At 40.8% G+C, this 70,566-nt stretch overlaps 4 protein-coding genes and 1 long non-coding RNA gene across 7 annotated transcripts; 4 read left to right on the top strand and 1 right to left on the bottom strand.

Moving 5' to 3' along the window:
- Positions 1-1,087: 1,087 nt before the first annotated feature.
- On the top strand, positions 1,088-18,365 carry ADGRG4 (adhesion G protein-coupled receptor G4). The gene is given in 18 exon segments (XM_085060867.1): positions 1,088-1,265; positions 2,153-2,285; positions 2,775-2,893; positions 3,885-4,095; positions 5,165-5,330; positions 5,427-5,598; positions 6,388-6,417; positions 6,420-6,514; positions 8,210-8,255; positions 9,105-9,214; positions 10,553-10,674; positions 11,271-11,539; positions 12,722-12,818; positions 13,894-14,183; positions 14,775-14,802; positions 14,804-14,874; positions 16,326-16,482; positions 17,151-18,365. Coding segments are annotated over 18 exon segments (2,424 nt in total). The 3' UTR covers positions 17,281-18,365.
- Positions 18,366-25,681: 7,316 nt separating this feature from the next.
- On the top strand, positions 25,682-32,233 carry BRS3 (bombesin receptor subtype 3). Its single transcript, XM_085060789.1, has 3 exons — positions 25,682-26,310; positions 28,985-29,336; positions 29,916-32,233. The coding sequence occupies exons 1-3, from the start codon at positions 25,880-25,882 to the stop codon at positions 30,321-30,323; spliced, it is 1,191 nt and encodes a 396-aa protein (XP_084916915.1). The 5' UTR covers positions 25,682-25,879; the 3' UTR covers positions 30,324-32,233.
- Positions 32,234-34,151: 1,918 nt separating this feature from the next.
- LOC146437625 (uncharacterized) lies at positions 34,152-36,226 on the bottom strand. Its single transcript, XR_014852315.1, has 2 exons — positions 35,987-36,226; positions 34,152-34,747 (listed from the first exon to the last, which is right to left on the bottom strand). It is a non-coding gene; the product is annotated as an uncharacterized LOC146437625 (long non-coding RNA).
- A 120-nt stretch (positions 36,227-36,346) lies between these two features.
- On the top strand, positions 36,347-55,378 carry HTATSF1 (HIV-1 Tat specific factor 1). 3 transcript variants are annotated; one of them, XM_085060786.1, is made up of 10 exons: positions 36,347-36,736; positions 40,267-40,471; positions 40,786-40,833; positions 41,957-42,111; positions 43,150-43,313; positions 44,861-44,960; positions 45,483-45,572; positions 46,056-46,193; positions 46,565-46,772; positions 55,340-55,378. In XM_085060786.1, exons 1-10 carry the CDS (start codon positions 36,560-36,562, stop codon positions 55,360-55,362), a joined length of 1,308 nt encoding a protein of 435 aa, XP_084916912.1. In that variant the 5' UTR covers positions 36,347-36,559; the 3' UTR covers positions 55,363-55,378. The 3 variants fall into 3 exon arrangements, with proteins under 3 accessions (XP_084916912.1, XP_084916913.1, XP_084916911.1); XM_085060787.1 differs by lacking the exon at positions 55,340-55,378 and adding an exon at positions 48,842-49,039; XM_085060785.1 differs by lacking the exon at positions 55,340-55,378 and having other exon boundaries at positions 36,348-36,736; positions 46,565-49,039.
- A 19-nt stretch (positions 55,379-55,397) lies between these two features.
- On the top strand, positions 55,398-63,488 carry VGLL1 (vestigial like family member 1). The gene is made up of 4 exons (XM_085060788.1): positions 55,398-56,233; positions 56,809-57,228; positions 59,305-59,364; positions 60,005-63,488. Exons 1-4 carry the CDS (start codon positions 55,918-55,920, stop codon positions 60,043-60,045), a joined length of 837 nt encoding a protein of 278 aa, XP_084916914.1. The 5' UTR covers positions 55,398-55,917; the 3' UTR covers positions 60,046-63,488.
- Positions 63,489-70,566: the final 7,078 nt, after the last annotated feature.

Genomic DNA, 70,566 nt, shown 5'->3' with positions numbered 1-70,566 from the left:
GCCAAAATCTACCCAGGGCTTGATGATTGGCGTCTTCAGCACCACCTTCGTGCCACCCTAGGCAGCTGAACCTGGACACCCAGGACATACCAGGCACAGGTCCCTGCAGAACCAAAATCTGGCCAAAGACCAAGAATACGCTACTACTTCTGGAAGGAAAAATATGTCCTAATCGCTGAGGCCTGGAGAGGTTGGGGTGACGAGGCAATTCCACCAAGATGTGATTCCATCACAAAAGACCCTAGCATGGCTAATTAAAATGATTCTGTGCTTTGGAAAGCAAAGTTCAGATGGCTACAAGGCATTTCCCAGGAAAATCAACCAAAAATCCAGAAATTTTAGTGCCCAAAGAACACACTTTTTGAAATGCAACTGCAGGCCAGCTGATACCAAACACTACACCTATCCACAGTTGGCAGGGTGTGGATGATGCCTTCAACAGGTTATCCCATCACCACCTCCCACTGACAGTATCCTTGGGGCAACTCTTTGATTTTTGCATGTTAAATTGAAAATAGAAAGATAGGACAACTGTTTGGCATTTCTCTCAGCACAGTCTAGCAGCTCACAATACCCTTCATGAAAAGAAGGTACTACCAAAAATGACAAGATGATGGATGACAGCATCTATCTGGTCTCACCGAGTAACAGTGCCAAGACATCAAAATAAGCCCCATGGGGGAAAAAATGCAAGCACAGACCCCAGCTGCTGACACGGCCCAGACCAGTGCTGAGAAGGCATCGAGACGGAACAAAATCCTATCACACAGAACACAATGGACACGGACAACATTACACAGACACAATGGACAACATTACACAGGCACAGGCTGAAACTCCTCAGCAAGACTCCTAGTGCAAGATGACCCAGAGGCTGATGATGCTGAAGGAAAGAAGCCTCCACAGAAATAGCACATGATAATGAAAAGTAAACCCTGACAGCAACTTCCTGCCAAAGTTATTGAGGCGATGCTCAAGAACCTCAAGAACGCTGAGCAAAATATAGACAAAAAGTATCCAATTCAGTATAATTACCTAGATTATTCTTTAATCTTGTAGCCACTTATATTTGTGAAATGCTACTAATATGGGAGCCTTGTTTATGTATTCTATTCATAACTATTGCTGTGAGACAACTGTGAAGGCCACATCACTGGAAAAACAAATCTTGAGTCTCAAGATCAGACAGTTGTTGAATGACACTTACAAAGAGGGACCAGTTTCCCTGTATGCGTAACCTGAACATGTGGCTGTAAAGTCAATAGGTAAAACCTCACCAAAACCTCATTGGAAATCACATACTTTGTAATTCTGTCTGGAAGTGTTTAATCAAATTTCTATTTTGTGGGGAGGTTAGGCTAGAAGACATCCCTACCAGTAACCACGGTGACCTCAACACCATACAGTTACAGCAATATCAAAAACTTGGGTTCCAGACAAATGGAGGCAGTTAAAACTTGAATTCTGATCCCCAAGGCAGGTCCAAGCACTTTTGCAATGAAGGCAAGGTAAACGTGATGCAGCTACAAATCCAGGAGCTCCTGCTGGTAGCCAGTGCCCCAGGCAGACTGAAACCAAACACCCCTACCAAATCCCCTGCCAGCATGTTCTTAATGCCCATGCATCTTGGACCAATCCTCAGATGGCAATTAACTGCTTTGACAGTTTGGTTACAATCTCTGTTTTTCCTTAAAATACAGGAGTAAGCCAGAGATAACAGCTAACAGACCTTATTCAAAACCGTGTTTTGTTGCAAAAACTTACAAAACATCAGTTTGCTGATGATAAAACAACAAGCCTGGAGGAAAGACTTTGATGAGTCAGTGAGGGGCAATGACAAAGCACTTTCAGATAAAGAAGCCTGGAGGGCAAGCTGTCACTGAATGTGGTTTGTGATGCTGCAAACTAACACCCTACCTGAGAACTGACCTTGTAAAACAAAAGAGGAAAAAATGCAGAAGAGATGGAATACTTAAACGAAATGTTTTCTTACAGACACTGAACCAGTAAAATGCTCCTGTCCAGTCTGCCAATTAAAACTCATTTCCATCGAGAAACCAGCTCCACAGAACAGCTGGGTCCCTGGGTATCAGGGGATCTTCTTTTTGTCTATTCAATCATCTTGAAGAGTTCGTATTTGTTTCCCGCTCAGCACTAATGGGTTGTCAAGAAAGCTCTTCCCACACACAGTACAAGGGGAATTATTCCTGGCCTCTAACAAGCCCAGCCTCCAAGTCAGAGATCAGCTGCAGGAAAAACCCTCTATAGTCTGCTCAGAGGAGCTGGTGAGTGATGAGGCATCTTGTTTTGGTTCTTCCGTGGAAAATAGGACTAAGCAGCAGGTTTTGTGATGACAAATCAGATGGCAGTCTGCCACGGCACACAGCAGTACCATGCTGCAAAGAAATACAAGGCAGGTCCTGAACAGGCTGCAGGAAAAGGGTGTGGCATCATTCCCATCCCCTGCAGGGAGAACCAGCTGGCACTGCAGGGATCTGACTCCCTGCTTGAGCAGGAAGGGGAAACCTTGCCCTGTTTTCTACCTTCCCTTCGTGGCTCCTGCCCTCTGATACCTCAAGGTGCATTTCACATGGCTCTGGTGTTTGGCCTCTGTCCCCACTCTGCTGGGTGAGTACTAAGTCAGATCTGGCTTGCAAGTCGATTTAAAGTTGTGTTGATGAACTACATTCTCAGCTACCTGAGTGTGAAGCATGAGGAACATGACTATTACATATTTTTTTCTTGTAACAATGTGCACTGTGTTCATTTTTCAGTGACATTTGTAATGAACTTGGCCAAGCTTTTGGGAAGAAACAAAACATGAAAAAATGCAAATGACTGGAAAAACTTCCCAATAGTTTTCTAGACCTCTAAGATATCAATATAACAGAAGGTAAGGCACCAAATACTTCAGTGACACAGTGAATCACAGTCAAAACTGTTGTTGTAAGATATTGCTCATGTTGCACATCTGAACAAGCGATAAGGTTGTTTTATGTGCATCCTGCACAACTGGTCACCTTAAAGGTTTTTTATTACTGATGAATTTTGCAGATGCTTCCAAATCCTCTATCAAATAATCTATACCTAAATCCTACTCTTAGATTTGTAGCTAAGTAAAGAACAAGTGAATAATATGGCAGGTTTTGCCTGTCTATACTCTCTTTGTTACCACATCAAAGCAGTTCACGGTATCTCACAGAGAGAGGCGCAAATCAGCGTCCGGCATCGGTAAGTCGGTGCCATAATTCACGTAAGCTACGCGACGATCTCTACCGCCCCTTCGTATCTTTTTTAAGCTATGCCGAACACTGCAAATAGTTTGAATGGGGAGCAAACAAAATATCAGCTCGTGCCCTCTTCTTTAGCAGCGCATCAAATAATAGATATGGGAATAGATATGCACACAATCTGTCTGACTCCCAGGCTGTAAAGTCCGCTTCTTTAAAAAAAATTATAGAAGATGATGAGATGATAAACAGGAAATACAAAATACAATTCAGAATTTGCTTTTGCTGCTGTACTGGGTAAGCACCATTAGGAACAGGGGCAAGTATTGTGTAATTTGGAACTCACAAGTTCTTGTAAATATGACCAGAGTTAAAACTAATTGTTTGCAGATAGTACTTATGAATCCAAAAGCAGGTGTCACAGTTCCTATTAAAATTGCTTCATTTTCTTACTTTAAAATACAGTCTGAGATATGCAGATTTTGCTTAGAAGTTTTTGACACTTTCATTGACATCTTGAGGGCTTATTGACTTACTCCTAGGACATAATTTTGTAATACATCAGGGGCATTGAGGACATATAGAAAGGGTGGAGAAGCAGATTAACTCCTGGATTTAACAGAGACACATAGCTGTACGGCCAGACGGATAGCTATAATGCGCGAGATGTCGTACGGCGTATTTTATACCCGTTGCCTGATGCGACACTGCATGCGGAACAGCTAGAAATTGTTGCAAGTAAAATTCCTGATACTGTAGAGCTCACACATGTGAGTGTGACACTGGCAGAGACTGTATTGTCTATACTACACTATATTCTGCTGCAAGAAATAGAAGATGAGGACATTAGAAAAATAATAGGTAAGTAGGATACCTTGCCCAGAAGCGGCAGTTCCACAGAACAGCTAGCAATTTCTGTACTTCAATCTTAAATATGTTTGAGGTTCTTACCAGCAGAAATTGCTTCTAAAGGTGCCTTTAGCAGAACCAGTCGTGCAGAAGTCCCCATTACAGTATTGTTCCCTGTGGGTATCCCAGCCTGCAGGCAGGCCAGGGACTGCCCAGCTGCCATCTCCTCTCACAGGGATCTTTGTGGCTCTGCAGTGAGGGCTATGGGCAGGTCAGCCTGGGGACACAACTCTCTTCCACCCTCTGCCTGTGCTGATATAGACGTTTTAAACACAGCTATTCAAAATTACATTTCAAAATCTATATTTAGGATCCTGCATCCATGATGTGATTCTCAGACATGCTAAAATCAAGATTCTTAGATAGCTTTAAAAACACCTCCCTTCTTTCAGGTGTTAAAGGGGAACTTGACTACAAGTTTTGAAACTAGTTTTGAATATCTGAGCAGAACACTGCCCATAGCAGTGCAGCTAGCCTTGACAAGGGCAAATATAAGGACACAGAGTTTATCCATTCAGAGCTTTGCTGGACAAGCCCCTGAGCTGCAGCTCTGCCTTCAGAGCATACCCTTCCTGAGGTGGTGAGGAGCTGCAGGATAGGCTTACAGAGGTCCCTAGCAAACTACATTGTTCTGGCTCCAAAATTTTGTCTCCTGGTACAATTAGATGATTTAAAATCATCACATTAGCAAATTTTACAAGTTACTGCCTTCCAGATGAAGTGCAGTTTTTGACTGGGTGTGGACTTTGACTCAGGTGTTCTCAGACCTCCTTGTGTGGTCCCTGCAGGAGGGTATCTTCCACCTGCCAGAGCCCACTGAATCATGCCACCTCACCTGAGCCTGTGCAGACAAAGTGCCACCTACCCCAAAATTCTACTACCCGCTCTGCTCTAGTACTTGCTCCTCGTGATCATAAATCAGAGCAAAGGGTTTTAGTCTCCCAAATCCCATCGTTTGTGTGTTATGAAACCAGGAGAACATTTCAAGACTTGTATTTTTTTTCTCTCTGTTGCTCTTGTTGAAGTATCTTACAGATCACTGAGGAGATGGGCAATAATGTCACCTACACAGACAGAAATATGTCAGTCGTAAGCACATCCTTGGCCCTGTTGGTGCTGCATCCAGACCCCAGCATGTTTGGGGGACTAGCCTTTGGCATTACCTCCTACAACAGAGGTATGGATCTCGAGGTGAGAGCAAAGTATCATCTCATGTCTGACTAAACCAGACAATCCTCCTGCTCCCTTGTCTCATTTTGAATCTGACCTAAGGATCGCATCTCTGAGCGTGTAATCTCTCTACCGCTGATCGGTGTGCAAGAAAACCCTTTCAAAAAGGCTTTTGCCTCTGTGTTTTTGCCAAAATCCCTGAAGAGTTTCGTAGGGACTGAGCACTCTGACCCAGACAGGCATTCAAAGATCCAGTTCAAGATTTTTGGCACTACTTCCCTTTTTGTGGTAACTATGACTCCCAACAAACCCTAACGTAGCAGGAATGGGCTCAGCTGTTCTCAGTGCCTACAAAAAAAATCCCAACCGCAGCATCCGTTCTGGCCATGTTTGGCATCAGACTGATGGAGGGACGTGCAGGCAAAATGCAGCAAAACCTTCTCTGTACCAAGGATGCTCTGAGAGGTGCCTCTAGACCTTGGACTTTTAAAAAAGATCTTCTGTAGCTGATGTTAATCTAGTCCTTCTGTTCTGCAGGAAAAGGACATACTTTAACCTTCCTCTGATGGTAAGGATGATGCATAGCATATGCCAAACATCATGAAAATAATTTCAAGATATATATCTTCATTAAAATAATGCATGATGTGCAGGATTTATGACTATTCTACTACTTATATTTTTGTAAGGAGGAGTGGATACAATTTAAAAGGGAGACATTTCTTTGAAGCGATGGCCCATACAGTGTGCTCAACAATGCTTTTCACACACAGGGAGCATTCACAGTTCTGTCTACTGTCTAATGAGCTTAATGAGGTACAACAGTTTAAATGTACTGAAATGATTACACAGCTTTCTCAATCCAGCCAGTGCATCCAAAACTCAGTTCTGCTTCACGTGATGCGGAGACTGGCACTGAGTTGCAGCTAACTACATTTTTTGATGATGTAGCAAGTAGCCAAATTACCTCAGGCATTTACCTGATCACCATTTCCAAGGAATACGGTTTAACAAAAAAAGAGAACGGGAAAGAGCTAAGATTTTTTTTGTGTGCATGTGTTTGTTTTTCCCATGCACAATGACGGTTTGACGATGGAGAGGTCAAACACATTGTGAGTGTCAGGGTTGAAAATTCATCAATTCAGAGCCTTAACGAGCCCGTAACTGTCACTATGCATCACATAGACCAGAACAGGATAGGATGTGTTCACTTGATCAGGGATGGGGTGAGACAGAGCTTATGCTTTCAATAAACTGGGAACATGACGAATAAGCTTAAGCTTCAATGCCTGACTTCTCTGTGATATGTTGACCCGATTGCTAACTGACCACACAGATCTCAGTGTTTAATAATTCCTGAAGGTCACTAAACCTTGTGTCTCCGCTCTGAATCTGTGCTTAGCGGCAAGGGACGTTATCACTGTTTCCTTGTTCTGATCTAGACAATTTTTTTTCAAGGAATAATTTATTTGCTAAAAATAAAAATGGGTTTTGGATTGGACTGAAATGATTTATCCTCAATCTGAATTTGGAAAACAGGTTAAGTCAACAAAAGAGATGAACTTCAAAAAGCTTAAAACCTTGCAAAGATGTTTTCAAAATCCAATGGCTTTGTTGTGTTTCAAAACGGTGTTTTAAAAAATTAAAGTCTATCTTATTTTTAAATGGGCATGGGTCAAACTTGTTGATTGAATTCCTCCTTAGCATTTTTGTACTGCCAGTGTTTAATGCCCAGCCTCCACCTGAGTATATTATAAACCCAGAGCAGAATAAAATTATTCAATAAGATGAGCTTAATTAAAGCTCAGGTTAATGAGAACTTGTAATTGCTGCTTTTATAGCAAAATGCTCTTTCCATCCAGTTGTAGCAAATATACACCCAGAAATTTCAGCTATATATCCCCTCTCTTCTGTCATTTTTACTGCACCAGGCCATCTTGCACCTTTCACATTTTTTCCTTGACCTTTTAAAATTATCTTCATTAAATATTTAATGAGTTATCATCCAAACCTACATATTTCACTATCTGCCTAATTATATTTGACAGTATACAAATCACACAGCTTAACAGCTTATCTGTTAGGCTGTTTTCCTGTAAACTCTGTGCATTATTAAACTTTATTAATGATATAATAATAAAAACAGTAAATGAATCTGTGCCTTGGAAAACTTTACTGCAGCATTATCGGTAATAAACTAGAATGTCCCTGAGAGAAAACATTGCATTGAATATCCCTTTACATCTGTTCAGCTCTTGTCTTTCCTGCCTGATTTTACAGAGGGGAATTGCTGAAATTCTGAAATAAAGGTTTCCTGGGGGGCCTTTTTTTTGTTATTGTTGTTGTTGTTGTTGTTGTACAAAATCTCAGGTTGTTATTCCAGGTCTTAGTCATAACTTTTGCATTTCACCAGTAATTTGGTGTGACATCTCAGGCACCACATGAACCTCATGAGATTAGACACATTAATTGGTCTAAGGTGAACGATTTGTCAGATTTGGTGCTGTCTTAAAAGACTACAAGGTATTGAAAGATACAGATGAAACTGGGAAAATCACTGACTCCCAGGATTTCCCTTGGTAAAGGGGAAGGCAAAAAGTGGGACTCTGCTGGTTTAGTGACATGGGTGAAATGGCCAATATCCTGATTGGCTCCCCAAGCCCAGGTGTCCAGCTGCCCGTGACCTCGTGGCATCTCCGCTCACCCACACACCCCCTGCAGCACCACCACACAAATAGTCCCAGACACAATTGGGCTTTGCTGGCAAGCAGTGCAGGGGAAATCAAATCCAAGTGCCTTGCTTATAACCCCCCCTTGGAGGCCACACGCACCGTCTGCAAGTGTAGATGTAATGCAGATGTCCTGAATGAATGTCACTGCCTCCTTTCCTCTGCTTCCAGGGCAATTCAGCAGGGCACTACATCTTTTGGGACGTTGGGAAGAACAGTAAGTGTTATTTACAGAGCTGGCTGTGTCCCCAGCATCACAGAGGCTTTGGCTCCTTGACGTTGCACCTTGAAATCTGAGTTTGTGCCGTTGCCTTGTGTTGACGTCATTACCTCAGTGCTCGGTGTTATCCCCGGGGATACGTGTGCGGCATTGTGCAGTGCTGCATCTACACAAATAAGAAGACTTCACCTAAGAGAAAAGCAGAAATGCAATGAAATGTTGGATGAATTCTTACAGTGCCTTCAGGGAGTACAGGAGGGGCTTTGCTGGGGTCACATCTTTAAAATTACTCAGGCAGTCACCAGACAGAGAGAGATAACTGTCAATTGGGTTAACTCAGAGCATGTGGGAGAGGTTTCCTCTGCAATAATTAGGATTTGAATTTTTTTTTTTTTTAATCAGAAGCTTAACTTCTGAATATTTTATGCACACCACATAAAAAGGGTCATAACGTTCAGTCTTACCAGGGAAGATCTGGCTATTTCAGTGCTATGCTCTGCCTAAACAAATCCTCTGCCCTGTATATATTTCTTTTCTTCTGTTTCTACATCCTGCAGCACAATCTAGCCCAGCACTAGGTTCTTTATCTTCTTTCTTTCTATGTGCGAAGATAGGTAAAAGACTTTAAATATTTCTTCATTCCAATGAAAGCTTTCATCCAAATTTTGAGGTTGTCAGGCAACTACAGAAGATGTGTTTTGGTGTGAAATCTCACTTGAGTGCTGTTAAATGACCCTGCAATCTGTACTAACTTGAGCTCATCTTCACACAACCAGCGTGCTGCAGAGCTATAAATGATGGAGCATGACTAACTCTGCTTAAAAACCCTTCTTCTCAATTACACAGATGGACTGGGTGGTTGGAATACATCGGGGTGTGAAATGGAATATACAGATATGAATTATACAATCTGTTTTTGTAACCATCTTACCCATTTTGGAATTTTACTGTGCTGCGTGAATCATCTCCCAGAAAGTCTCGTGGCACTAAACAAAGTCATCGCTAGTTTTGGAGAAGACATGGCAGGTTCATATCTACACAAGCTGTCAGATATCTGCATTTTTGCCAAAATCAGCAATAACGAGAAAAACCTCACTTACAATAATTTAATGGTATAAAGTCCTTGAGATGTCACTTGCTTCAAGGCAATTTTGTTGTACAGATGTAATTTGTACTTCTTCGCAGTGTAACTTGAATAACCTTAATGTGTTATTTAATGTGTTATTTGCTGTGTAGGAAGTACTGTGTTAGATTTATTACCTGCCAGTGGCAACTAATGACATTACATCTTTCGGAAAGTTTTATCTATGCTCCATCAGAAAGTGAAGTTTAGTATAAATATGGGAGATGTCATTATCTATTACGTCTTACTTCTCTGTAATACAGAGAAAACTGCCTCTAAAAGTAAAATGTTAAAAGCTGGGATGACTGCTGGAGAATGGGCTGCATCAAAGGCAAAGAGAAGGGTTCTAAGCAAACTAAGTAGATTAAATTGTCTATTCCCAGTAGGACACAGTCCACAGGATGGGGTGAAGCCCCACCTTTGCATGCTTCTCCTAGAGATCAGCCTGACATTGTTCCAGAGGCAAAAGCCTCCTGGGAGTAAAACTCTGGCTTTACAGGAAGGAATTGAGATGGTTCAAATTTCAGACACGTGCTCAAGTTTCCATTCAAGCAAGGAGAATTCAGTCTGATTTTCAGATCACACCTCTCACTGCTGCTTCAGTAATCAGCACAGCTACAGGTATTAAACAGCATCATCCATGGTACATAAGGGGTGGTAGGTTACTAGTCTGAGGTTCAAAGTTTCATAAAATAGAAGAGGAGCTCTCTCAATATTCCTCCCGGCAGTAGCTGGGGAGGAGCAGGGCCCAGCCTCCCATCTGATTTTACAGTGATGCTTTCTGAACAGGGAGGATCTCCCACGCTCCAAGACATTTAGCACGTTTGTGCAGTTCCCAAGCATGAAAAAAGGTTGTTTCTTCTACAAAGTGACCTCCCGGTGGAATAGTATTGGTAAGATCCCGGAATCCACATTGAATTTGTGGTTTCTGAAGAACAGCTTTTCTACCTTCACAGCAAACTGCTGGATGCTTTAAATACTGCTGGTTAATTTACCATTTACTAATTTGGGTATTCTGTAGGACTACACAATAAGAAACACGTAAAAATATTAATGGAAACCCACCAAGAGAGCAGTGAGCAGAACAGGAATTTCACAATGTGAAAATGTGGAAAGGAATATTCTAAATCTGTCTTGGCAAACAACTGTGATTGTTTATCTTGTAACAGAGGACTTGGCCCGGACCAAAATAGATGTTACACATGATCATATTTCAACTCTGATAAGCTATGCAGGATGTGGTGCATCTTCCCTTTTTTTGGGAATAACGCTAGTGACGTATCTAAACCTTGGGTAAGATTGATCCCTTTTCTTACGTTGATTTTAATATTTTGGCAATAATGAATTTGCACGATTTTCAGAATGTTTACTAATATTTGATGCTGTGATGCATAACAGGGAAGACTGAGAGCTGACAGTCTAAATATCACTTTAGTTTGATGCTTGATTGGTTTAGTTTGTTGTGAAATTCGGGAGATTTGAATACTCGGACTTCAATACAGGCACCTGTCTGAACTGCACAGCAGTTTTTATGTTCCTAAATTTCTTAAAATCATAGAATGGCTTGGATTGAAAGGCATCTAAAATCCTCCAGTTCTAATACCCTGCCACGGCAGGCACACTTTCCACTATCCCAGGTTGCTCCAAGCCCCATCCAGCCTGGGCTCGAACACTTCCAGGGATGAGGCAACCACAGCTTCTCTGGGCAACCTGTGCCACAGGCTCACCACCCTCACACTAATGGGTCTGTAAAGAGTAAAAAAATTCTGTCTTTTGATAAATTTACCCCTGGAGTAAGATACCGTGTCAAGAATCTGGAATATTCCTGTGTATAGGCTGTACATTGGATGATACAGCGATAGCCTTGTGTACTTCTCCCTTCTTTTTAGGAAGGTGCATAGACACAACCCCTCAAAAATCCTGCTCAACCTTTGTGCTGCGCTGCTGATGCTGACCATGGTCTTCCTCACCAATTCCTGGCTGACTTCGTTCAACCAGCCAGGCCTCTGCATCACCATGGCCCTGCTCCTCCACTATTTCCTTCTTGCAGCATTCACGTGGATGTGCCTGGAAACTATTCACTTTTATTTGGCTCTTGTCAAAGTTTTCAATGTTTATGTCTCAAAATACATCCTAAAATGCTGCACTGCTGGCTGGGGTAAGTAGAGAGATTTTTTTCTCCACTTCTGTGCTCATCAGCTTCTCTGAGACTGGGGCATATTTGCAGAAGTAAGTGAAGACACTGAGCTAGCAAAAGTGCATTGCACACCACGTGCTATAAGGATGGATCTCTTCCTCCCGGCTGTTCAGCTTAAATTTCTTCTGTACTGGAAGACATTTAGCCAAGAGTGCTCGTTGGTTCCTGCACAGCCATGTACAACTGAAAGTGGGTGGGAGGCACTCATCTCTTTACAGGATGATTTATCACCGTACCTCACATCAGTGTGTGCGACTGGGGCAGCAATGCTGCCCACAGCCTTCACCCCTGTGTGGGGATGCTCAGAGGTAATTTTAACTCTTTCTTCAGGCCTTGTGTCCATTTCTGCTGTTCTAGTCGTGCTTCCCATGCACGGAGTGGATCTGGCTTTCATTGATTGCTCTCCCAAGGACTTCCTTTGACAAGTATCAGAGACTCGTTTGGGAGAAACATACCAAAAAAGAACCCAAATTCTAGTTCACCTGTTAGGAAAGGTGTTATCAGAGGCACTGGCCTAGAGCATAATTTGGGCTGTATTATTTGGTTCACCATAAGATGCTGCTTTAAAGGGGTTTTTTTTGCTCTTAAATAGTGTGTAGCATATTATCATCCCTGTCCTCAGATCTGATGTCTCACACAATTGTTCTCAGGGGAAGCCATCCTTGACAGTAAGTGTTGGCAGCAGTGGATCTCTACAGAAAAGCCAGAACTGAAAAAAATACAGGGAAAGGTATGGAAGAGAAAACTGACAAAGCACTGCCTGGGAAATGTCTGTCTCTCTAAGCTCTTAAAACAAAATGTTCTGGTCTGCTTATCTTTTGACACTCAACTTTTGTTATAATCAGTTGGTTTCATTTTACCAGATTGTATCCCTTCTGGAGATGTTTGAAAACTCACAAACATTTTGCAAACACAGATATTTTTATGCCTACTCATTTGTAATTTTTGTAAATAAGGAGATTAAACCTGCTATGCTGCACACTTAATTACACTTTTTTCAGAAGGAGCTTTGATGCTAGAGTTTGATCCAAAGATGCACATGTCTGCTGTAATTACTTATCAGAGATGATCTGACATCTTTCCATTTTCTCACATTTTTCTTTTGAATCAAACTATTTCTTTTTCTTTTTCTTTCCACATTAGGAATACCAGCTATTGTAATTACTCTTATAAATCTCATTATAAATCAAGACTTCTATGGCAACAGGTCATTCTCTGAGAGCCATCCTTACAGCAATTTGTAAGTATAATTAATGCTTTAAGCTTTTTGATGGTCACCAGAGTATCTGAAAGATACAAGAAATAACCAGAAATAACTCACTTTTGTCTCTTCTCCCCCATCTCTACCCTCTCCTTTTAGTGGATCAGGTTCATAGGAGTATTTTGAATGCATGGCTACTATGTGGAGTAATTTTCACGTCAATGAACTGGGCTTGAGGACACGGAGGGCTTCAGCCAGTGAACTCCATTTTTATTTTGTGTGAAATTTCTTTCTTTGCATTAGCCCAGCCTAATGGGATATTTGTATATGCTTTTGCATGTTCTGGGTTTCTGGTAAAATATAAAGGCACAGTAATTTCTCCAGTATTTTGCACTTTTGCTTCTGGGGTTTTTTTGGTGGGTTTTTTGGTTTGGGGTTTTTTTTTTTTTTTTAATGTCAATTCACATCACTGTCTCATCATCATTTCAAGGAGCCTTATTTAAATCATCTCAACCTCCTCTCTTTTCCAGTGGGGAAATCAATGCATTTCATCCTTTTTTAAAATCATCCTTTTATAGCAAAGAATGCTTTCATTTTTTCACTCACTTCTTGTTCAGCACAATCTGATCACTTGTTGGTGAAGGTTAGCTGGAACATTTGAATTCTCTCCCCTCAGAGAGGCACTGAACACGCACGATACCTCGAAAGGAAAATTGTTCCCCATTTTTACAGACAGTAAAATTCACTAATTTATGTCTAAGGAAAAGCTAACCAGTGGTATGCTATCATTGAGACTCCTAATTAGGTTGTATTTAACTTGGTTTTCCTAAAGCAGTGTGTCTTTATACGTTATTAAGGTGAAACAATCGTCAGGTTTATCGGTATTTGGCAGAAATATCAATGTCTTAAAGTTATCAAACTTCCATAACATCCATAAGAAAAGGCGAGTGCAGGGATTGTAGGAAGGTTCTCACAGAGGAAAAATAATGGGTTCTAGGGAATGCCCCTAAGTGGGTGTCGGAAAACCATATAGAATACTTATTTCGGGAACCAGGCTTCCTGAGTTTCCCTCTCACAAAACTCCTCCTTGAATACACACCTCCCTTTCTTGCAGTTGCTGGATCCAAGACAACACCGTGTTCTACATCTCTGTTGTAGCCTATTGCTTCTTAATATTTTTGATGAATACAGCCATGTTCATCACTCTTCTCCTTCAAATCCACTCTATGAAAACAAGGACACGAAAGAGACCCAGATTCTGGAAACGGGGTGTTCTCCAAGACCTCAAAAGTGCCTTCAGCCTGATGTTTCTTTTGGGCTTAACTTGGGGCTTTTCCTTTTTTGCCTGGGGAGCAGTGAGGATATTTTTCTTGTATCTCTTCAGCATTTTTAACACCTTGCAAGGTAATTTCTGAATCGAGTAGTGCTATAAACAGAACAGATTAGGTATGTGAAATAGAAATAAATCTGTAATATCATGTAATTCAAGCATGGGGAAGGAGAACTGAGACAGCTTTTGTATTACAGGATTTAGCTATTTTAAATGGAAAGCTCTGTTGCAGTGGGATGGCAGTGTTGTTTAGATAGTATTGCTGTGGTAGATAGACTATTAAAGATATGAAGTCATGTCCTGGAAACACAGGTAACAATAAATGTACCTTGTCAGCAGCTGGCATGATCCTTTTCATCTGGGCATAAAAACGGTGGATAGAATCCACAGAAACTTGCAGATTATTCTTAAACCAAATCTACAGAAAACTCTTCCTTACCACCCTTTCATATGCAGAAAAAAATCAGTGCAACTCTGGGCCAACATGATTATAAAATCATAGTCTGGCTTGGGTTGGAAGGGACCTTAAAGATGTTGATGCTCGCCCAGGGACACTTTGCCCACACAGAACACACTGGTATCTGTGGCGTGACAAAAGATTAGAAAACAGGCAGCAGGCTGGAGAATACACATGAAAACCCATTAATCTCTCTTTTCTTCTTTAGGGTTCTTTATCTTTGTGTTTCACTGCCTAGAAGGATGAAGTAGTGAAGCAGTGCCAAGTGCACTTCTGCTGGAGAAAATTTCCTCTGAGTAATTATTCTGGTAGGCACTGAAGGGATTTGTTTAGTTGACTCATAAATCTTCCTCTGCTACTGGTGTCACATTTGTTCTGCATTAAGAAATAAGGCTCCTCTCAAGGCTTCTCTCCTTCTGCATTGCATTAGATAATTGTTCTTTAATAGGTCTTTATTCTCTTGCATTAACTGCTTATATGAAATGATAATGGAGTGACAGCATGCAGTAAAAACTGCAGATTTCCAAAAACTATTTCAGCTTGGTCTCTTCTGTTCTCTCTTGACTGTTCTCACATGTCATTCAGTGTTCCCTTATGTAAGCCATGTTTTTGGTGGCTTTCCAGTCTTCATAAAGCTGAAATTCTGAAATTTACACAGAATATTGGGCATACTATTTGCTATTTTTTTATGTCCAGGAGTTGGATTTGCTCAGCCTGGGAAGGAGAAGGGAGATGTCTTGCTGTCTTTGGCTATCTGAGAGGTGCTTATAGAAAGGAGACAGACTCTGATTTTGAGAGATGCACAGCAAGAAGACAAGAGGCAATGGACACAAGCCACAGTGATGGAAATTCATGTTATTTATAAGGAAACATTTAAAATTTTTTCCACAATGTGCCTAGTTAGGCAAGTGGCCCAGAGAGACTGGAGGCGAGTCCCTTTCCTTATAGAGTCCAAATTCAGCTTCACAGATGCCAGACCAACCTGATCCGACTCTGGGAAGGAGGTTGGAGTGAAGACCTCCAAAGGTCCCTTCCAATCTAAATTATTCTAAGATTCTTCTATCTGCCAGCTCAGCAAGAAGTAGCATTTGCTGTGGCTTGTTCTGGGCTACTCCAGTGATGTTGATTTTTTACAGAAATGTGGAAAAATTGAATAACTCTGTGCGTCTGTCAAAATGAGTTGATGTTATGAATGGGTATAACAAAGGAGAAGCTCAACCGGTTGGTTTTCAGGAAACCAACTGGTTTCAGACTAAAAATCCTGTATTAACACCTGTGTCCTGTGCACAGCATCCTGTGCACCCCGTGCTGCTGCGGAAGAGGCAGCGTTCCATTTGCAGTGGGGAACTTCAGTTCAAACACTCTCGGTAGCACACATAGTGTTCTCTCTTGAGCAGGAGCCTACTCAGTGTAGTGTGGCATAATAAGGATGAGGCTGCAATTTCTACCCGCTGTGTGACTCTTGCCTTTGTGACCTTATCAAAGTGGTATTACTAGATTGGGTCCACAAGGGGAAATAGAAAGCTGAATTGCTGGTATCCAGCCCCACCTGCACAAGTGTGATGGAGCTAATGTGAAAATTAACATCCGGATTTGTGCACTGTGTGGCACAGACCCCCAGATTCCGGGCAGGAATAAGGATGGCACAAGGTTGGCATGGGAAGCAAGCACAGACCATTCCCTTCCTGGGTGTCTGGTAGTTTGACATGCGACACCTGTACAGAATTCTATTTCTGCACCTTCCATTCTCTGATTTCAGACTGGAGTGGGTCAGGTGCAACTACTGGATCTACACCAAAGCATTTGAACCACAGATCACCATCCCAGGCTTTGCGGAGTCTACATTCTAATGGAACAAGTTCAACTTTCAATGCAGATTTCCTTCACGGGACTTCTCCAGATGCAGATTTTAAGATTGCTAAGAAAAACCCTGTGCACTGCATAGACTATAATAGATATATACTACAATAAATTCCATATGGTGACAGTCAAATCCTAACCAATGGAAAAAAATAGAAAATCTTCCACTGCTTTGTCTGTGCCAGGCTTCAGTTTGGGGTTAATGGCAACATTACAGATGGCTTTTGCTGGACTAGGGAAAGTAGGAAAGCTCTTAAAATCCTGGGATGGCTCTTTTCAAAAAGGACAGGAACTCCCTGCTCAGCAGCCACCTTAGGCACCCAAGGAATATTCTACCCTCTGCCAGCTGACTGCCACTCACACGGGACCCATTCCCAGTTAGGGAGCACCAGAGTCTTGAGATAGACTGTGGTGCTCTCTAACTGGAATTGCATTCCCAAAAGAGCAAAGATCGCGGGGATTACGGAAAGCTAAACAGGACATGCCGTGAGCCTTTTTAATTCCGAAGAAGCCCATCAGAAGGTTTTGCCTTCCAAGGCGGAGAAATTGTTGCAAAGCCATATTCTGAAAAAGGAATAGCACCAACCAAACATTCCTGGTAGTTTTTGGAAAAACCATGATTTCTGTTATTTCCCCAAAGACATTAAAACTGCATAGGTGGGTTCTTCCTAAATACATTAAACCAAGTTACTATAATGGAAAAAATTTACCAATTCTTTCCCACAGCTGAAGTCCATTACAACTCCAGTGCTGTATCTCCAGAAGATGGTGAAACCAAGCATCCTTGTTCATGAAGAATTCTACCCACGGGTACAGGGTTGCACTATCCACAGAAAGCGGGTTTTTTACACTGATACTGAATTTGTTTTCCTCTGATTATGTAATTGATGGTTCTCTTTTGAGGCATGTAGAAACAAACATAGTTCTAAAGAATTACTTCTAATGTACAGTTATCACTCTGGACACAATTATGGAGCTAAAATATCCCACGACTCAACTTTAGGCTTCAGTGAAGCAGTAGCACTGACCACAAAAGGATTTGGTCCCTCTGTGTTTCCACGATTAGTCCTCATGTTAAACAGGGACTCATGGTGACGCCATTCCTCATGGTGAGCCCTGTTCATAGTTCATCCTCCTTCTTTTTTCCCATTTCCACTGTCCTGATATCTCTCTGTTTCCTTTTTCATCGGATATTTATTTCAGAATCTAATACCCATAATACTGAGTTACAAGTGAGATTTTTGAGACTGTTCTCTGACTGTCTCAGGCTTAGATGTCTAGGATCATTGATCAGTATCTTTCCTTACTTTTCTGAAATGGACTTCGACCAACTTACACATGAAGAAACTGGACTCAGCTTTCCAAGATGCTCCCTCTCAGTTGGATGTTTTTATTTTCAGACATACTGTGGCTGCTGACTTGAACTTAGATCCCTAAAGAGGTGTAGATGCACATCTAAATGTTTGGAAATGTTGCCCAGTACTATCAAATGGAATGTGGAAACAATAAAAACTGAAATTCCCACCTTCGGTGCGTATCCATATGGATGATACAGGTTTCAGATTATCTCTCCTGAAAAAAACCTCAAAACTAAACCCAAACAGACCAATAGCAGATAAAACCCTACTATCATTGGAGCTGGACATAAGGAAGTTTTCCCTTTAGTGTTGCTTTGCTGTGAATACAGCAGAATGTAAACTCCATTTCATGACATCACAAAAGAGACTCAACTTTCCTCTCCTGCTGAGGAGGGGCTTTCTTTCAGCAAGTGAGTTTGACATGAACTATTGTATTTTTAATTTTCTTTAGTAAACTCTTTGTTCCACAATCTGCTGCTGAATACAAGTTTTCCCCGCTTTCCAATCTGAAGCGGGACACACTGTGCTGCAGTGCTAAAGTTGTGCCTAACCCCCCCTGCATCCCTAACCTGGCTGCTTCACACCATAGGGGTATCCTGAGAGAATAAGGAGGGAGGCTGTGGAGTTCTTTGGGTGAACTGGAGTTTTAATCCTCCCCCAAGCCCCTTTAAACCAGTTCGTCTCTGCTATATCAATAAGACCTGGTGGGTGGACAGTCTGATGTGTCTCTGTCATCCTGCTTTGACCCTCACTTTCTTCTTTGTACAGTAATTCTTTCTGCATCCGCTTCAGAGGACAGAAAATCATAGGCTTACATTTCAAATAGATGTTAGGTAACAATTTCTGGTTTTAAAGAAAAAGAGCTCTAGAGAGCACATGAAATTGCCATCACTGCAGGTCTTAAAAAACACTCAGCAGGTTGAGACAAATATCTGCCCAGAATTGGTATAAGTTGATTTTGCCTTAGGGCAAGTCCTCCCAAATGCGTTTACTATGACTCTAATTTAAAATAAAAATACAAAAGAAGAGGGCAAAACATAAGAGCAACCAAAGACTGGCCTTGTCTCCTGCATCGTGTAATTGTTTTATCACATTCATAATAAAAGCTGAAATGTTCTTTGATTTTCTAAAGTTTTTGCTAAATGCCCTCATAAAGGATTAGGTGCAACAAAGATTCATATAAAAGCTGGACAAACCACAAGAAAAGTGCTGCTTTGCTGCTGAGAAATGTCTGGAAATGACACTTCTTGGGCAGATCCATTAGCATGCTTCCCACTTTGGAAGTGTACCAGTGGGAAGAAGACCAGCACAGAGTGGACGTTTCTATTCTTCCTACTCAGTTGTTTGTTTGGTTTTATTTAAAGCAAAATCTGGAAGTAAATTTTTTTAAAACAAAATCTGTCAGGTTGCTTATGTAAAATGCAAAGCTCTATTTGTTATGAGAAGGCGGTTAGCTCACTTCCGCTCTCCATCACATGCCTAATAGCTTTTCCAGCTAAACAGTGTATCTTTTATGTTTCAAGCATGGCATTGTTTAGGCTGTCAGCTGGAATGAAGATGTGTAATTTTCCTTGGGCTGAAATAATATCTTCTGCACCAGCACTGTTACATTTGCTCTTCTCCAACATATCTGCGCTGACATTCTGTGACAGAATTGTGCTTTGATGGCTTTCACAGGGAGAGGACATGCACAAAGACAAATCTAATAAAATTTTCTATGTGCTTGTGTTTCACATCCTAATAATTTTAAATTATGCGAGCAGCTTCTGCAGCTCTAGCTGGAGCGTGAGTGGTGCGTGACCAATACAAGGGCATCCTCCTCCTCCGCGTTTGAAGTCTATCAGTTGACTTCTACCCATGGCAGGGAGCTGGAACAAGATGATCTTAAGGTCCCTTTCAACCCAAACCACTCAATGATTCCATGACTTAGTCTAAAAGCTCCTTTGATTTCCAAGTTACTCTCAGTTTACTCCTAGATTGCTTATTTTTAGTGATGCATACACCAGGAAATGTGTGCTCTATCTTAAAGCAGTAAAAGAAGGATTTCAGAAGGTATATTTATCTATGAAGAAAATTATTTTGTGTCAGATCCCAGTGGGTTGTTAACAATAGGTTAGATGATACCAAAGAAATAAAAAATTAGAGTAAAATCCTAGCAGCAGTTGTGGTAAATCAAACAAAACACTCCTCACTCCCACCTTACTATTTAGACTGGCACAAAACTCCACCACTCTTTGTCCTAGCTAAGTCAGGGGGTGCAGATCCAAGCCGTAGGCGGCTCACTCATGGGTTCCTGAAGACTTTTTAGGTGTCTTCATGGGCAACTAGCTAAAGCTGCCTTCTAGTTCAGCATATGTACAGGTGTTCGGTAACCCTGGGATAGACAAATACTACATAGGATGACAGGCAAAGGTCAGTACATCTTGTTTAAGCTTTCTCCTAACTGTGTGAATCTGCAGTAGTGATTAGCAGTACACCCAAGATGTATAATTCTTTCTAAATTTAGCAGACAATTATTATTGGGACAATGAAAGAAATGTCATTATGGGAAATTATTTGAGATTAAAAATCAAAATACTGGGAAGATAATTGCCTATTGCAATTGTTAAGTCTTAATGCACAATTCTCTGTGCCTTTTAGGTATCAGAAAGTATTTAGTATGTAATGGCACTTTAATGGTTCCAAATTAAATGTATCATAGAGAGTTTCAAGGATACCCAAAAGATTTATACTTGCTGTATTACTTCATTGCCTGATTGCTCCTGTAACTAGAGAAGTGCAAGGATACATTCCAGCGTTTATTTTTCTCTCTTTTCTAAGAAATGACACCAGTATTTCACTGGCCATTCCCATACTGAAAATGGCTGAGGAAACTCCTGGGAAAAGGGGGCGGGACGGGATGCAAGAATGGAAAAACAGGATAAAGTATTTGGAGCCATAGATTAATGACAGCATTTAAGATGCTCTTGCAGGCAGATTGCATCCTACTAACTCCACTGAACAATCTGGATTTGGGCATTGTAACAAAATCAGAAATCCTTTTCTTATATTTTAACAAAAAAGATACCCCATCTTGTTGCCGTATCACCGCATGCTCCTCCTGACAGCTCCTCTGAACTGACCTCCCATCTCACTTTCATAACAATGAGGGCTGGGATGCTGTTATTTTTGCTCCTAGACATGCTGATAAGTCTTGTGGTGTTTGAAAGCTTAATTGGCTAGCTCATCTTCAGTTTCCAAAAAAGGGAGACCGTTCCAATTAAACACTGCTACAGGATTTGATGCCCTGAGTCTCAGTACCCGCACAATTCCCCCTGCCCTTGGTGTAAAATCAACGCCACACAGATAAACCCAGAAATAAACCAATGTATTTTTTTCCTAAATGGTTGGTCTTTGACAATAAATGGCCACACTGTTCTATGAATGTGACGCAGAAGAGGAAATTTTCATTGAAATGTAGCAAAAAATATTTTCCATTTTCATAGCTCAGTAGTTGTTTAATCTCCAGCTGCTGAGGAGACTGGGCAATGGTAAAAAAATCAAAATACAGAGTAGAGAAGATGTTCCCACTTAGTGGTGAAAACCATCAGATAGACTGAAATCAAGCTGTTGTCATCATGAGTGAAGAAGTCCAGCTTGGGCGGTGCTCTCTGCAACATTCCTCCCCTTTGCCTGACACTCCTAGCTCTGAAGTAGATGCCTGGCAAGATGGGAAGGTGATGTTCTCTATTTTGGAAGGCACTCGATATGGTGCATTGAAATTATTTGTTCCTATTCTCCCGGCAAGACAGAAGAAAACAGAACACAGCCTTGAATGTGTTGGTAATGTGCTCTGAACATGGACTGCTCTCTCTGACATGGATGCTCACTCCAGCAGGCATTCAGGCTTTTCCACTTAATGCTTGCCTGCCTGAAAACTAGAAAATGGATTTGGAACAGTCACACAGCCATGAAATGGCTTTTTGTCTCCTCATCTTCTCATCTTGCTGTTACTTGTCATGCTGTTGGCATTTCAATTTAAAGAGAAGACACTAAAGCTGTAACACAGCTGTAAGTCAGAAACAAGGCAATTACACACACCCATCCCTAAGAATGTTTTCTCTAGAGCAGGGACTCCTCTTCCCAACACAAAGGTGGCAAAGCCAGTTCACAAAACACTAGGAATAAAAGTATATTTCAGAAGTTCTACTTACAAATGCAGAGTCTGGTTTATAAGTTGGCATTGTTAAAGGACTCCAGGTTAGGACTTTTTGATGAAGGAGGAAAAAGCCTTCCTTTAGGTCACAGAAAAATGTGACCTAAAAGGAAGGCTACTAGGATTTGCTGAAAGATTTACATTGATCTGGCCAGACTGCTAGACTTAAATCAATTTTCCCCATCCTGGGAGGAGTGGGAAGAATGTGCCTGGGGTGACCGAGCAGCAGAGTCCCGCTTTGCACTGAAGGGTTTGGGCACATGCAGAGCAACCGAGCTCATCTGTAGGAGAGATCCTAACCTAAGAAAAGCTCTTTATAAGAGAAGATGCCACAACAGAGTCTACCAAGTTCAGAACTAGAATAGACAAGCTGTTCAGAACCTCTCTGCTGTTAACACCCAACAAACATACACGTCAGTTCACTCAGAGAAGAGAGAGAAGGATACATCAGCCAGCAATAAACAGATGGTGAAATTGCTAGGAGAGACAATCAAAGCATCTAAAATGGGTTTGAGACATAAAAGAAGAATTAAGACAACTAAATAGTTCTATTCAGAAATGATGCAAATAACAACCTAAATAAAAGTGAGTAAAAATTATCCTAAAAACATCAGGCTGGCTAATATAGCTGCAGTTCAGTGTGTATCAGTTTTGTGCTCCTAGCACTTCGGCTACAAAGTATTCTGACATATTTGTATAAATAACGATAAATGCAGCATGACCAGTGTACCTTGAAATAGCAAAAATAAGCAACACAAAATAATTACTATTTTGGAAAATAATTTCCTTTAATGTGAGTTAAGATTTTAGCTGTTTTCTTCATATTTGGCTTGGCACAGAGCAAGTGGTTCTGAAAGATTTTTCTGAGTGGGTGACACTACACAGCACATGGCAATGATTTAAGTCAGTAGTCACACTGCATTAAAACAGAAAATTTGCATTAAAAATGCAGCTAAATTATATACTTTTGAGTATTTTACTGGAGTTTTTTTCCGCATGGAGTTCAAAAGGAGCATTTCTTTTCTGTGAAGCTGCTACTTGAAAAAATAGATGCAATTACTCAAATTGCTTTTCTTTTTGCACCAGGAGGCAGAGGTCTAAAATAACACCTTAGAGTATTTTACAGTTTAGAATAACAATGCCATTCTCTTCCTTTTCAGTTGGATTTGAACAACAGAAAGCATTTAGAAATAATTCTACTACCATACTGTACTATACTACTATAATTCTACTACCATAAATGAATTGCAGATGCAGTTTGCTGTCTGTCCTTCAGGCTTTTGTTTGGCCTAGACTATGTTATTTTGTGTGCTTTTTGAAAATAGAGTTTTTCACCTCCTGTTGATCCACTAAGACAGTATCTTAGGCTCCATAAAGAGAGAACCTGGCTGGCTACCTAAAAGCTGCAGTAATACAAGGAATGAAGAAAGAATTGTGAGAAATGATAGAACTTCCTTCTGCTACATTCCCCCAGGGAGGCAGAAAGACGGGAAAAAAGCAGTCTTTCAGTGGAAAGAGAAAACCAAGCAGAATTTCATGCTGCTCGGAGCAAGGTTAGACATTTGTACTGAGCCCTGTTAGAGAGAGAGAAAGCAGGGAAAATGTGTCTGTTTCCAGGATGTACAGCACATGAAGAACCAGGAGTAAAGAGAATTGTAAGCTTTTGCCCTTTCTGCAGTTGCTTTCATCTGTGACACATGCTGATATCCTCAAAAGGCTTTAATATGGGTTGGAAGGTGTGTCCACTATCCCTTCATACTTGAATCATCCCCCAAAACAAGTGCTGGGAGCAACTCACAGCTCAAGAATCCAGTCCCATGGATTATGAGTTACACAGAAGGCTACCAGTCCAGGTCCTCCATCCTGATATACAAAATGCTCATGTGACAAAACTACTGAGCCTCAGAGTTCACATTGCCAGCCCTAATCTCTCATACGGCTCTTGAAGCTCAGGGACTGTAAGAGTTGGTTGAGATCTCTGCTGCTGGCTGAGCTTTGGTGCATTAACCAACCTCTAGTGCAATTCAAGGCAAGCAACAAACTTCTTTCAGCTCAATTCCAGTTTCAGCTACAACACCTGGTGCTTCGTTCAGATTCCACCCTTGAATACTCATCACTTGGTGCAGTGCAATTAGTTCCCAATGTTTGGTAACACCTTGCTTCTGCCATACAGAAAACAAAACGTTTTATGTAAGTATCTGACATGAAGCTGTCACAATCTGCTACAGTTACTGAACTCTGTATTAAATATAATGCATGGTACTACACCAGTGTGGGTGGACAACATAATCAGAATCTTCAAAAGTACCGAAATCTGTGAGCAACCTACATACTGTGCCTGCATGAAAGGCATGAAAGGACATATTCTGGTGGATGATTACAAGAGCTTCTCTTCTAAAAGCACTTTCAAAAAGCATAATTGCAATTTTTAACCCATGAATCCTCTTTCCATCAGGGACTCTTTCTCCCACCATGCCACAGCACAGATCTTCCATTTGATGTACGATATACCACCTGGTCTTTTACCACCTGGTCTTTTACCACCTGATACCTATGGCATGATTCGATTTGAAAGGATTGGGATTGGGAGAAGAAAAATTAGGCTTTTCACGCATACTACTTGGAGTTATTTTTGAGTAAATGAAACAAGCTTGATTTGTGTGTCTGTGCACGTGCAGCTAAAGGGACTCTGCTGAAAGGTTGTTTTCTGTGATTTAAGCAGTGTACCTTCTTCACTCCAATGTCACAGTTCTAGAACGAGTTGGAGGAAAAAAACTCCAGCTACTGATCCTAATTTTCAAGTTATAAGGCTTCAGTCCTTTGATACCTTTTCCACTATCACTATTTAGAAATCAGATCTTGGCTTTCTTAATTTCAGGAGATTTAACTCAATGCACCATATTCCTTGTATCTTAGCTTACAGAAAAGTTGATCAGGAGTTCTTCAAAGTGAGATCATTTGAGCACATAATGAGGTGATTTGAGATTTGACGGTCGAGTCCTCTAAAGATAAGAGAAACCCATGCTACTAACATGTCTGATTGAGAAAGCATCAGGAAAAGTTACTTTTCTCTCAGAAAATTTGAATCATCAGTTGTACCATTCAAAGCCAATACATACAGGGGTTATTGCAAGATAACAGATTTCAACCCAGCAACTATATATAAACTTGTTCAAACTTTAGAACAAATTATGGTTTTGATGCCGGCAGGACTGTTTCAAGGGAAAAAAATAAGTTTTACCAGGACTATGGCCATAAATTTTGATTTTATATTGCCTTTTGGAAGGGCACTGCATTTCTGTGATAGGAAGACTAATCAGAGCATAGTCTGTCTCTAAAGCTTTTTCAGCATATACTAAATATATTCTTATATATTTTATCTGCCACTAATGTATACTGAAGAGTTTTGTGTTGAATTAGTATATTCTCTGCTTACCTGTACCATTGAGACAACTATTTCGGGTTTTCATTTTATTTCCTTTTTAGAAAATTTTGAACAGTAATAAAGGTTTGCTAAGAAATATACAAACCCTAATGTTACAGTTTTGATACAATATATTTACTTGCCAGACATCTGCAGGGAAAAGCCCACCTCATTTTGGCTAACGTCTTTAAAGAAACTCTGTTTCTCTTTTCCTCCTCCCTCTCTGTTCCACTAGCTGAAAAGCCAATAAAAAAATTCTCCTCCTCCCCAGTTCAGAACAAGATCTATGTGCATTTCTCCTGGGCATGTTTTGAGATCCAGAAGGGGATGAAAGTCGTTATTGTGCAAGAGGAATCTGAATTTCAGACACAAACCTGTACCTTTCCATTGACCCTGTTGATATGCTGCAAGCTAAATATTAAACATTTTAAAAATAATTTTAAAGTCCTGCCTGGGGAGAAGAAACAGTTAAAGAAATGTCTCAATTATACTTGCAATCAGCTAATCAGACTTTGTGTGTATCTACGGATGGTACAGAACTGAAATTAATCACTGATAATGAAACAACGAACGAGAAATGGACTGAAGACTCCTTTCCAGGATTAGAAATACTGTGCACGATTTACGTTACATATGCTGTGATCATTTCAGTGGGTCTGCTTGGAAATGCAATACTCATCAAAGTCTTTTTCAAGATTAAATCAATGCAGACGGTACCAAACATCTTCATCACCAGCCTGGCATTTGGAGACCTGCTGCTTTTGTTAACGTGTGTACCTATAGATGCAACACGTTACATTGTGGACACCTGGCTCTTCGGAAGAATTGGGTGCAAGTTGCTGTCTTTTATCCAGTTAACATCAGTTGGAGTATCAGTGTTTACCCTGACTGTTCTCAGTGCTGACAGGTGGGTCCGTGCAACTGATTTACCAGGACAAAGCTGCAGCTTTGAAGTTAGAAATCTATAAAATAGCAAAAATTATCATTTTGCACAATATTAAGTGGCACATTGCAATAGTATAAAAATCCCAAAATACCAGTCTCCCGTGTAGTTAAAAAAATGTGTGTTAGTCATAATTGTAGCAGTTTTATTTAAGGGAGTGAAGTGAGGATACCTCTCTAAGTCTTCTGACCTTTTATTAGTTTGAAGTACAGTACAAGGGTTTTTCTCAATTGCACAGAAAAGGGAAATGGCTTAAGTTGGTGAAAAGACAGTATATTGATGCCATCTAGTGGGGCCCTGAAGTAGTAAGGGAAGATGAAAAATAAAACTGAATATGAGTGAAAATTCTTTGTCCTATGCACCCAGGAAGACTTTAAAATCCTACAACATAAAGGACTGGCATGGGACAAAAAGACAAAAGAAAACACAGAACATACTGGGGGATAAAGGAATGACTCTCATCATTTGATGGCTACTGTAATTTTCAGCTTGAAAAATGCATATATTTATTTTTCTCTCTCTTGTAGCTGTTCTACCTTTTACAGAAATATTTTAGCACGGGGGTCCTGAAATTAAACTCAGGGTATAACGACAGCATTAGGATCAGTGTTCTGACTGCTGTCAGGATGTGCTGAATCTGTTTTCCTTGTACTTCTTTATTGAATAATTAAAACTAAGATGAGATTTCAGTTCCAACAGCAGGAGCAGGAGCATTGAAGAGTAGAAAAACAAAAATGAAATTTAGTATTAAGAGAGAAAAAGATTGCCAGCAATCTTTTGCCTGCCAGCAATTGTGAATTGTATGTAATAGCAAATTGTTCATGTGTCCAGAATTTTAACAATGTTACTGTTACTGTACTCCAAAATAATCAGCTAGCACAGGAATGGCCACATAGGGTCACATCGAGGATCCATGTAGACCAATACCAGAGTCCAGCAGCCGTAGTATAAGGGCAAGAAAAGATACATAGGAAGAATAAAAACCTCCAACTACATTTTTAACCCTATGCCTTCAGATGACACGGAACAAATGTTGTTTCTGTCTATTGAACAACCTCAAAGGATTTCTCATATGGATACTCGTTCAGCCTCTTCTTGAACTTGTTTAGCAATGACTTTCACTGCCTGTAGCAAATAACTCCTTTTATTTCTGCTCTGCACATGGCTTCATTTGATGGTGCTGGCTCTTCTGCCAGAAGAGGCAGTGATCCCTATTCATGTCTCCAGGCTATTCATGTCACAATACATCCTTCTGTTGTTTGTGTTTCTTTTGGTTAAAGTGTGCAGAAGAGCACATGGTATTCGAGGGTTGCATGAATCAGGGATACAGATAATTGCACAATTGTATATTTTGCACTCCATTATTTTCCTGATAACACATAAGATTTTGCTATTCTGTTGTTGTTTTGGTTTGGGTTTATTTTAGTTTTTAATTACTGCTGAAGATAAAGCTAATATTTACACTGAAATATCTATTGTAGCTCTAAGGTCTTGGTCCTGTATGACATCAATTCAGAATTCACCATGGACTAGATTGCCTTTAAATATCCCTTCCAACCCCAGCTATTCTCTGATTCTGTGGTTTAGACATTTGCTTCTGTATTTAATTGCTCATGGTGGCTGTTACATAAACACTCCGTGCTACATTCTCACAGAGTAAATACATTGTAAACTTACAGAGAAAGGTCAAATCAGTCATGTGCTCAACACCAGACTATTGTGTTCCAGTATGCTAGAAAAGCTCAAAGTCAATAAAAATGACATTTATTTGACAAATAGCAAGCCAGCTTCCAGCCTTCTATTTAAATTTGCTAGAAGAGAAAAAGGCCAGATCCTCAACTTGTGCAAAATAGTACAACTAAGCTGTCTTATCGTCTGGGTCCTTTTTCACCACTTTTCATGCCAGCTTTGTGCTCCCCGGGAGGGATCGCTTCTGTCTGCATTATCGAGACCCCCGGATCCCTTAAAAGCAGGTTATATTGTTTCCTGTGCTTCATCCACCTTCATGGAAGTTGGTCTTTTTTCTATGTCCCACTTCCACACAGATTTTTCACACATCTATAGGTTAATCCAGATTTTTCTCATATGCCTAACTCAGTACACATGCAGCAGAATCACAGGCATGAAGCAACAGCAGCGCCCTGTCCTGCTTTATAAATATTAGTGAATCCTGGAGCATTATTTTGAGTCAGATCACTGCACTCAGTTAGGGATTTGGGAAGATGGAAGAAAGGAGGGGCAAACATGCTTGGTTTCACATATTTATAAAATAGTTAACCTGCTTCATACTTTTACCAGTTTTGCATACTAATTCCCTCGTCTTTCAAGGCCATATCATAAAATTAGTAGGGATGATTACACTTAGTGATGCCAATCCAAAATGTAGAAGTAGGAAGGTTTTAATGGCAAGTCCTGCCTGCCAATCCATTAAAATACATTCTTGAAATTAGTTTTTACACTTCCATGTAAAAATTCCACTTCTTTTCACACCAAAGAGCTAGTGTCTGTTTCATTTCCAAGAGCATTTCAGCACCCTTAGTTTAGCAAGAACAGCAATGGCTTTAGGCTTAAGAATTTTGCTGTGTCAGTGCTCACATTATTTCTGTATTCATTCTGACAATGATGTTGCTGGTTTTAGGTACAGAGCCATCGTTAAGCCCTTGGAACTGCAGACTTCAGATGCGCTCCTGAAGACCTGCTGTAAAGCTGGCTGTGTTTGGATCATCTCCATGATATTTGCTATCCCAGAGGCTGTTTTTTCAGATTTGTATTCTTTTAGCAACCCTGAGAAAAATGTAACATTTGAGGCATGTGCCCCCTATCCTGTATCTGAGAAGATCCTGCAAGAAGCTCACTCCCTGGTTTGCTTCTTAGTGTTCTATATTGTACCCTTAGCTGTCATTTCTGTCTACTATTTTCTTATCGCCAGAACTTTATATAAAAGTACATCCAACATGCCAGCAGAAGAACACGCTCATGCCCGTAAGCAGGTAAGCTCTGATCAATCACTAAACTCTCAAATTTTCCAAAGTCTATTCTGCATCCGAATTCTTGACTACAGAACTTTACCTGATAATGGAATAAAAAGCTCCACAAACTCAGCCCATACCAAACTCAAATCCAGACTCACCTGTGCACTTAGGCACATGCTCATGACTCATCAATTGTGAGTGTCCACACTTTCCCAAAGAGGGACAGGTCTGTCATGCTTTATGATGACCTTGTAAACTCAGGAGTTAAAACATCGAATAAGTAAACACTGGGACCTCATCCACGTGAGCTGACACATTAATTAATGTACTTAAAATCCTAGTCTAGATAAGAGTGCCATATGATTTATAATAGAAAGGAAATGTGCTCTGCCCTGGGAATACGGTATTAAAGAATTATTAAATAGATTTATTTTCCTGATTCTTTCTTCTGGTTTGGGGTTTTTGTTTGTTTGTTTTCTTTTTACTTTTTTGGTTACTAATGCATTTAGACATTTACACCCCATTGCAAATCAGCACCAAAACCACAAACATTTTACTAATTGCTATTAATACCAGCTATGCATTATTTTCTTGTAGATTGAATCCCGCAAGAGAGTTGCAAAGACGGTGCTGGTGCTTGTGGCTCTATTTGCCTTCTGCTGGCTGCCCAACCACATCCTCTACCTGTACCGCTCTTTCACATATCACACTTCTGTCGACGCTTCCACCTTTCATCTGATAGCAACTATTTTTTCCCGTGCCTTGGCCTTCAGCAATTCTTGCGTCAATCCTTTAGCGCTTTATTGGCTGAGTAAAAGTTTCCGGCAACATTTTAAAAAGCAAGTCTCATGCTGCAAGGCAGCATTCTGTGCAAAGCCTCCCAGTGCTCCCCAGAGCAGTTCGCCTACGAGAGCCCTGTCGGTCACAGGCAGCACACATGGCTCAGAAATCAGTGTTACACTTCTAACAGATTACAGCATCACGAAAGAAGAGGAAAGTGTTTAGTCCAAGTGGGATTAAGAAGGACAGAAACTGAGCCTTTGCAATCAAGTCACTGCTCCTGGGATCCTGGAACAAAGTGCCATTGCTTGCCATATCTGTGAAAGCGTGTTAATCAGGAATTTCGCATTTTTCAAAATATAGAATAAAGAAAGCAAACTGTCCAGGGGATGAAGATGTAACAGCTAAACTTTCCAGCATACGCTCAAAGGGATCGCTCATGTTCCCAAGCATGAACACAGATTCCTAGCTGGGATTCCTGGACTGCGCTGGAGAGGACTAGGCAGAGTTGGTGAGAGAATTGGCTGTAAGGATGCTTTTGTTCTTGGTGACTTGATCTTTGACTCATGATTGAGAGCTCCCTCTGACAAGTACTTGCATCTACAGAAAGCAAGCAAACCCACCTGGTCATAACACGATCAACCAGGCAGATACTCGATTTGTTTATTTTCTTGTCCTGAATGTTAAACATTGATAAACACATGCGAAAGAGTGCTAAAATGAAAGAAGGCTAAGGTTTGTAGCACTGTGAAGTAAAAACAGAAAAAGCATTATGGGCCAGATCCACAGTAGTTGTTATTTTGTCAGTGACTTAGAAATTCTGGGTTAAGAGCTGACTGCTGAGTAGTAAAATGGTTGTCTCTAAGGAAGTCAAGGGAACCAGCAGGTGATCATCTCTCTGAGAAATCACCTTTATCACCGATAATCACTTTTAACCACACTTGTAAAATTCTTTGTGATATATGGATAAAACATCTTAATAGTGCAGAGTTCTTTACTGTCACAGTGATTTAATATTAAGAAATTGGGGTGGATCTGTATCAAGAGTTCTAGTTGGGATTTTCTGAAGTGAACTGCTCTAACATCCCATCCGGCCTTACTTTATATCCCAAAGTCATCTTGAGTGCACAACCTGGATTTCTCTCAGATGAAACTGTGTGTCCAATCCACTGAACCAGACCAGAATGAGTCTGAAGCGAAAAATGTACAGTGTGGAGGGTCAGACTGAGCCTTTACCTGCACAGATCCACTCCTGCTGTAGTGTACATGGCTGTGTCTAAGTGGTCTGTGCACATTCAAGCACACAGGGAGAGCTGGATTTTTCTGTTGTACTAATTTTCTATTCTTCAAGTTGTATCCCCTTTTAAAATCAGGATAGGCTGTCTTAGTGCCAGGACAGCCTGTCCACACTTCACAGCACTGCTGGCAGGGATTGCCTTCCCATCAGTAAGAACAGGAGGCAAGTCTTCCTACCCCATGTTACAAAATAATTGAGTGACACTTATTTTTATGAATTTTGTATTCCCTGAACCAAAATTTTGTTCTGTGAAAGCTGGTGATGGACAACACAATAGATTTTCCATTGTTTAAAATGGAAAAACTATTTCTAAAATGAAAACTATTTCAAAAAAGAATTTAGGCATCAATGTATAGAACAGAAGTTGCAACATATGAATTAAAATAATTCTGTCAGTCACAGAAGCTTAAATTTTAACTAACCCTTGAAGGTATAGCCCCCCTTCTACTGCACAGAGTCCCTTGGCAACACATGGCTGGAAATCCATCCAGTCATGCACCATTATCTGAGTTGATTATAAGATGAGAAAATCTATTTAGAGACTCTCTCTCTGTCACCTGCGCTAATCAGAAAAATAAAACCAAACTATAAAATCCAGGGGCATTGTAATATAACCTCTGTCGTCACTGTAAACCAGTTAACGACAGACCGGTTTAAGCTCATCAGGCCTGTCCTTACTTTAGCACAGTCCTCATGCCGCAAGCTGCAAGACTACAAGCACTAATTTTAAAATGGATTCCTCCTTTTATTGTACCAGCTGTACACTGGGATAGGACTGCTGAAATAAATGGAAATACAATACCACAGAAATACAATTTATGGCACAGCAGACTCCAGAGACCTTCTTTTGCTCTCTTTGTCTTAATGTAACACATAATGCGTGGTAGAGAGCTATGTACAAACATAACAAACATGTTGCACTGCTATTTTCTTCTTCTCTCTTTTCTTCATGTAGCTGCAGGGTAAGACCTAAATGAGAAGATAAGCCTACACACTTATGAACCTGCATTTATTTTCCTGGATCACGCTACAGGGAATTCTAAACAAAAGAAAAATCTACCAACATCACAGTTCCTTACGTTGTTCTTTATTCTAGCTTAGTAACTCCTTTGGGAAGCAAATCTACATGTTTCTGGACTTCACAATTTGTCTCTTCCAGAGACCAAATTTCCCACTGCAAAACCCTTGGCTACACCTCACAGTAGCCCTTAAAACCCACAGTTTCCTAATTCACCATTTTTCTTCCTTTGCATGCAGCTACTTTTCACTTGTGTAACTACTACTCTAACTGGATTGTCCATCTACTGGTAATATACCCTGCTACAAAGCTGATGGTTTTTCTATATTCTACACATGTTCTGGTTAAAGACCGGCAATATTTCAAGCCACAATTAAATTTTTCTGTGTAATTTATACTTTGATAATTCTGTACTTTCAAATCTTCATTACATGATTTATTGGAGGGATATATGGGTCAACATACATTTTTATCTAAACAATCTGATATTATTCATTCCATCTACTCCCCACAATATCATTACCCATAAAAAGTCTCCACATTACCATAACTGGATTCAGGGGAAAAGGGTTGTTTCCTTTGCAATCTTTTCTCAGTGTTCCAAAACCAGGTTCTTTCACCCCTAAGTAATACAAGTGTAATTCTGTAAGAGCATACAGGAATAACATCTATTTACATAAATATTGAGTGTTACCTAGCAAATAAATTGAATTAATAATTAAGGGTTCACTATTTATGTCCACAGTGTAAGAATAGGTAGGAAAAAAGGCACAAAACAGTGAAAAGCAGACTCCCTCAAAGGTTGTGTCCATATGGTGTCTTACTGAGCAAGTAAATACAATTTCTAGGAAGTACTTTTTTATAGTTTGTTTTGTGAATGAGATGTACATGTTTCATGTTCACATTACCAACAGTTTTTTAATATCAGTACTCTGTGCTGTCACTACGAGTTGCTGGTTTAGTTAACCCCCCCTACCCCAAACCCACAAAATTTAATAAATCCAGGGCAAAGCACTGCTAAAGTGCAACTGACTGCACCTCCAGCAAATGGCATGGGGTATTAAAGTCAGTTACACAATTATAGCTATTTTAAAGCTCCCTCTCTTGTTCCCATAGAAATTGTTTTGTTTCATTTTGCATGGGCTACCTGTTGACACTCCTGTGTTTCTGCTGAGAGCATTACAATTAAAGAAAAAGCCAAAGTTACACACAGCTACAGCACTTACACATTTCAATCAGAGTTTCTTAGAAAATGTAATACGGCCTTTAATCAGCATTTAGTTGTTTGGTCTGCCACAGATGGTCTCCTCAGTGAACTGTAAGGTGAACTGCAAGCTGGAATTTCTATGTATAGGACAAGATATTAAAATTTTTAGTACATCTGTACTGGTTCTGTAATTTTTCCCACCATGAAGGCTTCTCATAACTCTCAGCAATAGGCTCCAGACCTCAGAAAAGTCAAAGAGGAGTATCCTGTCTGTACTTAGTCACTAGTTGCTGCCTTTTTGATTTAACGTAACAAAGCAGCTTAAGAAAAGAGGGTTTACCTAATTAAAGATTAGCTAGCAAATAGCTGGCTCCTCTCTTACAGGGAGCAAAACACTTCAGGAATACCAATGTATCTGTATTTTTAGTAGGTGGTACCTCTAGAAAAACATTCGTGTGGTATCTCTAGACCATCAATCGGCTCTGGTGAGCCAAAATTACCCTGCACCACACAGACGCAGATACAGAATCATCATGCTAAAGCCTTCTTTTAATATTTACTTTGAGACATTTGCCAGGATTTAAAATACCATTTTTGACAGCTTGATCGGTCCATGATCCGAGCTGTGGAACGGCGAGCTCTTTGCTACCTCCTCAGGAGATGCAGCTTGTAGCAGCAGTGCTTGTGCAGCCAGGAGCTGTATCATTTCCAGGGTGAGATTCAGAGGAAAGTTGTCTCCACCGCATAAAATTATGAGTTTCCAGCTCAGTCAGCTCCCTGGTATGGTTCACTGTGTCTTTACCAAGGAGAAGGGAAACAGATGGCAGTGGCACCATGGGAGGCTGCACCATAGCAGCTGCTGTGACACGTTCTGTTATGTGAAGGAAGAGTGAGGGAACTTGAGCTAGTTCATCCTCGTAGCTACATCAAAGTGCGCAGAGCCGATTTACCGAGCATTAGCCCTGCTGCGCACAAGTACTGTCTCTCACTCCCATTGGATCGAGATTGAATTCAGATCTCCGGCTCCCCAGGACAATGTCCCAGTGCCTTGCTGCAGGCAGCTCTGCACAGCAGGGAAAGCTGTACAGACCTCACTGCAATCACTCAGGTAATGACCATAAAAAGACCTGCAAAAATGAAACAAGCAGTTTAAGACTTAAATTGTATTTCTCTTACAATGTTTAAGGCTATCATTATCTGATATCTGAACATACACCCAATTCCAAATTCTAAGCAAGTGCAGCTTATGTCAAGCCTCTCATGCTCCTCTCCAAAACCCAGTAACTGTTTCAATGTGAAGACAAATGTCCCTTAGGCAATAAGTCTATAAGCAATAACAAAGAAATCTTTGGACAACTTCCACAATAGACCTGCCACGAGAAAATTCTTGAAGCATCACAGATGTCATTAACTAGGCTGGATGTTCTTAGTGCAATGGCCAAAGGTTACTAGAATTCTATATTTATACCTTCAGCAATTTCCTTTGACAGCCTGGTGCCCAGACAGGGAGCTGATGTTGGTCTCTCTCTGCAGAGCTTCACAACCACGTCTTTGATTTTATTATCATTCCAGTCTGTTCATATTTGTTCCCGGTATACGAATTTCCAGAAAACTTCTGAATATAATTTTTATTTCTGAGTGGAATGATTGTTTTGCCCCTGGCAACCAGCCACTGCCAGCTTTGCTGGGGCTGTTCAGTTCCATTTTCATTTATAACATGTGCACAAATACGTGAGGTTTATAGCTCTAGGTTCAGTTTTGCAAAAGAAAGCATGAATAGTGTGCTGCTTCATCGTCTAAATACTTTTAAATACATTAGCAATTAAAATTTGGTTTTGATGTAATGCTGTCTGGGCTATGCTGTTAAAACCATTAGATGGCACTAGATGAAGGTCTTTAAAAAAACTATTTTGAGAGAACTTTGTATTTAAAATCTTTAAGTATCCACAGACAAGGGTACTAATTGCAGACTTCATTAAGGCAAAAGGAATTAAGTGTTTTGAAGCTAAGCCTCATCCCACTATTACACTGTACCAACCCTTTCCTAAGGGAGCACAACCGCTGGACACCCTCAGCCAAGGCAGCAGCGAGAAGCAATGTGATTTCTTGACATTTAGAGAGCCATTTTCATCTATCTATTTCTGTCTTTGCCTCTAGTACGACACGAGTAGACTTCCAGTGCCGGATGGCAGCCAGCCCTGCACAGCACTACTGACAGCAGCCAGTTCACTGTCCAGTGCTGTCCTAGGCGCAATACGGAAAAACACTGCCGCAGGGAGGACTTTCTGTGCCCCAAACTTTTATTTATCATGTAAGTAAAGCTGCAGTGGTCCCCATCCAAAGCCCATCAAAGTACAGCTTCTTACCCAAAGCAGTCTGGGGGCCAAGGGGCAGTCGCCCTGACACAGAGGCTCTGCCTGCGCAAAAACATGGCAGCCTAACGGAGAACGGAAAAGAAAAAAAAAAAAAAAAAAAGAGCAAATGAAAAAGGGGCAGGGCCAGTTTGGCAACCGTCCGTAAGCCATGGCGGACCCACCGCCCCCAGGGCCCGCCCAGAGGCGGGAAAACACGCCCCGCCCCCTGCGAGCACACGCTCCACCCTCCCCAGGGACTGCTCCCGTCCCGCCCACCCTGCTCCCCATTGGCTCTGCCTCTCCCCACGTGATCGACCAGAGCTCGTCTCGTTGGCTGCGGTGCAGGGTAGAGGGGAGGGGCGGCAGGAAGTTACGGCACCGGTGGGTGAAGTATTTCCGGTGCTGTGCGCGCTGGGGGGCCCGGGACGGTTGGCGCGGCCGCGTGCGGCGGGGGCTTGTTCGCGCGCGCTCCCGCCACCGACAGGGGCGGGGCGAGGTGGGCGTGCCTCTGGCGGCGGCGGTGGCAGAAGGAGCGCGGGTGCCCAGGCCCGGTGCAGGTACCCGAGGCCCGGTGAACGGGGCAGGATGAGTGGCGAGGACGAGAACGAGGAGTTCTACAGGCAGCTGCAGCTCCAGCAGCAGTACGAGGCCAAGCCCACCGAGGGCGAAGGCGAGGGCGAGTCCGATCCCTTTACCTACGTGGACCCGGCGGACGGGGCCGCCTACGAGTGGGACCGGGAGAAGAAGGCCTGGTTCCCCAAGGTGGGTACGGGCGAGGCCCGAGGAAGGGGGAGAAGGACGAGCAGTCGATGCCGGATCTCCTCGGCATGGAGGTGTCCGCGTTCAGCCGCATCGTGTCTGCTGCGAGGTCTCAGCAGGATCAAAACACTGATTTTTAAAGGCAAAACAATGGCGTAGGCTCCGTCTTTGATCGTCTGCGCTGTTGTGAGCTATGGGTTGGCTATTTGCCTTGGCGGAGAATCGGTAGAGTTGCTCGGGCCTGGGATGAAGTCACGGTTATATTTGTGGGTGTTGATCGGAGGTGCCTAGGATGTGTTTAGGTCTCTGTCACAGTACCTGTGGTGATCTCTTTGTGGGCAGTCTAGAAATGAATTAGTACGTTACGAGGTCCAGATGAAAACAGAGTAGTATTATCTCTCTTTTATAATTATCTCAAAATTATGTCAAATAAGAGATGCGTTGTTCCATTTCCTTCAGTCATATAACTGCACTTGAAAAATGAGCATATTTGTTTTAGTGGCATTTCACAGCATAGAAGTACGTTACCGTTTTAATTTTTTTTGTTTGTTTATTAAGTGTAAGTATAAAATATGATCTTGCTATAATAATGTCACTCTTCAAGGGGAGAATGAACACAGATTTAGTATGTTGGGTCAGTTTACTGATCTGAAAGTGAAACAGTAGTTCTGTTCTCATATGACAATGAATGAGGGCGATTAATTTAATATTAAGACATTGTGTGGCATCTGCTTGATGGATGTAATGTGCTAGTTCTAGCTTGTGACTGTGAATTCATTGCAATTCAGATAATCTGAGTGAGAGTGAAGCCTGCAGTGCCGAGTTTCAATGTGTGTAAATTAGGGAGGTGTCTGTGGAGCAGGTGGCTTACGGAGGGGTAAAAACGTGAAAAATCCACAAAGTGGAGCAGTAGAGAGCTGAGTATCCTTGGCTCCCTGTGAAGTACTATATCCAGTAAGCACAGTGACTTAAAAAGGGTTGTACCTGTTTAGCTCCCATTTCTTCTTCTTCTCACCTCTTTTTTCAAATGTGTCTCTTCTCAGTAGAGAGGTCTTTCCTAAGTGCTTTTCTTACCTGTTCTGTCTTGGAGAGGAGATAACATTAAGGGTTAAATAGGAGCAGCAAAGTTCGTTATTAAATATGATGTACAGTAGAAGTTGGTGACCTATCCATGACCCACAGTGCCACATAAAGATTCTTTGCCCAGCAAGTGGTTTTTGTATCATAGTGTTTTTCAGGCTACTTCTTTTGGCTGGTGATTATTAACAGAATGTTTTATCCAAGTAAATTGGGGAGACTGTTGTAACCAGAAGCTGTAGTTCTTTCTCCCTGAGCAGTAATCAAATTTTTAATTTCTATTTCATGACAAAAGATCAAAATATTCTGACTGGTCTAAACAATCTCTGTCTACAGACTAGGATTGCATTGCATTGCATTGTGGAGTTTGCTGAATTTCCACTAAAGCATATTTCAAACCAGTGCAAAAAGTGAATATTAACTGCCAGCATTCCCCAGGAAAGTTTGGAGACAATCAAATATTTAATAAAAGCAATTGTAACCTCATTTATTGTTTAAATGTTTTTGTTTCGGTGGTACTGTACTGGTGAATACCAACTTCTTGTAGTGCTTCACAGACATAGCACAAAATAACATGTGTAATTTATCTGTTGCTTGCATCACTTGCTGTGAAACTACAGACATTGGCTGTCACCTGCAAGCACAGGGTATCTGTTCTTCATTTGGTTAATCTATTCCTTCCCGTTTCAGTGGGACCAGCAGTTAATTACATGCTCACATGTCCTGTAGTATTGTGTTTCATTTCCTATGAACTTAATCACCCCAAACTGCACAACTGTGTGGGTGTGCAGGTAGGACTGATCTCGGTGATGTTCTCCACCAGAATTGGATTGAAGCCCCAAGTAACCAGTTCTGTGAGTGCTTGTTTCTCATGCAGGCATGGTATGACGTAAGTTCCAATAAAAGCCTTTATACTTGTATAAACTCCTCTGTGCTTGCAAAAAACACATTTTAAAGTGAAATAGTGGTAATGGTTATATGGTAGCTTGATAGCATGTTATGCAAAAAACATCTTTGTTACCGAGTGGCAAAATTTGATAGTCTGTGGTATGTAATTTGCTGAGAATGAATGAATGAAGGTGTGCACAGAATGCAGTCCCCCCTGAAGCTGAAAAACAGTCCTGCTGCAGGAAGGTTGCTGCAGGTTTAATCACTAATTTACCGGTAGATTCTCTGATGAAAATTAATAATGCTCTTCACCAGAAGGTATAGAAGCTTCTTACTTCTCTGGATCTCATCAACTCTGACACTAAGGATTTGCTAAGATTGCTAATGTCAAATGTAATGAACCTGATTAGAGTACAGAGTCTTCTTTTCTTCACTAAATATGGTTGTACTTTTTTTTGTCATACCTGTAAGAGCAGTGATTTACATTCTTTACTGAGGCGTGTGGTAAATCTTGTTTAGCTAAGGAGCTGTTTTGTGCTGACCTTTAAAGTTATGGGGCTCCATGGCATCTTGCATTATGCCTGACAAGCCTGTTACTTTCAATTTTGCATTTCTGATATGTCATAATGAAATTTTAGAGTTGAAACATCAAGCTTCAAATCTCTATGGAAGATAAGAGATTACATTTTCATCACTGACACTAGAAAGTGCTCTCTTTAATAACTTAATGGCATGAAGTTTTGTTCCCTTCTGAATACAGATGAAGCAAGTGCAGCATAGGTCAGAGTCAGATAAAATTTTCAAGGGTTTAGGCTCAGTTTTGAGAATAAAAATTTCAGAGTGTGTAACTTCAGAAAATACATCATAATGCTAGGATGCTAACAAAAGCAGCTATGCTGTATCTCTGCATGTGATTGCTAGTGCCTGGAAGTACTGGATGTAATTTGTAGGGTCTCTTTTAAATTTTGGCCTCTAATACGTGGGCATTAGCCAATCTTATATTTTATCCCAATATAGTCTCTCTCTGGAAAAGAGCAAGCTAATTTTTTATCTGTTAGTAAGATATGAAGTAAAGCCTATGGCCTTAGAAGCAGTGTGTCTGGCTAAGTGGAATATTTAATGTCTGTCAACACAAATATATATCATCTCTGGAAATGATTCCATGAAAAGACAGATGTCAGTCATTTGTCATCTGTGGATAAATTGTTGGCCTACCATCTGTGTTGCTTTATCTCTTAACCATGGCCAGGAGCGCTTGGTTTCTGTCTTTCAGGCAGATCCAATTCATGTGGAAAGCAGAAAGCTTTGTTTGAAAAATGGCAGAACTTGTGAGATGTTTGTGTAAAACCTTCATGTGCTGTATGGAAGTTTTGTCTTGGTCTGGTTCAGGTAATGCATGAACTGGTTGTTCTTGTTGTGTGTATGGCTTGTCAAAGATCATTTAAATGGTTTTAAAATATTGTTATTTTCTGTTGCCAGATTAGAAAATCACCTAACTAATGTTAAAATACAAACCTGAATTTGTAGTTCTTTGCCATTTTAGATTAGTTTTCCTAATTTCTTTTCAGATAACAGAAGATTTCCTGGCAACCTATCATGCCAATTATGGCTTCCATGCAGATGGCACAGAAACTTCTTCTTCTTCTGGTGCAGCCACTGAAAGTAAGCAACCAGTAAGTTCTAAGACATCAGGAACACAGCCATCAGCAAATGAAACAGGACCAAAACAAACAGATCCGAAACAAAAATCGGAAAAAAGGAAGCTAGAGCCAGGTAAGTGGCAAAGCACTTTCTTCTGTGTAGGCTGTGACCTGTGTGGTACTGCGGGAAAACTGTCAATTGTTCATTGTCATCTGGTACAGCAAAGATAAGATTGCGCCGGAAAGTTCTGAAATGGTTCTAAAATCGTGTGGTGCTTCATGGGTATCCTGAATCTCTATACAAGGGGAGAAAAAGCAGATTAAGGCATGTTCAGAGCTTCCATGGGAGCAAGCAAAAATCCTTATAAATCCGATGGAGTGTAAATGTTAGTGTATGCTCCCATGTTTAATATATTACCATAACTGATTTAAAACTCTTGTGTTTAGGGTGGTTTCATGTTGAAGAAGACAGAAACACAAATGTTTATGTGACAGGTAAGTAATAGTATTTGTTTATCTACTTTGAGCTAAAGATGGTAAAAGAGACTCACATATGACTAATATTTTTAGTCTGTCACTTGCAAGCAGTTATGGTCCTGACTGCATAATATCTTTGAGACCTTTAAATTGCAGGTGTGGGAAAGAAGCAGAAGGGGCGTACTCCATGATTTTATCTGTTAAATGTGATACTCTGTGAGCTGTGTCAGCCAAGTCGCTAATTTTTTTTTTTAAGAAAAACAACTTTTGCAGACTTTTAAGGGAAAGGATAATGACAAGTTTATAGCGCGATAGTGCATCAACTATACACATCACTTAATCTATAATTTTTATTTATTCTAAGAAATAATCAAATCATTAGGTAAGAAGGAGGAAGCAATAAAAAAAAAGTTCGAAACAGAGTAAGTAATGTGGAAGCTCAAGTGAAATTATCTGTGCACTTATTATGGTGTTACTCTACCTGTTTTGGATGGTGGGGTGCTATTCCTAGATGCATATAGTAAGGTGCACTTGGTGGTAGGGAGCAGTCACAGGAATGCACATACTTGTAGTTTCAAAAATCTTGATCCAGGCCAAACTAGCATGGGAACATCCACATAATTTTCTCATTCATTTTGGATTTTTTCTTATCCTCAGTTCAGACTTCAGACCTTAAAATCTCGATACATTATGAGTTACTCTTTTTATCGAATTTGTGAATGGCAAAAACAGTTGTCTGTTTATAGGTTATGTTCTTATGGGGGCTTTTTTGTCTCTGATACCTAGAGGTAGGTACAGTGGAACGTAAAGCTTGGGCAGGAGAGTTACATTTGCAGAGGCCTTTGTGTCCACTGATGGCACATATGACAATAAAGCTCTAGGTGTGCATATTAGCGAACAGAGATATTTCTGTGGGTTACACCTATTACAAAGTACAAGGATTTTCGAAATACTGATACGAAGTAATGCTTAAAAGGTAATGCCCAAGGGCTGTGGTTTCTTGCAGTGTGTGTAAAATGTTGTAATTTATTTTTTATATCTTTCATTTAAAGAAACACTATGGAGAGATTTGGTTTAATGAGTTTAGTTTTTTTTTTTAAATATACCATACTCAAGCCTTCTGTTTGAATTTATTTTGCAGGTTTACCTCCAGACATTACAAAAGATGAATTTGTACAAGTCATGTCAAAATGTGGTATCATCATGCGAGATCCTCAGACAGAAGAACACAAGATCAAACTGTACAAAGATAAAGAAGGGAATCTTAAAGGAGATGGCCTCTGTTGTTATCTGAAGGTCAGTGGTGCGCTGAAAAGCAGTTTTCCTTCCCATTGAAGGCACATATGGCCACTGTTTCAGAATCACATTCAGAAGATTATTGAAAATGCAAAGTGCAGTTTAGAATACAGGTTTCTGTTTTAAAGATTTAGTTCAGAAATGCCCACTTACCACATTTGTTTCTTCTTATCCAACTCCGCCCTCCCCCTGGAAATGGCCATAATGTCTGCTGAATGTGTATCTATACCTTCCTGTCTTGGGTGCCAGTGATTATGGGCTGAAATGGAGGACTCCTCACCTTTTACTTTGAGAGCATGCCACTGTGTGACCAAGAATACAAAAATAACAAGCCAGGAAGGAACATACTGTAGTCCTGTATTTACAGCTTTTAGTTGAAAACCAGTTTGGTTTAGAACTCTGCTTGCATTCTTTATTAAGCTGTAAAAGTTTAGGCTGCAGTGCTATTTCCTTATGTATTTCAGTTGTGAATCATTTGGAAAGTTGGTGTTTGCGAGTGCAGCCTGCTTTAGTTCTGCAAGAAGGACCAGGCAGTACTAAATCAAATGGCTTGTAGTCTGTGCTATTTTTGTAATCGTAGTACTTAGGGCTGTGGAGTTAACAAGCATAAATACAGTCTTGACTCTAAAGGACTTTAAAGAAAATGTTAAAAATTACTTAAGAGACTCAACATCAGCTGTTCTTGGAGAAGTGATACAAGTTTTATAGGAAATCAGTCCCCTGAAATCTTTTTATCCTTGCTTTTAAATTCATCAGCTTGCTTGGACATTAGTAGTTTAGTGGACATTGCAGCCTGTGACATATTTGAATGAAATACATGCAGCTGCTTTTGGAAGCATTAATCAACTAGAACAGGAATGAAGAAATACTGGGTTTTCATCAAGAATGCATTGCCATCTGTGTGTCAGAAGACTTGGCATTATGGTTTTATGTGACAGGGACTTGATACATAGCACAATGTACTTAATGACATGTTATTGGAATAATTTTACTTTACCACGTGCTTTAAAGTTTGTGCTGTGTTTTATCTTCAAATAGAGAGAATCAGTTCAACTTGCTTTGAGACTTCTGGATGAAGCAGAAATCCGAGGCTATAAATTGCACGTAGAAGTTGCAAAGTTCCAACTGAAGGGGGAGTATGATGCAAGCAAAAAGAAGAAGAAATGTAAAGACTACAAGAAGAAGTTGTCTCAACAGCAGAAGTTTGTATTTTTTATTTCAATAAAATATTGCTTCAATTCTAAGTACTATTAGTAAAGTGGCATTATGTTTCAAATGCAGTGCTAAGTTACGCAAAAGTTAGTCTTTTCTGACAGTGCAATAACTTAGCAATTGCACATTTGAAGGCAAGGAACTCCTAGAGTGAGTGTTGATATAAGGAGCCTCTTTGTGATTCACACATTAAAATAATACATAGGGAGCAATGGTGCCTTCAGATGTAGAAGGAAATATTACAGCTCTGGGGAAGTCAGACTCTTTTCCTCAGTGGTTGAGTGTGCAAGTCCTGTCACAATATCTGGGCTTACTCTTGGAACGTCATAACACACTGGCTTCTCCCATATATTTAGTGCCATAGTGCACTAGTTGCAAAGGACAAGAAATGCTGGCTGCCACCGGAGCAAAGACTAAAATATCTCTGTAGATTCCCCCAGATACCTCTCTCTGCTATAAAATATACTGGGGTTTGAGTTGTACCTTGATTCATTGCTTTTGTCACTTAAAAATTCTTTTTCTGCCTTTTGGAACCAAGAAGATGCAGATTAAAGAAGAAAGTAGTGTGAATATAAGGCTTTTGATATTTTAATGAAAGCAGCATTCCACTAAACATTGTAAATATTAATGCAGAAATGTTTTCCTGTAGTTAAAGGGAGCAAAGGCTACTTGATATCAATTAAAACCAGAAATAGCTTGAAATGTATCTGCCCCAAAGATACACTGACAGTTCTTCTTCTTGCTGTAAGAAGTCTCCAGGGTGTAGGCAGGTGTATGAAAATAATGGAATTATATAAATAAAATATATCTATAAAAATTATATAAATAAAAAATAATGGAGAAACTTAAGATTCTCTCCTCCTCCCACCCCCATCTAATGTGTTATCTTGAGATTTAAAAGTGTAAGTAAATGTGTGGGGTTTTTTGTAATAGGATGTGAAGTAGGCATTCCTACGAGAAGTAAGATTTGCTGTGAGAAGGCGAAGTCCTAGAACAGATGTGCTGGTTTACATGACTTGTTTGTGTCAGTGGTTCTACACCGGGGAACAGAATATATCTTTGTAGTAATGCGTGTAAGAGTCAGGGTGTTCTTGCATGTTCTTTTAAATAAAAGCAGTTAAATTTTACCAACGGGAGTAGTGGATCTCCTCTTTCACAAAATATGTGAAGAAAAAAGGATAAAATTCTGGTATTTTAATTGTAGTTGAAAGCAGCTGGTTCCTTTATGTGAGTTGATATTGGGAAGGAATTAATACTTCATAAATATTTCCTCTGTGTTAAAAAAAATACTTTACTTTGAAAAGTTATTTATAGTCCCTCTGTGAGCTTTTAAGTACCTTAAAACATCAAATGCTTTGTAGCAGTTGTAAACCCGGGTAGTTACTGCATTTTTTTAGAAGAGTAACAACTCTTTTTATCAAAACATGTCTTGATGTATCGCAAGAAGTGCCAAATTAATGATTTTTTTTCAACAAATACTTGTAGAAACTGAAGAGAACCGCAACAATATCTTCTTACTGTTGCTTCATTTCATTAGACAGCTGGATTGGAGGCCAGAGAAGAAAGATGGGGCAACTCGAATGCGGCATGAACGTATCGTTATTATCAGGAATATGTTTCACCCCAAGGACTTTGAGGTAGGAAGATGCAGTTTTGCTTCTGTAGATTGTGCTGTTAAAAGGTAACATTGTCTGAACTTCTTGCTATACCAATTTTAACAAAATTCTAATAGGATGAAAACAAAATTAAACTTGCTGTTTGGGAAAGGCATTCTCCTGGGCCAAACATGTGCTTAAAATCCATTCATTTGTCTCCAAAAGCAAGAAGAAAATGTTGGTAAGAACATATTTTCCAAATCAGAGTGTTTCACTGTCTTTATGCTGACAATATTCCTTTCTGGGGTGGAAAGAGGAGTGAAAAACAGTAATCGTTAGAATGGAGAAACCAACGCAAAACAGCTTTGTTAACTAGTAGTACTTCCTAAATTCAAATAAGAGCTGTCTGTCGACTCCTAGGTGGCCTTGAAAATGCAGCATAACAGCACATAATTTATGAGCTTTTAACAGACTGGCAGATGTGTACCACTGGTGATGGAGCAAAAATAAAGCTGAGAGAAGTGAGTGCTTGTGTCTAATTAAAGCTGTGCGATTGCTTTGTAGGAGGACCCTTTAGTGCTAAATGAGATAAGAGAAGATCTACGGACAGAGTGTGAAAAGTTTGGTCAAGTAAAGAAGGTTCTCATATTTGATGTAGGTATTTTTGCGTGTTGTGTTGGCAGAATTGATGTAATGTGCAAAGGTGCAAAACGTTTAGGCTGCTTTAAATGTGAGTGGAGCATTTATTTGGGTGTGTTAACGTCATGGAAACTTGACTCAATCTTTCAGTACTTTAAAACTTTTGGAACTTAATGTCTAAGCACCTGTCTACTTCATGCTATGTGAAGGCAATATAACTCTTTCCAAGAGCTTGGATACATGTCATAAATTTAAAAGTATGGATATGTTATTTGTAGCTAAACTAGCTGAAATATTTCCTGTTTTCTGTGTTCAAAAATTGTGTTCTGTGTGCCAATAGAAGAACATATGTAAACTTAAAAACTGAACTTTTTGGACATCATTATGTATGATCGGAATGGAGCTATATCCTGATTGATTTTGTAACACAATCTAAAGGGTATTAGAATAAATACATTAGTTAGAATATTATTAAATACAAGTTGTCTGTCCTTACAGAGGCACCCTGATGGTGTGGCTTCTGTGTCATTTAAAGAAGCAACAGAAGCTGATCTGTGCAAGCTGACTCTAAATGGAAGGTGGTTTGGTGGCCGTCAGCTCAGTGCTGAAACATGGGATGGTGTAACAGACTATCAGGTAGCCTTTCATGGTTTTCTTTTATTGAATGTATCTTCCAAACAGTAGATCTGTTTCAATTTTAGGAGTGCTTGGCATTCCCATCCCCATACCCTTCCTCTGCCCATGCCTGCATTATCTTGCTTCTCTTCAAAAGCTGTAGAATGTCTCCAAAAATCATTCCCAACTATTCAACTTAGTAAAAGATTAAAGTACCTGTTTGAATACCAAAAGTGTCAACTGATAGGATTAGCCACCTGATGTACAGATCGTTTGTTCACAGTCAGCATTGGGATATTTCTGTAATAAAAAGGTTTGTTTACTTTTATCTGTGTAAATACTCACTTTGACAATTATGACTGTAATGATGTGTATAAACACTTCTTTAACAGGTGGAGGAGACTGCAAGAGAAAGGGAAGAAAGGCTCAAGGTGTGGGAGTCATTTTTAGGGGATCCTGATGCAAAGGAGCAGCAAACTAGATCTGATTCGGATTCCGCATCAAGTAGCATTAAACTGCCTGAAGGGAAACAATCTCCAGAGGTTAATGACACACCTAAGGAGGATGCAAATGATGAATCTCATAAGAAGGAGAATAATGGTGAGGGCATTAATGAAGATGGAGCTCCCTCCACAGACAGCAGCCTTGCAGGCAGTGATGGTGAAGTGGATACATAACACCTTTAATGCTGTATGAAAGCATATTTTTAGGGTGATGTTTGAGTGTATCCCTTTCTTCAGGGTGACTGCAGACAATATTCATGTGAGTATAGGCATATTAGAATGTCATCAACTGTGTGCTTTGAAGTTTTCATTAAAAGCAGTGTTTAATGAGGTTCTAAAAGTTTGTATTAATTGGCTGTTCAGGTAAAGTAACTCAAGTTGCCAAGAATGCGGTAAATGTCATCAGGCTTCTTTTGTTCTAGCTATGCTTGTCAGTGTTTCACCATGTGAGTGTGAAATATGTTCCAACCCTTAAGTTTATGTAACTGTATGTAACTTAAGTAATGCAGAGCTTTTACAAGATTTGTGGATTTTACTGTTAATTTCCCTGTGCCCCTTCAAACTTAGTATTTCAATGATTTGTGTCCTGAGTATGTTGGATCATTTTATGGAACAGGTGCTGTGAAACATAGAGGGCGAATGCATTGGTTGTGTTGCTATCAATTAGGTGGAAAATAATGAGTAGTGCCAAGTCACAAGCTTAAAGAAAGTGGCGGACAGTGTTGCCATAGCAACCCTAAGGCAAACTGAGTGAACATAGATTATTAAATCACAGCGTCCAGCAAATTATTTTTTCCTTCCCCTGTTTAGATCTTCTGTTGATGTTGGATAGAGGCTGGAATTATGTTAAGGAGACTAGAAGTGCATGAGCATACATGTTCTAGGCCATAATAAGATTGATCTTAAACTCCCGTGGTCTGTATGCAGTAGGTATCAAAGTAGGCTTTTCATTTTTGTGGTGGCTTTATCAGTTTTTACTTTTATATTGCAGTAAGGATTTTTGTTTAAGTCTGTTAATACAATGGATGTGAGTTCTCCTCAACATTTTGTTTTAGCCCTGCATGTTCCTCAGAGTGGGGAAGATCTTCTAGGATTTCATAAAATTTAAATGCTTTTGGCAGCTCAGAATACTTTAAAATATGCTTTAAAATAATGATCTTATATGGAAAAAGCAGATGCTGTCCCTTTTTGAAATATTTCTAAAAGCAAGGACTTAAAAGGTATTCTAACTTTAGAGATCTTAATAAGTGGCAGACTTTCAGAAATAACTGGAGGAGCAGTTTTGGGCTTAGTCATTCTTAATTTAGAATGTCGTTATTTTGATAAGTAAGGATAGAAGAACGTGGATTTAGGCACTAAACAATTAAAAACTCAGAGCACGCTGTTCATATGGGTGGTTACCAGTATGTGTTCGCAAAGAGGATCTTTGGAATTTTTTTGATTCATATTGGATTGCAAAAAAGTGTAGATGCTAATTCCTGTATTTCCATCATGAGGTAATCAGAATACTCTGAAAAAGTTATTTCCAAACCTTGTGCTCTGGGATTACCATATATTTTTTTTTCTTGAAGTCGATATGACGTCTATGTGGTTCTCTAAGTTTATTTTGTTGGGGTTTTTTTAATATATAGTCACTATGTGTGGTTGGCTATGCCTACCAGAGCATCTAAGTTATCACTTGCCACTGGGGTTATAAATTACATCTTTTTGTGGCAAAAATAACTGTCATATTTCAATTCAGTGGTTAAAAGTCTGGGGGCTCGTAATATGCTGATATGACAAATTTCCAATTTTGAGTTGTGTTGTAAAAAGGAGATCTAACTCTTGCCAGCTAAAAGAAGTCCATTTTCTCATCTTTCCAAGTGTGTGGATTGTGTGTTTCAGCAAAGCAGGTGTTTGAAGAATTTAGGGAATCTGGAACACTGCCTGGTTAGTAGTTGCGTGTAGTGGCATATTCAGATACATTTCTGGGTTGTGTTGGTTCTGCCTTAGTTATTTTTATTGGTAAGAAGCACCACAGACCTTTGAGAGATGGAAGTGTTTGCATATGAGGAGTGTAATTTAGTGTGTTAGTATTGTGTTCAGGGCTCCTTTTTTTATTCCAGCTTCTAGACTCCAGGCTTTAGATCTCTTACTTTAGTGTTTTATTTGCTTTTTTTTTTTAAGGGAGCCCAGTTGTGTAACAGTACACACTTAAATCACCTGTTTTACAGTGCAATTGCAACCGATATAGGGAAACCTGTGGACAAATGTATAAAATTTGTGAAGTTCTATGAAGCCTTATCATGGTATCAGATATGGAAAACAAGGTTAGTGTTTGAAATAAGACTTTGAAAAATAAAGAATTGTTGTACGTGCAGTAAACCTTCCTCTCTCCAGTTGATGTGCAAATTTAACTGGCTTGCTGCAGAAGTCAAGTGTGATCTTAGCCCTTTCACTGTCTCTGTTAGACTTCACACTAAAGTGGAGCACCAACAAAGACTGAGAACGAATGCTTTATTGGCTTTCCTGTTATCTAGGATTCTTAAAAAATAAAAGCTCTTTTTCCGTGCAAATATGTTGTTCTGAAGTGCGGCATCATACTCAAACTCCTATTTTCCTTTTGTCTACCTCTGTTTTCCCCAGTAAAATGTAAAAATATATTTTTATAAACTATTAAATTGAGTTATTGAGGCATTAAGTAGTCCAAGGAGAGGTTAATGCAGCTGTGACTCTTTTCAGCAGGTTATCATTAAGACCAAGTTCTTTAGATGTTTTCCTTTTTGAAATGATGCAAAGTTTTATAAATTGATCTGAACAGAAATAAAAAATTTTTGCAGAAGTTAAAATTGCTGTTTTGAAGTATGATTATGAAATTCTTACAGTACAGAGCACTGATGTTGAATATGAAATCTTAACAAATCTGAACAAGCTGAGATGCTTTTTAAACTTACATATTTTTTCTTACTTATCAGCATCATACATAAATAGTTGACAAGTTAAAACCCTAATAGAAGTTTTACTTTATTTATTCTTTAATTAAAAGTGTTTTCTAATTACTTTTCTTGCTCATTAGAAGTGATAAAACCTACCTTTTTGCTCAATTTCTAAGGTTTTTTTAGGTCCCATTCCAGGGTTCCAGTATCCTGCATATTTCTCCATCCCTGTGCTTTTGGTGAGAAGTTCATTTTAAGAGAATCTGTTTCCTTCGCTCTGTATATGATGAAAACAACTAGCAGCAGACTAGAAGCAATTTGTGGATAATTATTTTTGCTCAGTTTTGAACTATGGAAATTGGTTGTTTCCACCAATTCGCAGTGTAACTAAGTGGATGTGAAGCCACTTAAAGCAGCAGGGACAGAGTATTAACTGATCCTTCAGCATAATTTGGAAGAAGCACTTTCTGAACCTTCCAAAATCATTGCTTAGCTTCAGGATACATTGGTAGTTTGCTTTAGAATCAAATGCTTTTCTGTGGTTTGTTGGGAAGGAATTTTTATGGAGTTACAGGTACTCAACACAGATGATTTGGCTTGAGGAGCATGGCCAAGGTAGACACCTGGAAACAAAAAGCCTCAAAATAAAAGGCTTTCTAGAAGGTTTTCTCTTTTTTCGCAGGTTCTTGAATGTTCATATACAGGTGTAAAGAGAGAATTAGTTTCATTTTGCATCAAAATGATTATCTGTTTCTCCTGATGACTTTTTTAAATTACTTTTTTAAATTGAATTTCAGTCCCTTGTACAGCTTAGGTTTTGTATAAGGATTGCAATTCATTTAAAATCTTCAGTATGTTAAATGCAGTGCATTTTAGCTAAAACATGTCCTAGACATTATTCAGTTAAGGTTAACCTATTAACAATTAAAAATAATTTGCTTAATTAGCTTAATTCACTTGAGAAAACTTAAAGGTGTTCGATGCTACACAGAAACCCAAAGTTGCCTTTCATTGATACTCATACCGTATATACCCATCAATACTCATAAACCAAACCAAATTTGAAAAAAAATTTAAAAATACATTCCAGTAGATTTTAATTGGATTTTAAATTCTTCTTTTTATTTCTGAATTTGAGGAAACATACTACAGTATGGTAAATGAATTCTGTGAGTTGTGTATTTGTGTTGATTTGACTTCTGTGTTATTTTAGTGCTCATTATAGCTTGACGTCTTGCTGTCAGGATACTCTAAAAGTTCTGTAACATATTTATAGAATTATGAAACCTTTTGCAGCAAAAGGTTTTTTGTTTTTTTTTTTTTTGTCATTCTGTAATATGAAAGTATATTGTTAGATTAAACTTTTCAGTAAGTAGATTTGGAATTTTTTTCTGATGGGTGATTTTCTTTCAGTAAATTAATCATTTTCATTTATCGTTTAGAAAAACAGCGTTGAAAAGCAAATGGTATTTGAATAATATGTAGACTTGTGACAGCATCTGATAATCCCTTTGTCTTCAATTTGTTTCTTAAAGGGGTTGTGTTTTATACTACCTTTTTAATAAACAAACTCATAAACAGAACAAGTGTTTGCTGATTAGTTTTGAGATAATATATTTGTCTTTTTTCCCTCAGTAAAAGATACCATAGCATTTGGTGCACAGGGCCTTCAGTTTACAAAGCATGTGTGTTAACATGCCAGAGCTTCCAGCTGGACCCAGTAGACATGTTGCTGGAACTGTAAGTGGGATATGGTATTTATTCCCTGCTTGCTATGGGTTTGGTCTCAGCTGTCTTCCTGGCTTGGGATGTTAATGGACTTGCATGGAGAGAAAGGGAGCAGGAGGGATCACTGCATACATTGTAATTAAAATTGGGATTGTGAGGATGTTTTATTATAAGAACAAGTCAAATTTTAATTTTTTTTCTTAAAGGTTTTCTGATTTTTTTTTTTCTTCAAAGCTTTGACACTTTAAGTGCTTCAAAAGCGCTGGCAATCAGTCATTCAATTACTGTACTGAAAAACAGGAATTATAATCCCATTTCAACCCATAGTTCTTTCTAGGAGCTTTAAAGTGATGCCATCTTGACCTGAAGAGTGCTTTAACTGCCAGCATGAGAGGAAGATCTCAAATAAGGTCTTGAAAAGCTTTAACAGAGGAAATCTCTGCCGTATGAGACAGTTTAGAAAAGGAGGTCAGGGAATGAGCGATGGAGATGTTGAGGGCTCTCGCCCTGCTGGTGTACTGGAATCCAGTCTGTGTCACAAAGAAAATTTGTTTATGCAAAGAGTGTGTCTTAAGACTAAGCACCGTCACGGGAACTCTCACAGCCTGATAGTTAAATTGTTCTGGGAATGGCTGAGGGCGGGTTCATACGTATTTAGGCAGAGGGAATTGGATTGTGCTCTCCTGTGTTCTGGGTGAGTAAACAAACTCCTAAGCTACTCTATAAAAGACATAGTGTCACCACTTCGGTGACTAGTTCCCCAGTGTGTTTTTTCCAGCTGAGACTGGCGAGTTTGACCTTGTTTCAGCATTCCTGGAATGGCTGCAATATGCTAATTTTGGCAAACTTGCTACAGAAACCCCCAAACTTTCCTGCTACAATCCTTACAGAACAAGAATGATTTTTTTTTTCCTGTAGTTATTAAAACAGATCCAGCAAAGAAAATGAGAAAGTTGGTTACCCATTTTATCTGGGTTGGGAACAGGTCATCTTTTTCTCATAGGTGTTTATAGTTACCAACTTAATAGTGAATGTTCTGGAACAGTCCTTTATCATCCTGGCCAAGTTTGGCTCTCTGCCATAATTTGTTTATCATCTTACTCCAAACTCTTCCAAAGTCCACACTTTTATTTATTGTGTACACATTGTCATAAAAAAACCCAAACCTGCTTACAAGCTTATTTTCCTCATTCCTGAAACCTCCTAACCTGGTTGACTCGTTGGAGTGCATTTCATGCATTCTTAGCGGATAGGCTGAAGGAAACGCCTCGTTCTGCGCAGCTGGAGGCTAGAAAGTGTGGGGAGTTCATGAACGTGGCTTGTCTCCTGCTGCAGTCGCTTCAGTGCACTCAGAGCCAGCCGGCCCAGGAAGGATCACGAGCTGCTGGACACAACATGAGTGTCCCACATCTGGAAAATCTAACTGGTGTGACACCATTGCTGACAGTGAGTTAAGGTAGGATCATTTGGGGGTAGCTCCATCCCATGCTCACTGACTTCCTTAAATATTCCCTTATTTGAGGGATAAGTTGATGAGAGGGAATGCTTGCTTGCAAAATTGTAGCTTAATACTTGGGAAGTAGGAATTTTTAAAATTTGTTTTTAAAACTGGTTTGAGCAACATGAAATCAGGAACACAGAGTTCCCTGTTGGATGCTCCAGTGAAGGGATATCAATACTGGCAAGGGTGGGGAATATGAAAAACATTGTAAAGTATTAGCACTTGTGATGAGCTGTCAGCCACCACTCTTAAGCCTGTGTTGACCATGTGTCCTTGTCCACCCGAAGGAGAAATAACTTGGACAATTACTTGCACTATTTTGCCATTATTAACCCATTCTGAGAGTAATGTGATGTGAGCTACCTCATTCTGAGCTCCACTTCTACTCTATTTTGATAGTGGTGTGTGGCAGACTCAAGTTGGAAAGATTTCTGCCTTTTGCAGACTTCATGCTGGATGATGGAATAATAGGAAGTTCAGGTAATGAAGGCCACTGTGCTCGAAATTTAGGTCCTGTCTCCTGCGACATTAGAATCCTTAAGTGCTTATGATCACTAAGAGAACTGAGATGTAACCTAGGTTATACCCAGCCTTCCTGTGGCTACTTGTTGGAAAGCACAAGAAGTTTTTAAAGGAAATGGGACAAAAACAAGAAATAGATGACCTTTTTGTCTTTCAAATATATTAGTTTTCCAGCATTTTAACTGTGGTCACAATCACACAAGCTGCTGCACACCAATAAATAATGCTAAAGGAGCCCAGACTTAATGCCAGAAGCCAGTTAAGCATGTTAATAAAGTGGTACAAAGACACAATAGCTTGTACTGAGTGAAGAACAGGAAAAGTGATCCTCTGGGCCAGTGCTAATGCTTTCTAAATTGCATGTTGATGTGTAGTGCTGGAGCAGAGTAGGAAAAGCTGCTTTGCTGCTTACTGTCTAGATGACTCCTTGTCCTTTCTCAGGCCATCTGGTCGCTCATGTCTTTGCCAAGTTTTCACTCCTTGGGTTGCAATTTTCAATGGCACTTGTTGGCCCCCAGCTGAGCAACCAGGAAGTTCCTTAACCTGAACAGTAGGATGCTTTCTAAAACAAGACTGGGAAAAAAACAATGTCTCTTCCTATGCTCAAAATCCTTCCAGTTGCTTGGCTGCTTCACCTCATGGGCCTTGTAAGGTACCTGTAAATTGGGAGGAAGTGTTTTTTGGTTTAAATTTTCCATGTCTGGGAGAGCTGGGTTGATTTTAAAGTTGTGAAAGATTGTCTTCTGAATCAGATGACTGTTAGTGTGTGACCTTGCAGTCCTGTACCCACTGCTGTGTTTAGGTGGATTGGAGGCTGGAACTGGGGGCAAAACAATAGAAATCCTAAGATAAGGACTAAGGACCTTGATTTTGGAAGAGTTGGCAGTTGGTGACAGGAGATTTGGGCTGGCTGGGCAAAGGACCATGAAGCAGGGAGAACTGAATAGACCACGTGGTGGAGGGAGATGGAGGTAAGAGGCAAAAGTAGACGTAGAAGCAAATAATAAACGTGGTCAAGAATTTTGTAGGTGAAGGATTAAGCATTAAAATGGGGATAGATTATGGCTTGATAACCTTAATCCTCCTATTCCTTAATATCTGAATACTTGTCTTGCGACCTGAACAGTTTTATTCATGTGTAAGAAAATTCTGAGAGACCGTTTGAAGGCAGTCTTTGCAGGCACTTCAGAGTATCCTTTAAGACACAGATGAGTGCAATATTTATTGGGAAGCTTCTGAGGGTTGGGGGTTTTATGACAAGGAAAGAAATCAGATAATTGTATTGAACTAGGTTAAGCAGTGCTGTGTATTGCATGGTTAGTTGGATGGCAACACAAATCTAATGATTCATTAGATTTTATGTGGTGCATCTGGATATTGGCCAAAGGTGTTCCCAAACTCTGAAAAATAACAGCCTTCCTTTTGCTACCGAGGTAAATCAATTATGCTATGCAGTGTTATGAGCTGACAATGAGACTGGAAAATTGAATAGAAACAGCAGGCACTTCACTGCATTTGTAGCCTGAGCGTAGCTAAATATGACTTTCATCAGAGAAAGACTTGTGATCTCTGGCTGGGAAACTTGCTCCTCTGTGGCCAGAAACGGTACAATTGCATGAAAACGATGCTTCTCCAGGGCAAGCAGTGACATTCCCTGTCCTACTCTTACCATATCTGGCCGCAGAGATTTTTAAAGAGAGCAAAAAGGAGTCTTACAATCTTCTGTTGACTTCCTGCAAACTATTTTAGTGTGGTTCCTGCCTTAAAACTTTAAATTCAGGTCGACCCACAGTGTGTGTTTTAGTAGTCTTGCTCCCAAAGTTTTAAGCAGCTGGCAGACCCACCATGTTCCTAGGTAAGTTGTTTCAAACAAGAAAAAGTTATTTCTTTTGTTGTTTGGTTTTGGGGTTTTTTGGTTGTTTTTTTTTTTTTTTTTCCACTTGAATTTGCCATGATTTGAAATTCCAATCATTTAATCTGAGTGTCTTTTTCTAACAGGTGAAGCAACTAATTACTGTTAGAAATCTTTTTTGTTTTGGACATCTGTGCTGACAGTGATCAAGGTACTTCAGAGTTTACCTTATCTAAAATTATTATTTTCAGCTCTAATGAGTATAGTGGGAGTTTGGGTTTTTTCTTAGTCTTGTTTGGTTTGTTTTGGGTTTTTTTCACTCTGTCAGGTTTTTTTAACAATGCAAAAACCAAACAAAGCATTCGGACTAAGCATTTTGAGAAGTTCACCCTGAACTGAATTCAGTGATAGTGCCACTTTCAAATTATTTTTCTTAAATCTTTCAGTTCTTCCAGCACAGTTCTATCCTGAGGGCGCATTTGCACAGTACTAGGTCCTAAACTCAAGCTTATAAAGTCAGGGTGAGAAATGACAGCTGGTGGATAGATATGCCCATTTTGCTCAAGTATTTCATTCTAGAAGTATCTAATAAGGAAATCAGTAAAGAAAAGGTGCGTGGAAAAAGCAGAAACAGAGAATTTAATCCTACTGGTAACTGTTCTTCTGGCCCTACCATTTTCAGGAGGAAACTGGGCTCACCACTCACTGGGCACTTAAGTTCTATATGGTCTCTTTGACCAGTCTGACTTTTTTGTTGTTGTTGTTGTTTTGGTTGTGGGGTTTTTGTTTGTTTGGGTTTTTTTTTTGCAGAGCCTGTTGGTCATTGAAAATGGAAGAAACAAGGAAGCTCTCCCCAAAGTCGAGTAAAAGCAAAGAACCTGTGAAAACAGAATGGGGATCTCAGAGCGTGGTGTTCACCTATTTCCAAGGGGACATTAACAGCATGGTAGATGAACATTTTTCTAGAGCTCTCAGTAATACCAAGAACCCCCAAGACCTGAGCACAAAGTACAAGGGTGAGACTGTTGTCCTGAAAAACGGTGAGCTGCTTTCCATATGTGAGCCTGGCGTTGGTGGGGGTGATTGGCTTTCAGTGAAAAAGTTAAAATCCTTTGAGCCTAAATTTGGAACTGTGTGCAAACAGAAAGCAAGAAAATCATACTTGTAAAGCACTGCGTTATATAGCTCGGACCTCCTGGGTAAATCTCTGTGTTTTCTGGAGTGATTCCCAAGCTTTCCATGGGCCTGTTGGCAGGGCTAGGTCATCATTTTCCAGCCAAGTGTCTCCATCACTGCTGGATGCAATAAGTGCATTATGACTCAAGTTGTCATCTTTACAAAAATATATTTTTCTAAGCTTGCAGCTCTCTAAAAAAACCCTGCCTAAGCTGGTGACACATTTAATACTTAGAAGAAACATTGATGGTGATGGTTTAATCTGCTTTTAATATGAATTTGTGATTGATTTTTAAGTTAAGCAGCACTAAAGTGAATATATATTTCTGTAAAACTGTATATGCAATCTGGTAGCATTCCCTTAGAAGTCCACTGGAATTTGCCTTGGGAAAAAAGTAAGAAATGACAGTACTTTGGATGCTCTCTTTCTCTTTCTAAGTAGACAGCATGTCTCCCCATCAGTGGAACTTCTCTTCACATTGCTACAAACCATATCCATCATCTTCTGTGACAAGCATGGCAGATTCTGCTCTGAATTTTTCTGCTGCTGGTGTGGCAGGCCACTACCAACCATCATCTTTGCAGAGTCACCCAACTCAACCTGCAGATTTATGGCCCTTCCCTCCAATTGGAACTCACAGTGTCACCAGTTCAGTGTATCCTCACACCCTCCCTGATCTGCATGCAGCCGATGAACCGATCTCTGACAGGAAGTACAGTTCTCTTCTTGGCCTTCTGCAACAGGAAAGGTGCTTAACATCCATGCAAGAATGCACCATGAAGCAACACTCAAGTTCTGCTTTTATGACTCGACCTGCCAGGTCACAAAATATGAGTCAATGTTCAGCTCCTGGGGGAGGTAAGAAAATACTTACTATTAGTTTATTCTTTGATGGCTTCTAATGTAAAGTGACAGAATAATACTGTCTGTTCCTAAGCTTCTCAAGCTGAACCCAACTTCAGGCAAACTCAAAAATCTTTTACAATAGATAACCCTGATATGTACTGTGGTACTTGGGATTGGTTAGCCGTGTAGCATGGGTTAATCAAAAAGTGCATTGCCTACTCACACAATTTTTAACCTTCTGGCTTATGTTGGGAGGATATTTTAAGTGAATATAAGCATATTCATAGTGCCATCATGATCTCTACCCCATGAGTATTAGGCATGGTGTGTACCAGATGCTTCCTCATTGGGACCAGAAAGAAGTGGCCAGGAAAGATCCCTGAGCAGCCTCTCACTGCGCAGTGTGTTAATGATGTTCTGAATACAGGATGGGATACTGCAGCCCTTACCAGCGTGGCCAAGGGTTTTTTCTCCCGCCCAGTCTCTCTGTCTATAGCTGGAATGATGAGGGTACAAGGGCTAGTGGACCAGCCTTGCCTTGTCTAGAGCTCCCTGCCGTGAAGCACTGCTCCCCTGCCTGCCAAAGGCTGGCTGCTCCCTGCAGATTTCCCAGAGCTAAGGCAATTCACACAGTGATGACTGTTGCTTTTTTATTATCCACAATTACTAGGAATCCCAATCCTAGGTGCTACCAGCACACAACAGAAAAATGCCTGATGCCTGAAGTCCATTTTTGTCCCCACAGTGTCTAGATTTGCTGGATAATATTGCTCCCTTGTGAGTAATTCTGCCTTTGAGAAGCTCTCTGGGGTCAGGCTTCCTGGCCTGGTGCCTGTTGGGATAGCTCTGCATTGCTGTTCCTAGGCATTCCCCAGTCAGGCAGCTTGACACTGGTCTCCAAGAAAAAGGGTTGTGAAATTGTTTAGGGAGTCCACTGGAAAAATACAGTGCGTCCTACCTGGTGCTTCTGGACAAAAAAGATCCGGCATGTGAAGAAGCAATCCTGAGGCCTAGGTTTTGAAAAATAAGCAGGTATGAAATACCTCCTAGTTACCCAGTTTCACAACTGCATCAGCAGGAATTTGGCAGAATGTGAGCTAAAGACTGCCTGCAGATACAAACAGGAGTTTATCTACAGTTCCTCTTTTGAGGATACAACAGAGCTATGTTGTTACAAAGATGCTGACTGTAGGTGTTTTGTTAACTTATTCTTGCTAGGATGTGTAATGCCTGTCTGTATCTGTGCATGGTAAAGGGAGATTGTCTGTATCTTCAGCTGGAATGCAAACTTTCTGCTCATGATATATGAGCAGAGCTTTTGTGTATGTGTTGCACAGGCACTCATGTTAGACTTTGTGTAGGTCGTGAATGACAATTTAACTACTTTAAAGACACTGTTTGGACTTCTAGGATTTCATTTAAAAACAAGATAAGGTGCCCTCTTCCCCCAAGGGGGCAATATGAGCCTCTGAAGACTCAAGGGAGCCCCACGAACAGACTCTTTTAGAAAAGGAGATATTTCATTAAATTTGTTTTGTGTTGAAAACAGAGAAGCACTGCTAACAACAGTGGACTTTTTTTTCCCAAAAATTCAGAAAGAAAATGAGTGAGGAAGAAACTGGAAAGGAAATTAAACAGCTCCCCAGCCATTACCAATTAAAGTCTTTTCTTTCAGGATGTATACAGGGCCTTTCTGACTATTCAGGGAGCCTCTACATACCTCACATGTAACACTATCCATGTGATTATCAAACAACCCAACAAGGATCGATAAGAAGTGGCTGGTACATGTCTGCAGGGAGTCTTTGGCAAATCCCTAGGATGTGTACATTTAGTTTGGCTGTGGGAGTCCCTGTTTCCTGGCCCTATCTGTTAAATATACTTCTCCTTGTGCTTTGTCATGTTTAAGAACAGCTGATATTTATATTTATGGAAGTGTATGTTGCTGTGCCAGACAGCACAGAGCTCCTCAGCACCTGTGCTATAGGCTGGGCTGCAAAAGCACAGTGTTTCTTTAGTAACTACTGTCTACTTTTAGCTCTGTGCTGAATGTCTGCTCATCCCCAGTATTTTTAATTTTCTTTTAAGAGAGGAAAGCAAGCTCTTACCAAGGCTCAGAAAATCCCAGTGTAAGCCATGCCACTGCAGGTGAGTAAAGAAACCAGCAGGTTTGGAATAAATCAGATACCAGCATTTCTTATGTATGCAGAATTAAAGATGCTTCCATGTTTGCATCCAGACTGTATTTCAGAAACTTGCTTTTCCCCCAGATAGAACAACCATCTCCCATAACTGTATTAACAAAGCAGAAGAAAAACATTGCATTATATTAAAATGAGATACATTATTTTTTTTAACCCCATCTACATTAGCTTTTGTGCTTATACCATCAGGCTGCCATTTCACAATGCCTGTTTTGTACTCGCTGTCTGAATTTCAGATCCCAGAAAGATAGAATAGCCCTTGCTTTTGTACCTCAAGCGCCCATGTGGTTGCACTGCTGCAGTTTGCACCAACAAACCCACCACACTGCTGGATAAGTTGTTCTAATAAATTAATCCCAAATCATTCAGGCTTCCATATTTTTATTAGTCTCTTGAGACTGGTCATATGCCATGTTGGCCCTTTGATGTGCATTGTTTTGGGGACACTTTGGATGGGTCATTCTGGTTCTTCTAGTAAGGGCTCTTTCGCACCAGACCCAAAGGTGCAATTTTGTTTGCACAACATCTTAAGAGATTGCAAGGACTGTGTTGTTTGACCGTCCTGATGCTGCTGTATCTTTCAGGTATTCAGATTCATGACAGAAGACAAGATTTGTACTTTTAGCAACTGGATATTTCTACTTTTTTCTGAAAGAGAAAGTTATTTCTGTGAACTTTTATTATTTGCAACTGTGAATCAAGAAGAAATGAACTGCAGCTATCCTGTGGGGTTTTTTTTCCTCTCAGCTGGAAGAATACATGTAATATTTACTATTTGGGGAATGACAAAATCATCCTTTTCTATACAGTACGTAATTTCTAATGTTTGTGGTATTATCCTCAGTATGACGGTATATTTGTTGTGGAGATACATTGTCTGTTTCAGTCTTTTCATGTAGCCCTCTTGAAAGTACTCTTAGCACTTTTTAATCTTTCAGTGTTTATTCATTTACCGTCTCCTGATAAGAAGCACAATTCTTATCAATGCAGCTGATAACCAATAAGTGCAGGGATGCAGTTAGCATAAATTTAATGCTGCAGCTTCTTCATTTGATTTGATATCTCCATATTGTTTAACACAGTCTTAGGCCACTGACAAGGGACTTCAACCGCAGCCCAGCAAAGCACATTATTGTACTTATGTTTTGAGAGTGCAGCAATTTGTAACCATATTTGCAATTCGTAGGGATACTCTTCGGAAACTCTATAATATGCTTATGCCTGAAGGCTCTGTTTTGCTCTCTCACTAATGCATAATCATCCTCTAGAAAGCAGTGAATTCACAATAGCTCTGAGAGGAAACCTGGATTCTCATTGGGTGAAATTAAAATACCATTCAGCAAAAAGCTGGAGGTAGGAGTGTTTATTTCCCAGCTTCTCTGCAGGTATAAGATTCTTTTTCTAAATAAACTCGGTGGGTTTATCTTTTCCTTCTCCATTAGTTATACATTAATATCATGTACTGGAGTATGATTAGCTTTTTCTGGCAGCTCTATGCAGTTGCTTAAGGCAATTTGACCTCTGAGATCACAGAGCTTGTGATTTTATAGGACAAATCCTGAGCTGGTATAAGTGCTTGTGACTGTTGTACCAGATATCTCTGCTGCCACTGCTCCAGTTGAAACACCTTGTGTAATTTTATAAATAACGAGTTTAGCAAGTTCAGGTGTTTATGGTACTAACTTACAAACTGAGATTTTACATTTTTTTACAAGTTTGCTCTAGCAGATACATGTTCTAGATCAATCTGATATCACAAGAGGAGCTGTTTTAACTAAATTAATAGGATACACCAACATCCTGTCTCCCTGTAGATGAACACTGAAAAAATAAAACCCATTCCTTTTCAATATTTCAACAAAAATCTCTTTCTTCTAAGAATACTTCTCCAAGTAGTTTTCTTTTGTTATCCCAAATAACTTAATTCCCTGATTTTTAAGGCTACACGGTAATGTAATCTGACTTCCTCTATGGGACAAAGACAAGATTTCCAACCTGTACTCTGTGCATCTGTCTTACTGGCATGTGCTATAATTCTAGTGAATCTATTGCTTCAAAATATTGTTGGTTTTTTTTTTTCTCTCTCTCTTCCATCCCTCCAAAGGAAAATGCTTATATAATTTCTCTTTAATTTCTGAGAAGACAGTCTATTTAAATGCTCTTAAATGTAGTGCTTCATTTAACAATTTGGTTCTTGAAATGTTACAGCTGGGAATATTCAAGATGACTTTTGAAACCCTCGGTTCTGGTGAATCAGACAAGTGGGGCTGGACGATGTGGGGGCGGGGAGGAAGCCCTTGTTTTTAAATGCATGTCCCTTATTGCAAGAACGTGAGGCTCTGCCTTGAAAGGTTAATGCTGTGAGCCATTGCTGTAAGGCTTGGTGATACTGTGTCCTCATTGTCCAGCTCTCTGGCAGACCTGGGGAAAGGGAACAAGTGTCCGAGTAACCCAAGGGTCCCTGGACCCCTTGCACAATGCAGGCTCCACACTGGGCACACAGGTGCTTGCTGACTTCCTTGGCTTTTAGAAAAATGAGGATGGAAAGAGGACTGTGGCACAGAGGCTCTGCTACTCTGTCATTTTGTCTTACACCATCACTGCACTGTGCACCGGAGTGTGCCCGGGTTTATGGCATTTCACTGCGTTTCTGCAATAAAAATAGTTAACCCATCACTGTAATTTGCCTTTAATGATTTAGTATAACAGAGTTTTGAACATTTCACAGCAGTTCTCTGCATCAAGAAGGCTTTTCTTTATATGTGTATAAATTAAAAATATATAGATACACATATATGCTCCTCTAGAATATTGTTTGTCCAGAGTGGAGTGTTTCCTGCTTTCCAGCCCAGGCTGTTGCTGTGTTCCTGTGCTGCCCTGCTGCTGTCATGTTCCGGTGACTGTGTCTTCATTTCCATTCAGTGTGTGCTCTCCTTGCTGGGAAGGACTTGGCAGCCGGCACGCTGCATCCAGCATCTACCATCTGGTACTTCCCACGGTTATTTTCTGTCCCTCCTCTGAATATAGCAATCCTGGTAGTGATAGGAGAAGGGATGCTGGATGTTCCAAGAGCTTCTAACTCCCTGAATGCTCATGGACCTCTCACACAGAAGGATAGACAGGGACCAGGTGTTACATCCCTGGAAGTGTTCAAAAAGTGTGTGGATGTGGCTCTTGCAGATGTGGTTTAGTGGTGAACATAGTGATGCTGGGTTAATGGTTGGACTTAGTGACCTGGGAGGTCTTTCCAACCTTAATGATTTTATGATTTTCTATTAATTTACTGACTCTGTGAGAAGCTACTATTTGCTTTCAATTGGGTGTCCTCTAGTCCAGGAATAACTTGTTTGCACAGATGGCTTTTCTCCTGTCTTTCTGATGGGCAGATGTGATACCAACTACATGCTCTATGAGCTCTGGAAAGAGATGAATGCCGAGACATAGTCAAGCCTTGGACATGCCTTCCCTGTGTGGAGCCTGGGCCTTTTTTTACTCAGCTGCAGGAAGTGGTGTGCGTTTTTTCACCATGCGTGTCCCAGGACACAGACACTTTGCAGGAGTCTTGCTCTGACTCCTCACATGAGCTGGCCCTGGTCCAGGTCCTCCTCTGATGGTCAGATAAACCTTGTGGGTGGCTGGGAGCAGCAAGCTGGCTTAGCTACTCCACCCTGCTTTAGTCACTCATTAGTAGTGTTAAAAATAGTCCCAGACTGCAGTGACAAACAAGAGACATTCTTTTGCTATGAAAGAAAAAACAGAAGGTTATTTTATATATATATATATGTGTGTGTGTGTGTGTGTGTGTGTGTGTGTGTGTATAAAAGCAAGAATGCTCACCCCTTTCAAAGAAGGAAACACAAGCTTTCATTTGCTTTTGTTCACGTGTCAATTAATTTGTCCCATCCCAGGTGAGCAAGAGATACCTCATGTACCCGTGTGGCATGTAGCCTTTGGTAAACATTCACTCATCACTGGAATTTTTTACTGTCTTGTGGTTTTTAATCCTCTTTTCTGGCAGGCTCTACCAAGCACTGCAGTCCTGGTCCAGGGTAAAAGTGTTGTTGCACCGCTTTGTTCTGTGTTCTGTTTTCCTGCTCTATCTGGTTTAAAACATTGCATGTTTGGGGCTCAGGGCTCTATTTCACTCAGCTGCTGTCCCACTGAAAGCTTGGTACTCCTCTGAGCTAGCATATATCATTACACATGGAGGATTTGAGCAGAAAACTGGTGCTAACTGGTGGTTTTGGTGCCTTGGTATCTGGGAGGGGTTTCAGTATCAGAGGCTGTGTCAGGGAGCTGTGTGTTACTGCTTCGACAATATTGCTGCACAAGAACCTGCACTGTGGTCACATCCTACAGATCACAATTTATTTACTGAGAAGGTGCAAAGGTCGCTGAGAGGTGGGCAAGCAGCAGCTGGGCTCTCCAGGACTGCACAGAGGTTATTTGCCAGTGACTGGACCCATAATGGAGCTCACTGCACCAGTGTGAGCCAACTCAGATATGGTATTCCCCAAAACAGGGTCCAGCAGTAGTGCTCAGGGTCCCCTCTGAGCCACGACAAACTTGGAATTCACTCGTGATTCATGCTGTCCCCCAACCTGGTTTCTAGGAGGGGGTTAACTTGGGTGCAGCAAAGCCCTCAGAAAGGTGGCTACTTCCCAGACCTTCATCCTCACCTCTGCACCCCCATCTCCTTCCATTGCCCCAGCCTGGGCTTTGCAAGCTCTGGATTTGTTTCTGAGCAGGGGCATTTGTGTTTTCCCCAACTCTCTTTCTCCAAAAGGTTAAGGCTGGATTCAGCACAGGCTTGTAAAAATATTATCAAGCAGCATGTCATTCTGGAATATAACAGTATTAAAACTTCTGATTTTGATCTTTCCACCTGAGAGAGGGATTAAAACCAGCTCTTTCCCATCCAAAAATAAAATATTTCTATGCTCAGAATTATAAAACACTTGATTAGCTCCCAATACTGTGTTTTCACAGAGTGACGTGTCACTTTAGATAGATCTCTCTGCCAAAAAGAAAAACAAATTGAGTGGATGGAAGGAAACTCAATGTACTGAATGCCCAAAGGGCATCTCTGGTGACTGAGCACAGCCTAAAATAATCCTGTACCAGCTGTCTGTGTACACTCTGTGCCTGGAGAGCAGTGGAGAAGCACCCCCACTCTCTGTGGCCCATGGTGAACTGCTCAAATATTGACAAGTCTCAAGCATGTGCTGGGTAAATTATATTTAAATGAAGTTGCCACTGCACTCAACCTACTCAACCTACTCCAGGGGAAAATGCATGAGCCAATTAAAAAGGATAGGCAATAAGGAAAGTCCTCCAGCTGGACTTTTTGATGCATAAAGTAGTTTCTTTTTTCTTTTTTAAGGTAGACTAAGTAGATTCTAAGGAAAACTTCTGGCTTTAGTCAAGCTGTCACATAACCAAGACGTTTGAGGCATACGATGCTATCATAGCTCCACCTACCCCATATTGTTTGTTGGTGCGAGACTTGTGCCATGTTTTAGGAAAAGATTAGCATTAGGAAACACTTTCTTTTCCCCCCTTCCCAAGGTTGCACTAATGACTGCTGACTGGAAGTGTGCAAAGAACAGTCAGGCATTATTCTGCTTGCAAATGACAAAGGGACTTTGCTAGAAAAACAGCATCAAGGACTGTGCCACTTGTGGGTGCATAACAACCAAGTTTGCTGCATAGCACAAAGGTGAGCGATTTACTCTGAGTAAAAGAGCAGGGGCAAGAGAAGTTGGGATTGTTTCCACTTAGCTCCGTGCAGGATTTAAGCACCCTCTTGCTGACCTCTACATTTGCAAACAGAGCATGAAATTATTGCCCAACAGCTGCTCTGGGCGATTGGGACTGTTTTTCTGGGTTTGTTCAAATATGTAGGACCAGAATCATAACTGCACCATTGTTTCCTGCAAAACAATTAGTACAGAGAATTCGGTTTATTAGATGGATTTAAGGCTTAAAATCCACCTGCATCCCCTCTAAGGTGGTACATGGAACAGAGCTGGTTGGTGGGGCTCCTTCCATCCCAAGCCAGGGCTGAGCTGCTGACAGGGCATGAGAAACATCTGCCTGCTCAGGGCTGGAGGTTGAGCTGGGTCTAATGAGGAGGTTTCTAGGTCTGCCCTTCAAAACACACTGTTGAGGAGCTATTGTCTTGCAGGAACACCCGAGGGATGGTGGGACAACGGGGAAGATCAGGAGGGAAAGTCACAGGGGAGCTCAGAGACGTGGGCAGACAGCAAGTCAGGGATGCACCACATCCCTGCAAGGCATCCTGGGCAGCATCCTCCTGGCACAGGCACAAGCAGGGACACCCCTGCCTGGACAGAAACCTGTTGTCTGCCCACAGGCTCTGTAGTGGTATCCCAAAATGCAGTTGCTTTTGTTTGGTTTGGTTTTTTTATCCTTGCCTCACAGGAAAGCAGTCTGAAAATACTGTTGAGAAATGAAAAGCAGCTCTGGAATCATCCTGCAGGGAGTTGGTGCTGCAGCAGGATGTCAAGTTGCTCTGATTCCAGGCAGTTTTCCACACTGATACATGGCACAAACCATCGTGTGACAGGGACTAATGAGAACTGCTGCCTGTCTGCATGAAGAAATGCTTGGGAAGGGAGGGGTTTCAGGGAGAGCCTTCTCTGATGCTGCTCCTTGCCTGGGAAAATTGCTTTCGGTGGTTTTGCAAACTGGGAAGTGCAAGAAGCGAGAAACAGGTTTATGCCCCTGTGCAAATCCACCCCCTGGTCTCTCATACATACAGCTGGCACAGAAATCTGATTTAATGAAGACTGAAAAGCCCAGGATTTCCTGGCCTGATTCGGGCTTTTATGCTTATGAAGGCAGGCACAGCCTCCCTCAGATGCAGCAGAGCATCAGGAGCTGCAGCTGTGGCAGTCCTGCTCATGCCTCTGACTTTGTTTATGTCAATAAGAGCAGGAATGTTGCACATCTCTGTAGGCACGACCAAAAGGAAGAAATTTGTGTCTCTAGTCTCTCTGGCTTTGTTTGAGTAGTTCTGGGATTGTGTTCTGCATCTTTTTTAGCAATCCTGAAATGAGGGAGAGAAATCTGTAATTAAATCAATACATATGTAAGCGAGCATCTGCCACAGAACCAGCTTTACTTCTTTATGTTAAACATGTATTTCTGTTGACGCATTATTTGTGACATATTCTTTGTATGTAAGGGTGTCATTAAATTGGATTTTGGCTTGATTGAAGCAAATAAATGAGTCAAATCATGCTAAGCACTTGCGGGATTTCTTAAGCTGTTACCTTGGCTCTTGATGTGTGTTCTTGAGGCTGTCTTGGCTGACAGCTACTTTGATGATTTATGATAATTCAGAAGTAGGTTTGGATAAATTATTCAGGTAATAACCAGTTTGGGGGTTTTCACTGATCAGATGTGGCTGGATGTGAAACTAAGAGCCCTTCTTGAAAGCCCGCATTTAGATCCGGTTTGTTTCTGGACTTCTCTAAGAGGCCTTCAGAAGCAATGGCTTCAATAACTTCAGTCTAATTCCTTGGTGGCTCTAAAATCAAGTAGCTCTATTTCATTCATCTGGCATACAGGAAAAATACTGAGAGCCTGTAGTCCTTATGGCATGAAAGAAGGCACTGTTATTGCCCATGTAGGAAATTAGTCTGGTCTTTCATTTCCTGAATGCTCAGTGCTGCTGTGTAACTGAATATCCAGGGATAAACGTGATCCGGTTTTTTTTAATTTCTTTTCGGAGCTTGGACCTTGTTGGTGATTGATACTGGTACTGAGCTTGGTTCATGCAAAGTCCTCTTTATTGTACAGAGCACGTCTTTTTATACTGCTTCTATACAAACTATAGCTTAGCTGTTACAATAACTTGGTTTCCATGGTTACGTTTTGCTTTTCGTAAAAGCTACTGATCACCGCCATCTCACTTAGCCTCTTCTATATATAGAAAACTACTTACGCATAAGATAAACACAAACTTGTTTTACTCTTTGTCTCAGCCCCTGCTAGGGGCGACTCAGCTTATTTCTCTTAATGGTTCACATTAACTGATTACAAAAGACTTCTGCCGCCCTCCGACCCTGCAGCTCCGCCCCGAACTCCCACAGGACCTCCCTAAATCTCTCGTCAAAAAATTTTACGTATTCCTAGCTGATCTCTTTGGAAAATTGATAGTATTGGTGACTGTGCTGTCTGTGATTATTCATTCTGCAGTGACACTCCAGGGGTTGATGGGCTTCTGTGTTGTGCTTCGGTGCTGCTGGTGTGTGGGTGGCAGGGTCAGAGGATGAGCATTCCCTCCTAAGTTTGGAAATCCAGCTGTGTCAGTATGGCTCAGTCAGGAAGGTTACCTGATCTCACCCTGTTATATATGTATTTTTTCTGCAACAGGTTTTCACAAGTGTGCATTGTCCCCTGTGTCACTTGGTCTAGAAATGCCACATGTCTTCCCTTTCCAGGGTTTTTCTCTTTATCTCCTGCTTTGTGTTACTTCCACCACTATGATGGACGGAGAGTGAGCACAGTCAAAACAGCAAATCCAAACCTCTGGCTCCTTCTCCATGTTCCAGCACCTGGCAATTATTACTCTGTGTGCCTGCAGATGTGCAATGTGTTTGCACATGCCATCAAGTTTGCCTCTGGTTTGTGTGTGCACTCATGGTGCTGCTGGGGCTTGTGGGAGATACATGGTGCAGCTCCTGGGTGACAGATGCCAGGTCATGATGCTGGCTTGATAATTCCAGGAAGTTCCATCAGGACAAGGCTAATCTGCTGTGTAGAGGTTCAGAATGAAAAGACGCTCAGTGAACGTCTTTTCAAGGACTTTGACATTTGTCACACTCTGCTGCTGTTGCAGTCTTTGTACAGTACATTGGCTGTATGAACAGCAAAAGACCCAAGGATAAGTAATGTTTTGGGGCAAGGAGTACAAATACTACCGTTTTGCCTTTTGATAAAAGAGGAAGATATTTGGAAAAGCCGCCTGCGATGCACAGCGGAAGATGGATAATGCAAAGCTCATGCCTGCTCCAGGCAAATTCCTTTGCATATGCCTTAGTCCTCCAAAGGTGACAGTAACAGACTGCAGGCAAGCCAGATCTTCTTCCTAAGGTCCAGGCTCCAACAGCTACTGCTGCCTCTCAAGGAACTATGCTGTGTCCCAGAGCTGCTGTCAAACAGTGCACTGTGAGAAGCAAACTTTCCATCACATTTAGCTTGGAGAAGTTCTACATTACTGCACTGCATCAGTAAAACTAGTGAATTCTAATAGTCATTCTTAGTCATTCTAAGAAAATGAAAGCTGTAGAGCAGCTCGGCAAGGATCAGACAAGGGGAAACAAGAGTTTATATGTCATGGTGTCGTGGTTGCCAGGGTGGCTTGGGGGCTTTTACCTGCTCTTCCGCACTGTGGCTGCCAGTGTTTGGGCTGAGCACACACTGAGCCAGCCCTGCACCCATGGACTGCGGGGAAAGCCGTTGTGAACCTTGACAGTACACTCACCAACCATGAGGTGCTGCTTCTTTGCAAAGGAAACCTGCACCTGAGGTCTCTTCAGACAGAGGAATTCCTGAAACTGGGTTTACTCTTTTCTTTAAGCAAGTCATGTCCCTGGCATGAGCACAAAAAATGTTGTTATGTCAGCAGCAGCTTTTGCACTTTTACTTTTCTCCCTACAAAGCCATTTGCTCTGCAGCCTGATTTGTGACCACATCCCTGGGGCACTAGGCAGGTGAGGCAGGATTTGTGCTTGGCTGCAGGGCTTCTCTGGCGTCTTCTGTGGCATCACATCTCAGCATGAAGACCCTTCATTTTTCACCACTGTCTTCCAGGTGCTGGGTGAGGCAGGGATGAAGGGATGAATGGGGCAGGGAGAGGAACTGGAGGAATCAGTAGATGGCAGAATTGTTCTCTGCTCTCTGCTGTTCCTCTCGCAGGTTCACAAGGATTTTATGGTGGATTGTTATCAAGATGATGCCCCAAGGCTGGAGGTATTCAGCCTGGCCAAGGTGCAAGCTGGGGCAGGGGCTGGGGCTGGGGTGAGCATTCCTACCATCATGTCACAACTGCAGCAGGAGTAGCAGCATGCAGGGAAAGAGCTCCATGTGATGCCATCATGACCTACTCAGAGCATCCCGGCTTACAGCTCTGAGGCAAAAGGGTTGTGTAACACCATTGCAGTGTCTATTGCGTGCATGGAAGGCAGCATTGCTCTGCCTCTACCTTGCTTTGCAAGAGATTCAAGATTGGTTTTGATACCTCTGACCATGTGCACAGTATCTTGGTTGGGCTCCCAGACTGAGATGGTTACATATGAATTTCCACCTGAGTACAGATTCCTCCTGCCCCCCGGTGCTGCCTTCTCCGTGTGGTTGGTTAGTTCCACGCAGGGGCTGAGGATTTCCTCCCCTAAGCCTTCAGATCAGAGCAGTGTTCCTTGTCTGCCCCTTGCCCCTTTGGCTGCCCACCCTGCCTGGCTCATCTCCTGCCATTGACAGCAATGCCATTCTCTCTTGCTCACCTTAGAGTTCTGTGTGACCCCAACAGGATCCTAGTGAACTGGAATGATGAACACAGCCTTCCAGAAGATCCAAAGATCAATGGGGAGAGAGGAGAAATGACAACAAGGCTGACAGGGGATGAGTGAAGACCCAAAGAGGTGATTCTCATAGTGGTGAAGCAAGCCCTGTGATGAGAGCCTTGAGGAGCTTGATGTGTGGAAGGTTTGGGAAAAGATGAGTAATTTTCATTAATATTACCTTGGCAGGGGGACTGTGGTGTAATGCAGGAGAAACAGGCAAAAGATTGAACTACTGGCTGTCAAATCTGCCTTGGGAGATTGTCCATCTTTTGATTATTTCCAATCAGGATCCAGATGATTTGCTTCAGGATGTGTTGCTGTGCAGCCCCAGTGGAATTACCAGGCACAGCCAGCCCAGGACTCAGACATGGTGAGGGCTCACTGCAAACCTCCACCTATGGAGGGAGGGAAAGGAGGGAAAGGCTGAGCAGGATGGCAGCTCATTCAGGTTTTGTCTTACCCACTTCCAAGGACAGAACCCACACAAAATCCTTGGGGTCCCATCCATCCAAGCGCTGCACGTGGCATCACCTCCTGGACTTTGACCAAGAGCT

Source organism: Lichenostomus cassidix, chromosome 4A (genome assembly GCF_008360975.1).
Source record: "Lichenostomus cassidix isolate B80296 chromosome 4A, HeHo_3.0, whole genome shotgun sequence".
Taxonomy (NCBI): Eukaryota; Metazoa; Chordata; class Aves; order Passeriformes; family Meliphagidae; genus Lichenostomus; species Lichenostomus cassidix.
The sequence above is the reverse complement of the archived record's forward strand: the minus strand, read 5'-3'. Positions and strand labels throughout refer to the sequence as shown.

Bases quoted from the DNA above. Each gene is read 5' to 3' on its own strand.
- BRS3 (XM_085060789.1), top strand. From the start codon at position 25,880: ATGTCTCAATTATACTTGCAATCAGCTAATCAGACTTTGTGTGTATCT. The intron at 26,311-28,984 runs GTGGGTCCGTGC...TGCTGGTTTTAG, and splicing joins ACTGTTCTCAGTGCTGACAG to GTACAGAGCCATCGTTAAGC. The intron at 29,337-29,915 runs GTAAGCTCTGAT...ATTTTCTTGTAG, and splicing joins ACGCTCATGCCCGTAAGCAG to ATTGAATCCCGCAAGAGAGT.
- HTATSF1 (XM_085060785.1), top strand. From the start codon at position 36,560: ATGAGTGGCGAGGACGAGAACGAGGAGTTCTACAGGCAGCTGCAGCTC. The intron at 40,472-40,785 runs GTAAGTGGCAAA...TCTTGTGTTTAG, and splicing joins AAAAAGGAAGCTAGAGCCAG to GGTGGTTTCATGTTGAAGAA. The intron at 46,194-46,564 runs GTAGCCTTTCAT...CTTCTTTAACAG, and splicing joins ATGGTGTAACAGACTATCAG to GTGGAGGAGACTGCAAGAGA.
- VGLL1 (XM_085060788.1), top strand. From the start codon at position 55,918: ATGGTCTCTTTGACCAGTCTGACTTTTTTGTTGTTGTTGTTGTTTTGG. The intron at 56,234-56,808 runs GTGAGCTGCTTT...TCTCTTTCTAAG, and splicing joins GACTGTTGTCCTGAAAAACG to TAGACAGCATGTCTCCCCAT. The intron at 59,365-60,004 runs GTGAGTAAAGAA...TGTATCTTTCAG, and splicing joins TGTAAGCCATGCCACTGCAG to GTATTCAGATTCATGACAGA.